A 72,089-nucleotide genomic window follows, 5' to 3' on the forward strand; every position below is an offset into this window, starting at 1 on the left:
GAAGGGCGGGGGGAATGGAAGGATTCAGAAGATCCTAAAGGATAATCCAGCAAAAATTAAGGCAACTAAAAAGAAGTCTAGTAATGCAGCAGAACAACACCATATTGGTGTTGTAAGAATACATATTGTAAGAATACATCCATCCCCAAATGCTAGAAAAATAACAAGAAATTTGTTTTCAATAAGCCTCTGAAAGTGGACAATACTGTGAAAGAAGGTAAAAAGCTTCTGGGAGATGATCTATAATGAGTTAAAGAAAATGCTGAAATATACTTTTGTTAAAAAACCAGAAGCTCTCTTGTTGGGAATACTGGATAATGAAATTAGTAAAAAAGATGTGAAATTAGTTTTGTATGCAGTAACAGCAGCCAGAATCTTGCTGGCACAGAAATGGAAACAGGAAGAGATGCCCACAAAAAAAGAATGGAGGATGAAACTGATGGAATACGCAGAAATGGACAGATTGACGGGGAGAATTAGGAACCAATGTGACCAGAGATTCTCTGAGGACTGGAAGAAGTTTACAGAGCATATCAAAAATTTCTGTGATGAGCAAATAACGTTTGTTGGCTTTCAAGAAGCTCTGTAAAATTACTGTTAGAAATATTGTTTAAAAATATGATGTGATTAAGAGTATTTGAGTGCAATATAATATTGGGAAATGTGAGACGAGGATAAAAAATAAATGGAAAATTATCAGACAAGCTGAGGGAAGTTCTGGAAAAAAGGGTTTAAGTTAAAAATGGATGTATAATTTTGTAAAAATGTTTTTTTTTATAGAAAATCTAATAAAAAATATTTATTAAAAAAGAAAAAAGTGGACAATACTGAAGATCATCATACCTATACAGGAAGGTTCCCCATTTATAATATTGGAAGATATCAAAAAATCTTTCATTAAATATATAATACACACATTCTTTAGAACCTAGGTCCTTTCATGTACCCGGTTGGGTAATAATATTATACTCCCCCCCAAAAATTCCATAAATTGCAATCCATTTCCCTTTTCCATTTTGACACTTCAAATTTAGGCATCAACAGATTCCTAGTGGGAGGAGAAAAGAGTGAACTACGGCATGAAATATCAATTTTTCAAAACCCATATTCTACCTGTGGAAACTTGTAAAGACCTAAGATGTCTGCCATGGATGAGGAGGTGTCAGAATTAAGTCCCCCAATGACTCCTACTACATTTTTCTGAATGCCACATATGTAGTTGGGGACAAAGTGATGTGAATTAAAGAGCAAATCCAGAGTGTTTCGGTAGGTCATCCTTGAATCAAAATAGCTATCATACATGTGGAATCCAAGAGTGAAATTGGGCAAGATCTTGGGATTCTCATTGATCTCATCAACAGCAAACACCAAAGCGAGGACGTGTTGGTAGAACTTTCTCATAACCCTGCAAAGAAAATGCCTTACCATTTTATAGGGAATTAAACAGTGCACAACACTTAGATCTGAGGGATACAACTTCCTCAATTAAATCATGTTAGAAATACGGAAATGATTTTGTTTCTATAGAGTTAATGTTTGGATCTCTCTTCCACCCGAATCAATTTTTTTATTTGTCTGAACATGAAGATTGAGAAGTGATCTTCACTTAATAACATTCTGTTTTTCCAACCACGTTGCTTTTTATTACTAGAAACATGTACAGTTATTGAAATCATTAAAAAGCCCCTTCATCAGTTGTTGTCCTTAGCAACACAAACTGGTATGAAATAAAGATAATGGAATTGGCAGCTGCCATTTTGGATATGAAGAATGCCGACTGATGATCTGGAAGTGATTTTAAAGTGGCTCTCATCCTATTCTTACTCAGGGCATTTAATGCTTATCCCTGATTGTTTTCAAAGTGCTTTAGACATAACTTCTATTTTACACCATCTTTCACTAAAGCAGCTCAAGCTGGCTTTCATAGCTCTCCTCTCTCCCCTTGCTTATGCATGAAAGCCCCTAGTGTGTAGCTGGCCAAGTAAATGGAGATTTGAACCCAGATCTCCCCAATGCAAGGCTGCCATGTGATATTACTGTGGGCAGGAGGATCAATGACTAGAGAGCAAGTGGTGGTGATCTGAAACAGAATCAACTCAAACATGGTTCAGGTTTCATTTCTGCACCTGGTACATGGAAGGGAAGGTGCAGTGCTGAAGACGGCTTACTTCTTCACTACAATTGTGTCCACAACTAGCTGTCTGGAAGAGCTTTTCAATGTTGAAGATAGGTTTGTTATGTGGCCAAGAGAACATTTCTCTTATAACTTTAGCAGCCTGCTATTATAACTTTAAAAACACTTTAGGGATGGAATAAATCAGATTCGGAGTTGCATGGTATGATTGGAGAGAGTCAAATTGGAGAGGTATACAGAGCACTCTCTGTTGCATCTTTGCTGGATCAGTTTAAATTATTGTGCCCTGAGGATGTAGTGACTGTGCTTGAAGATTTGAAGCTGCCAAATGGACCCCTTGACCCTTAACCATCTTGGCTTTTGAAATCTAGCTATATGGAATTGACTGGCAGTGGCAGACTTTGGTACTATGGCGCCCTGGGCAAGGCCAAAATTTTGCACCCACTTAGCCCTTGCATGGCCTTCCCAAAGGTGGGTAAAGCTGTGACCAGATTAAGGAAGGAGACACGAGGCTCGGGTAGGGTCCTCGAGCCCCCACCCTGTTCCCAAGGCTGGGGGAAGTGGGGAGGAGGACTCTAGGATATTGTCAGAGCCCATGTCTCCTTCCCAAAGCCCAGTGCCATGTTTACCAGGTTTTGAGACAGCACTCCCATGGCTTGTACCCAATGTGTGGCCACTTATTGCAGAACCCTAACGCCGCTCCTGTGACTGGGGAGGTCTAGCTTCATTGGAGGATGCTCTGATCAAGGGTAAAATAGTATTATAAAATCTTAGTATTTGGTTTAATCTTACTTTGGTTTTTAAAGCAAACCAAGTACTTTATTTGTTGTTGTTGCTTAGTTGTTTAGTCATGTCCGACTCTTCGTGACCCCATGGACCAGAACACGCCAGATGTACTTATAGTCTCTATAGTACTATAAAGTACTTCATACTCAGATATAAATGTAGAAAGAATAAATGAAATGATCTTAAGAGCCATTTACTTACATTGGGCTGTTAATAAAGACCTGAGATGGGTGTTCATCGAAGGAAATGCTGGGCAATATGTATTGGATATGAGACATTATCCCACCAATGATAACGTCCCCTTGTTCATACCACTCATGTGGAATATGCACAGGATTATTTCCGCTGCAAACAACAGTATGCACTTGGGGCACCATATTGGGAAACAGCAGGAGAAGCAGCAGCAACAACATCCTGATCACAAATATCCTTCTTCACCCCGACTTTCATACGCCTCTCTACAATATTGTTACTATCATCACCATGACTTGAACAGGATGGATTTGGTGACAGCTGACTCTGTCAATTGTGTATTTCAAGAGGCAGCTCTCCACCTTCTCATTAACTTCATCACTGTAACAAAAAATTCATTGAATGGTATCATTTGAAATCTAACCAATACAATGAAAAGCATAAGCTGGCCTCACCTCTCCTCCCTTACCTTAGCGCTCTATGGAACACCAGTGTACTTTTAATCATTTCAGATTTAATTTTTATTTCTTATTTTGCATTCTGCCTTTTGGAGTTTTTCCAGGTGAATTGATTACCATAATTTTAATAATTATAGAGGAGATAATTACTTTTGCAATGTTTTTGGGCTCTTTGTTGCATCACCAGTAGGAGAACTGCCAAAGTAAACATATCTGTCACATCACAGAATCAAAGGTTAGGAGGAGACCTCCAAAGTCATCTTGTCCTATCTGTTTGCTAATGCAGGACACCCAGAATTAAAAACAAACCAAATACCTTGTCCAGCTACACTCTTCCTGCGGCACCCCTGTGGGGCTCCAAAGCCCAGTTATGTCACCCCTTGCCTGCAGAACTGGCAGCCTCCCACCCTTTTACAAACACCCTCACGTGTTCCCTCCGCCACGTCGCTTCTGCCCTCTCCTTGGGAGTCCTCTGGGCAGCTACTGCTGCCTCCTCATGTCTCTGAACTGCCCCCCTACCCCAAAGAGAGGTACCTCCTAACACTGCCCCACAGGGGCCTTGGGAGCAGCCCTGGCCAGCCCCCAAGGCAACATTCCCCAGGGGAGCTTCTAGCCAAGGCTGTGCAAGCCTTTGGGAGGCTGGGTCACAAGAGGGCATCAGAGGAGGGAGGGAAGGAAAGAGGGACAGAGGCCAGTCTTGTCTGTGGCACCCCTGACCATCATTCAAGACACCCCAGGATGCCACACTGGTTGAAAACCACTGGTTCCAGACATCTCTCTCTTACTCTGGTAGGAAGCATTAATCCAGAAGATTGTCAGAGTGGCCCATCAGTGTAAGGCCGCGATAGGCACTGTTATGCCGTCTAGATGTTTCTGGACTACAGCTTCCACCATCCTTGATAATAATGGTCTGTTGTGAGCCGGTGGGAGCTGTCACTAAGCAACATCTGGAGGGTTACAGATTGACTACCCCTAGTGCAAATAAGAGTGGGGAGTAGAAAAAGGCTCCATTTCTAGGGTGATATTGATCTGTCAGGGCTATGTCAAGTATTAGAGACCACTGAGTCTAGAGCAGTTTCTACCTATGGCAAGGTGAATCACTTCCTGTCTCCCTTCACAGCATCATGTCAATTGATGTATGAGATTCCAGAAATGTAGAAGTCCAAGTTTATCCTGGGAATTCTAAAAGCCTGCAAGAGGCATAGATGCCATGGAGTGGGGTGTCTGGCAGGGAGGAGTGCCGGATAGTGTCAGGCGTCTGCCTTCTCCCAGGAAGGTACAGCTTATTATCAGATAGGACTCTGCCTTTTCAGAAGATTTCCAGTCTGATGCTGGCATCCATATACTGACTGATGGCCCTCTCCACAGCGGCCCTGGATCATTCTGCTTCATCTAATCCAACCTGCTGCAACTCATGACTGTCCCACATGAACTTGATAGATACCCAGATCTCCCAAATAAGCACAAAAATGGCTTGGGGCAGCTTCTCAAGTTCTTGTGTTATTTTTCTTCTCTTCTCTCTGCACCCCAGAATAGGCTCAGAAGAGGTTCAGGGCCTCTTGGGAAGATAAGAGGGCAGCTCTTTGGATGCAGGAGAAGAAGAATAAGGGGACGTGTAGGCATTCAAGTGCTTGGAAATCATTCATAGTTTCTTTCATACACGTCATCCCTGTTCATTTACACCTCATATGCAACTACACTGGATATCAAGAATATAAATGATAAGAGACTCTCTTCTGTTATTTTGATCATTTCAGGTAACTTCCTTTCTTGAAAAAGGATGGTGAAATTCTACAGATTCTAAATACAGAAATGCCAAACTATACTGTAATTTACATCTTTCTCTGTATCAGCTGCTCTCTGTTATTCAGCTCAGGCCTCACCACAATAATGTAGCATTTAGGGGAAAAGATGCAACCCAGCAGCCCAGCACTGGAAGCCAAGATGGAGAAGATCTCCACAGCCACCATGTATTTTCCTCTGGTGCTCAAGTATGTGGGGATAAAGGAGAACCAAACACTGCAGAAGACCAGCATGCTGAAGGTGATGAACTTGGCTTCATTGAAGCTGTCCGGCAACTTCCGGGCTAAGAAGGCCACAGTGAAGCTGATAATGGCCAGGAAGCCCATGTAGCCTAAAACACCATAGAACATGAGAACTGACCCCTCATTACATAAGAATATAATTTCTTCACTGCTTGAGTGCATGTCCACATCTGGGAATGGGGCTGAGGTTGCCAACCAGAAGGCACAGATTCCTACTTGAATCACAGAGCAGGAAAGGACAATGGAGTAAGCCAGTTTTTTGCCTACCCACTTCCTGATTGTGGAATCTGGCTTGGTAGCCATGAATGCCAAAACCACTGAAATAGTTTTGGCCAAGATGCTAGAGAGGGCCACAGAGAAGACAATGCCAAAAGCCGTTTGTCGGAGTGGGCAGGTTGCCTTATTAGGCATTCCAATGAACATCAAGGAGCAGAGGAAACACAAGAAGAGGGAGATGAGGAGAATGTAAGTGAGGCTTCTGTTATTGGCTTTGACGATGGCAGTGTCCCGGTGCTTAATGAAAATGCCAAGTACCATAGCTGTGATAAGAGAGAATAAAAGCGCAGAGAAAGTTGAAACCATGGCCAAAGTTTCACCAAAGCCTAGGACATTTGGTTTCTTGGGAATGCACTCATTCTGCTCTTCATTTGGATATTGATCCGGAGGACATCTGGCACAGGTTTCCAACCCTGAAAAAAGGTTGCATGACAATTGATAACTATCCAGAATATGCTTAAGAGTGGTTTTCTTGAAAAAATCAGGAGACTCCTTACCATAGTGTTTCCATGAGGAAAAGTTTCGAAACTTCTAGTGCAAATGCTTGTGCCCTAGATGCTTTGAAAATAAAGTTATGCATGGAATTTAACATTTCCTATATGGAGAAACTATGTTTTTAGTGATCCTCTTCCATATTCTTAGAACAACAGGTACTGCATAATGAAATCAGAGAAATATTACCACTGAAATCTTGGAAGCAAGAGGGGTGATTTTTATAGGATTTTAACCCTGTCCCCAAAATCCTTGTTCTTAGAGAAAAGACAATCACTCCTATTTGTTACCATAAAGCACCAATGCTGCAGCCCCCCTAAAATTTTTAGTGCTGTCTTCAGGACAAAACAATCTTGGGGTGGAGCTACACTAGTGATTTATAATGGTAAAATGCATTATTAAAATGTGACACCACAGCAGTGAGCCACTGGCAATGGGAAGCTGCATTAAACATCATGGAGCGTTATATTTAATAACGTTTCAAAGATCAATATAGATAAAGTGATGGAAAATCTTTACATTACACGTAAGGTCACATTATCATGTTATACCCACTAGAAAGCTAATATAATTTCTTCATACTGGCAGCTTTTACTGAGACAGCAGGGAGATTATTGTTAATAGTAGAATAAAACAGAGCAAATCCCATTGCCGATTTGCTCAGAAGTTTCTAAAATGACTTTTATATGCTAATATGGCATATAAAAAATATAATATGGCATATCGCTCACCCTTCTCATCTGAGAACATCCCACGAGGACATGGATCACAATCATAACAACAAAACTTCTTCCCCTCCTTCTTTTTCTTCTCATAACCAGGATGGCAGTTGGCATTACATAAGGAAAGGGGTGGCACCTATCCAAAGGGACACGAAGGGGTTAATATTAAGAAAATGTTTTAGGGGATTCAGGTAACATCAGGTGATCTATAAGTAAACAGGAGGGTCAGAAATGTTAAATGTAGGAACCATATGTGCCGAGGCAGCACATGTTGTTTAGTCGTGTCCGACTTTTCGTGACCCCATGGACCAGAGCACGCCAGCCACTTCTGTCTTCCACTGCCTCACACAGTTTGGTCAAACTCATGTTGGTAGCTTCGGGAACACTGTCCAGCCATCTCGTCCTCTGTCGTCCCCTTCTCCTTGTGCCCTCAATCTTTCCCAACATCAGGGTCTTTTCCAGGGAGTCTTCTCTTCTCATGAGGTGGCCAAAATATTGGAGCCTCAGCTTCAGGATCTGTCCTTCCAGTGAGCACTCAGGGCTGATTTCCTTAAGAATGGATAGGTTTGATCTTCTTGCAGTCCATGGGACTCTCAAGAGTCTCCTCCAGCACCATAATTCAAAAGCATCAATTCTTTGCCTATTAGCCTTCTTTATGGTCCAGCTCTCACTTCCATACATCACTACTGGGAAAACCATAGCTTTAACTATACGGACCTTTGTTGGCAAGGTGATATCTCTGCTTTTTAAGATGCTGTAGTTTTGCTTTTCTCCCAAGAAGAAGGCGTCTTTTAATTTTGTGACTGCTGTCACCATCTGCAGTGACCATGGAGCCCAAGAAAGTAAAATCTCTCACTGCCTCCTTTTCTTCCCCTTCTATTTCCCAGGTGGTGATGGGACCAGTGGCCATGATCTTCGTTTTTTTGATGTTGAGCTTCAGACCATATTTTGCGCTATGTACATGCCTGCTTCTATCATTCCAACTCAACACTAGAGTCTCAAGCAGCATCAGAAAAACTCTAGAGTCTCACTAGAGTCTCAAGCAGCATCAGAAAAACTCTAGAAGATTACAATGTTCATTCACAATGATACAGTCAGCTTAGCATTCTATCTAATGCTACTAACCGGAAAGCTACCAACAAACAAGCATGTTGGACAACACTCTCTGATTGGTCTGATTGGTCCTTCTTGGTGTGACATGTCTTCTGTGCATATTGCTCTTTGGTTCATTTGTTTATTTATTAATAAAATTATTAGTAGCAGCATTACTAGTAGTGGCAGCAGTAGTTGGGCAGCACTTCCCTTTTCACCTCATGTGGCAAAACTACATGCTCTCCCACCTGTGGGCAGTGATTCCCTTACCTGAGTGAAGACTCTGTGCCATTGGATTCTGTCCCCATTAATGGTGAGCTCTTTGCCAGGAGGGGCCTGAGGATCCAGTCTTCCAACTTTGACCCTGACATATGAATTATTTGGGAAAGTGACCAGGTTTGAAATATCAAATCCACCTGCTAATTCCCCATGTTCATTGAATGTAATTTCATCCCCAGCACTGTTGTTGAATGCGAGCCTCTGCAGGAATGAGTGCAGCTAGGTGGAAAGAGAATCAAAAGGTCTATGAAGTGTTGTAATAGTGTTACTAAGATAATTTATGGGGTTGTGAAGAGTCGGATACAACTAGACAACTGAAGAACAACAACAAAATCATTCAATTGTTTTCCTGGGAGAATTTAAGATCTTTTCCTGGCTCTGTTTGTTTGAGTTACCATGGAAGCCAGACATTTTTATGCATATTATCTGATGATAAGAAACTACAGAAAGCCACAAGCACTGGCACCATCTCTCTGGGGCCCTGAGTTCCCAGGCACCCACAAAATTTTCAATGAGGGGGCCATGCTGGAAGGGCTCCAGCAGGCCCTCCTGCTGCTGTGTTAGCTCCATCGCTGCCACCTGCTGCAGCAGTGGGCTCCTACGGAGCAATGGGTGGGGTTGATGGAGCCCCTTACAATCTCTGAAGGCCATTGGGAGATGCCCTAGAGAGCCCTCTGAATGGCTGGGGCTCCTGCCAGTGTGTGACATCACATGCAGCGCATGACATCACATATGCACACCAGACACCCACAATGTGGGGCAGAACATGGTGCACTTGGCCACAATGGTCATTTCAGGCTGCTTGAGATACACTACACGTGGCCAATTTATGCCATTAACCTCATACAACAAATTGTCTAATTCAGTGGTTCCCTATTAGGGGTCTGGGGCACCATCCCAGCACCATCCCCTGCCGGGGTACTCACTTATCTTGTTAATTACACAGGGCAAACCTTCCAACCTCTGCTTGCAACTAATACCTGCTTGATGGCAAGGGAAAAACTTGTGAAAGAGTCGCTGGATGGCAAATGAGGTGGGACTGGGAGGAAAACCTCTGACACAGTTTCTTAGGGCTCTTGCAATTGGTGGGGTGTGGGGTAGGGAGAGAGCGCAAATGGCTTTTTGCACGGGGTGGGTTCACATGCTTATCCTAAATATATATGTGTGTAGGGATCCCTTCCTCTTGCTCTCTACATTTTAACTGAAAAGAACTTCTAATCGTTTTTAACGATTATCAAGTTTAAAGGACTATTCCACTGCCTGTAAGGAGGGTTTTCAGTGAATCTTGACTTATGAGTTGGGGATTCATCTCATCTTGGAAGTCCAAAAGGGTTTAATGTGTTTTTAACATTTTGTTGGGAGCTGCCCAGAGTGGCTGAGGCAACTGAGCCAGACAGGTGGCGCACATATAAAAACATAATAAAATATAATACATTAAAAACTTCCCAATACAAGGCATTGGCAGGGTGTCAGATCACTCTTTTCCCTAGACTTAGAGAATGGTGAAAAGAAATAAAGTGAAAAAATAAATTGGTGACATTTGCAGCTATCGTCAAAAGTTGCAAAAACAAAGAAGCACAGGACTGAGTGAGGGACAAACTTTTGGAATAACATCAGGATATCAGCTACGTGCAAGGCATGACAGATAGCAGTAACAACCGGTAAAAATAGACATAATGTTTTATAAGGACAGGAAGAAACAACATGGACATATTAAATGTCACATACAGGAAGAATAAGGATGCATGAGAACTTCACTTGTAGACTAATAAATCACTAAATGTGTTAATACGAATAGAAGTTATCAGTATTGCAGCTGTTGTATAAGGGATTACTATTATGACTGGAATATAATTGAAATTAATAAGATTTTGGAACACAGAAGTAAAGTAAATCGTCAAAGCATCAATTCTAACAGACAGAGGGCCACCTAAATTATGTATTTGTGTATTTGAATCGATATTAGGAATTGTGTTGTAATTTGGCATTGATATAATGAGGCTATTATTGGATCATTGTAATTGAAAACTAATTAAAAAAAATACACAAAAAAACCCCTTATTGATACAGGGCTGCATTCAGATGTCTTCTAAAAGCTTTGTAGTTCTTTATTTCCTTGACATCTGAAGGGAGGGCGTTCCACAGGGAGGGTGTCACTACCAAGAAGGCCCTCTGTCTGGTTCCTGGTTTGACAGATATATTCATAAATAGATAGACAGAGATAAATACATAGATATAGGTTTAGAAGCTGCTGGAAACGTCGTAATTTGTTCATTTGTACAAAAATAAAATAAAATTTGTCTCCACTCCGACTAAATCTTTGTCATTTTTGCATGGTAAAATCACAGATTTTATTATCTATTTTCCAGTATACTTAAAATCCTTTGCTTATTCTGGGCTACCCCACATTTTCTCCAAAAAAATCGCTTTGCAGTTATCAAACATTTTAAAAGCAGGGGTCCATGGCTTAGCTTTTGAAAAACAGAGGGTCCTCAGTAATTAGCTAATTCGGAACCACTGGTCTAATTAAATGCCAGCTGAAATACTGGAACAGTGCCAGTTCTAAATGTTTAAATTTTTAGGGAAAAAATTAACTTGTCAAGTAGTTGCTGCTAGTGTGTCACTTATGAAAGTCTGTGTAATCTAATGTCTGCTTAATATCATTATAGGAAATGTTCGGTAGATTTATTGTTTTATTGTTCGGCGCCCAACCATGCTTCCCCTGGGAGCCTCTGTAGCTTCTGTTTACGCAGTGTGGCTTTCGAGCGGTCGTAAAGCAATTAGCAGAATTACACAGCATTACAAGTCCCACACGTTTCTTCTGTCCTAATATCCCTTTATTTGCTCAAAGGTAGCATATTTACAATCGATAACAGCCATCAGATTCAAGCTGCATCTTCTCCCTCTGTTTGCAGCTACGCAACAAAAATTGCTTTCGTTTTTCACTCAGCTCACAGCATTCCAAAGCTGCTTTCATCACGTCCTGCCGTACTTCCCTTGTACGCGCCTCCTCTCAGGCTTGAGGCACAGAAGGTTAACCCTACACTACACCTCTTGCCTCGCGCCTGAGGGAAGAATCGACCCTTGGTTGTCCCAAACCCAGACCTTCACAAAACTTCCCATGTCTTTGGAAGGTGAGTGGCTTTGTGAACCCATCAGCTAGGTTCTTGGCAGAGGGACAATACTTCAGCGCAACTAATCCCTCCTGAACACTCTGGCACACATTCCGAAAGCAAATGTCTAGGTGTTTAGTTCTAGCCTTGAACTGACCTGACTCTGCCAAACGCAGGCATGGTTGATTGTCCTTGAAAACACGTATCGGTAGGCAATCCACTTCGCAGAGTTCCTGCACTAAGCAAGCATAGAACTCTACTTCTCTGCACACCTCTGAAAGAGCACTGAACTCAGCCTCAGTGGATGAGAGCGCTATAAGACTTTGCTTCTTGGACCTCCATCCAACTACTGAGTTCCCAAACTTCACCACTAGGCCAGACACAGACTTGCGATCCTCAAGATTAGCCCAATCCAAGTCCACAAAGCAAGTCAGTTTGACTTCTCCTTGTGCTGGCAACCTAAGACAAAAGTCTTTGGTCTCCTGCAAATACCTCAGAACTCTCTTGATGCCATTCCAGGCTTGCACACTAGGGTTTGAAGCTTCCCTGCTGAGCAGATTGACAGCAAACGCTATATCAGGTCTGCTCCACTGGGACAAGTACAACAAAGTCCCTAGGGCTGACTGAAACACTTCAGTATTTCCGAACGCAGCGCATTCTACTTGCTGGCTGTCCTTCACAAAACTAGTCTCCATAGGACTTCTCACTCCTGCACAATCACTCATCCTCATTTTCTGAAGCAATTGCTAGATTTTACCTCTCTGGCTGAGCAAAGAGCTTCCATCCTGTGCACGCTCAACACTGACACCTAGATAGGTTTTGACAGCACCAAGCTGTTTAAGCTTGAACCGTTTACCTAGCTCTTCGGCAAACTTCTCCACCTGTTCATCTGTCTCTGAGAAAAACAACAAGTCATCAAACCAAATCTGCAAATACTCTTGTGTTGCCCCTGATCCTCTCAGATAAAAGCAACTATCAGCAACACTTCTCCTGAAACCTAGCTCCTCTAAGGCTTCATTCAGGCGCATGTTCCAGTTTCTAGCAGATTGACGTAATCCATAGATGGATTTGTGCAATCTCCACACAACATCCTGCCTTAAGTTCTCAAACCCTGGAGGAGGAATCATGTACAGCTCCTCCTGGAGATCTGCGTTAAGGTAGGCAACATCCACATCAAAGTGGTTTACCTTCCAGCCTCTCTGTGCTGCACAAGCTAAAAGCATTCTCAGAGTCTCCACTCGTGACATTGGCCAATACACCTCCGTGAAGTGTATTCCCTTCCTCTGAGTAAATCCTCGAGCAACTAACCTGGCTTTATACTGTGGCTCTCCAGCGTCCGTGGGTTTCAAGCGGTAAACCCACCTGCAACTCACAGCCTGCTTGCCCGGTGGCAACTCTGTGAGTGAGAACACACCTAGATCTTTCATGGACTTCATCTCTTTGTCCATTGCTCTGTGCCACTTATCTGCTTCTTCCTCAGGTAAACTCTGAATATCCTCGAAGGACTCAGGTTCACATCTGGCTGAACCTACCCAGACACTAGAAGCATCGTACCGATCAGGAGGCCTCCTTGTCCTCGCTGATCTCCTCAGTGTGAATCCTGGTGACCCTGCTGCTTCACTGGGTCCAGCTAAATCATCCTCAACTTCAGTGTCTCCCCCCTCTGACCTGCTGCGCCACTTGAGCCTTACAGCTGGTCCAGCAGGTGAAGAAGGCTCATTCTTTGGCTCAAACTTGACACTTGCCTGAGGAGGTGTTCAAGGTTCCCCCCTCTGAGGGATCCTGAGCTGTCCCTGCCTTGGACTCCGCCCCTGTGGTGGACCCTGTTGCTCTGGACTGTGGTCCCCAGCACCAAGTTCCTCTTCCTCCTCAACGTCTGAGTCATAGAACTGCTGTGGAAAATCTGCATGAATTAATTCAAAGGGTTGTGTGGTCTGCCTCTCTGACTTTGGATAGGAGCATGTCACAATTTCCACCTGTTTACATGCATTGTAATCTAAAAATTTGTCACAAACATTAAATTTGCACCCTTGCATCAGCTCTGGTGCTTTCTGGAGATATCTCCAATTCAAATGGGCGAAGCGTCGTTACCAAATATGTGAACAACCATGGTGGGGCACTACATTCACACATTGGCCCTTCGCATCTTCGGTGTCATCCTCTCCTGTGGGGAAAGGCACATTTACAGCAAACAAATTGCCTTTAGACTGCACTGTGTACACGTGTTTCCCATCCTTGGAAACCTCACATTTTGTACCTGCAAAAGAGACATGATAACCATCAACGAGTAGATCATGCACACTTAACAAACAGTTAGTTAAACCGGGCACTGCAAAAGCTTTGACTTCATGCTTAAGAAAGGGACAGAAGAAAAAGCCTGTCTCTGTTAGTCTTCTTCTACTGCCATCTGCGATCGTCACAAATTTCTCAGTTTTTACTGTCCTGCAATTTCTCAAAAGACCAGGAGATGGCACCAACGTGTTTGTGGCACCGCTGTCGATTATTACAGTGAGAAAGTCTTGTTGTTGACATTCCTGGGTCGCCAGAGCAACAATCTCCTCGCTACCCCCCTCCTTGGGGCTTCTGCAGATGTCCTCTCTGGTTGTCACGGCAACAGACTTCCCCCCGGCAGGAAGACTTGCCCACGACCTTCACAGCTTCCGTAGATGCATCTCTCTCAGTTGCCATGGAGACTGGACTTGTCTCGGCGTTCTCACACAACTCCACAGCTCTTATCTCTACTTGCTGCAGGTGGCTGGCCTTGAAGCCTCCAGCACAGCTAGGCTTCAGCTCTTGGCGTAAACAACTCTTGGCAGCTTTTGGAGAAATAGGCATCTCTGAGGTTTCACTGCTCACTGCCCCCCCCCCACTGCTCACGGGGCCTCCAGGACGTTTTCCTGCACCCCCTCTGATGGGTAAAGGGCTCCCAACACTTGGCCTCTCTCCAGGTTCCTCAAACAGACACGTTGCAGCATCCACACAGCTCCCAGGCTTAGCAAAAGCACCAGCAGCATTGCCAGCAACAGTCCCTTCGCCCCCCGTGGGAGCTCCCAGCTCCTCCCAGCTGTGTATCGACTCTCAAAAATGTGGCCGGCACCATCTTGCCTCTCCCTTTTGGATGCAGCCACTTCTCGGCCCTTGTTCCCACCCCAGCTCCACAAGCTTCTCGGAGTGCTAGCCAAGTGGCCTCTGGCCTTCTTGCACCCAGGACAACTGGCACCAGTTGAGCATCCACATTTTCTGCCAACAAAGCAAGCACACGCTTCTCAACTTCACTTTGCTCTGCAGCCCTCTTAGCCTCTGCTTTCCCAGCTGCAATCTGTGGGGGCTGTACTACGTCCCAAAGCTGCTCCCCCACCAGCAAAAGCTCCACTTGAAAGCTCCACTGCAGCCAATTTTGGCTGTTCAGTTTCTGACACGGCAGTTTAAACTCAAAGCCATATCCATGGGGCTGAGCCATTGCCTCCCTTCCCTTCTGTTGGCCTTTGCAAGAGCAGCCGATAATACTCACTCTGCAGCCAAACCGGGCACTCCGGACGACATGGCTCCCAGCTCCCACTCCGTCAGCCTCCTCCGATCTGCCCTTTGAAGTTTTGGCAGTCGATCAAGCTGACGTTCAGTCCATTCTACAGTCTTCCAAGCCCTTTCTCACATGCTTCACGTTGACCCATAACCTTGTTCGGTAGATTTATTGCTTTATTGTTCAGCACCCAGCCACGCTTCCCCTGGGAGCCTCTGTAGCTTTTGTTTATGCAGTGTGGCTTTCGAGCGGTCGTAAAGCAATTAGCAGAATTACACAGCGTCACTGTGTCGAAAAAGCAGTGAACAAGTCCCACACGTTTCTTCTGTCCTAATATCCCTTTATTTGCTCAAGAGTAGCATATTTACAATCGATAACAGCCATCAGATTCAAGCTGTATCTTCTCCCTCTGTTTGCAGCTACGCAACAAAAACTGCTTCCGTTTTTCACTCAGCTCCTGACGTACTTCCCTTGTACGCGCCTCCTCTCAGGCTTGAGGCACAGAAGGTTAACCCTTCACTACACCCAACAGGAAATAAAATAATTTAAGGTTAATCTTTGATGTATTCCGGTGGCTGCTCCCTCTCCGAGCTCCGGAGAGAGGACGGCTCTGCGAGTTCGGGTCTGACCCGCTACGGCAAGCGGGGGACCCCTAAAATCACAGGAACGGAGCCTGTGAACAAGGAGATTCGGTGGGCACCTGAAGCGCCCCCCTTTACCGCAGAAAGAGCCTTTTTAAAGGCTCCGGAACGACAACGGGGAGCGCGGTGCTGAGAATCGCTACCCAGCCCGCAGGGTGAAGCCGCGTCGCCATTAGTGGAGAGCGCCGATTCCTTCCTGAATAATTTGGACAAAAAAGACCCGTGAGTAAGATTGAACCTCTATTCGTGTCAAAACTACTTGAAATTAGGCTGAAAACGGGAAAGGCGAAAATCAAGGAAGTCTGCCTTCCCCCGACTGCATGACAATTAAAGCAACGAAAGTTACTAAGCTGCATCCGTATGGGATATTGTTTTTAACTGCTTGAATCCGACATCTGGACTTTGACTATCCCCTCTAGCTTGCAGGGCAGAGGGGAGGAAAAAGCGACTTTATAAGCTGCATGATCAATTTAAAGGAAAAGGAAATTCTCTGCAGCCTTCAACCTGGCACAAACTGCTTATAAAATAAAGGAACACTGAACTGACTCTAGATTCCTGTGAAAGTAACAAAGTGGAAGTCTTACTGCTTACTTGATACAAAGTTTTGGGACTCTGTGGCTACAATATATCAGGGAAGGCTGGGACTGTATCTATTGGGAAAGTGTTGCAATAGAAGCCTCCTGATATACTTGCTTTTTAAATACTCTTTGTCTTTGCTTGTGGACATTTTGATTTGCTCCCTCTAGAGGGTAAATTAAAAGTTGCTATACCTTGGGACAGTGGAATTTTCCTTTAGGAGAAGACTCCCGTGGGAAACGACCTTGGGATATGAGTGGCCCAGCAGACGAGATAAGCACGAGAGCCAAGACAAGGCAACATCAACAACAGCTACAGCAACAAAAGAAAAGAGGCCCGATCTCAGGCATAACCCCTACAGTGACAACAGGACAAGAAAAAGGTACAGCAGTCTCCATGGATGCAGTGTCGCAAGCCCTTCTTAAGATAAACCAATCTCTGGAGAATTTAACAAAGCAGACGGCAGAAAATACCAAGAAATTGACAGAGAATTCACAGAAATTGACAGATTTAACAACAAGACTTGACCTGAATACAGAATCTATAAACAGGCTTACGCAAGAAAATTCTGCCACACGTCAAATTGCGGAGGAAGCCAGAACTATTGCTGGAGAGACCCAAGAAAAATTAGAACCGATTGCCAGGAAGGTCTATGACCACGACGCAACTCTGGCATTGTGGGAACTACAAAGAAAAGAAAGGAATTTGAAATTACGATCAATTCCAGAGGACGAAGGAGATAATCTTACGGACTTCTTAACGCAAGAGTTTGCTGACGCCTGGGAAGATCTAGAGGAAGACGAATTTAAAATCACAACAGCATTTAGACTGGGCAAAAAACAGAACAGAAAGGCACCGAGAGACTGTTTGATTACCTTGAGATCGAAGGAGGAAAGAGACAAAATTTTAAGACTGCATTTTGAAAAAGCCTTACAAATCGGGAACTCACCGATACAGATCTTTAAAGATATTCCTAAACACATTCTGGACTTGAGAGCTTCTTACAAGGATTTGGTCTACCTGCTGAAGAAGAACACCATTCTCTTCAGGTGGGAATTTCCACAGGGATTGTCTTTTGATTACAGGGGGAAGAAGGTGAAAATAAAGACGATACAGGATAAAGACAGGTTCCTGCAAAGAAATCAAGAAGACTTACAGAAAGGAACTGTAGACCCAATTGCTGAGCAAAAGAGTGTAATAGACATCTTGAACCTCTCGTTTGGACAGAACCTTCCACCACCAACAGAGGAGGAACAACAATTGGGAGCTGTTGGAGGAATACCAGAAAAATAACAAGATGGCCCTGCAATTCCTTAGTTGGAATTGTAATGGGATGAACATGCCTTTGAAGAGACGACAAGTATTCCATATTTTGTACAGAGAACAACTGGACTTGATTTGCTTACAGGAAACTCATATAACTAGAGCTCACAGGAGACTGCTTATAAATAAAAGATTGGGACAAGAATTTATTTCGTCGGACAAAGTGAAAAAAAGAGGAGTTGTGATTTATGTAAAAGAGAAGTGGGCCCCAAAAATGATGTTCAAGGATGAACAAGGAAGATATTTAGCGGTGGAGATACAGGTACAAGGAGAAAATTTTTTGATAATTGGGATCTATGCACCAAATGAAGGTAAAGCAGAATTCTTCAAAAAACTTCATGAAACCTTGATGGACTATTTGGAATATAATATGATAATTATGGGAGATATGAATGGTGTAGTCTCTACAAACATGGACAAGACACAAAGACTGACACTTACTAAAGAAGGGAGACTCCCGAAGACCTTCTTTGAAATGACTGAAAATATGGACTTAATAGACATCTGGAGAACAAGGAACCCTCTTGAAAGAGAGGGAACCTTTTTCTCCCAAGCAAAGATGACCTGGACCAGAATCGACCAAATATGGGTTACTAGTGGAATGGCTCCGAAGATTAAGAAGGTAGAAATCTGCCCAAAAACCTGCTCCGACCATAACGCCGTGAAGATGGAAATGAAATTTACAACAACTGGTCAGTTTAGATGGAGAATGAATGACACCCTGTTTCGAGATAGAGAGATCCACAAGAAGGCCCAAAAAACTCTAAAGGACTATTTTGAAATTAATCTAAAGGGCGATGTGGAAAAAAGAGTGATCTGGGACGCAAGTAAAGCTGTGATGCGAGGATTTTTGATTCAACAAAACTCAATAAAGAAGAGAAAGCAGAATGAGAAAAAGGAAAAACTTTTGGAAAAGATAAAAGAAGGAGAGAAAAAATTAAGATCAAAACCAAAGTCCCAGGAGATTTTAAGGGAGATTAAGTTATATCAAACACAATATATGGAATTGATGAACCAAGAGATAGAGTGGAAAATAAAGCAAATGAAACAAAAGACATTTGAGTCGGCAGACAAATGTGGTAAACTTTTGGCATGGCAACTAAAGAAAAGACAGAAATTAAATACAGTTACAAGTTTAGAAGTGGATGGAAAGACTATATCTAAACCCAACGAGATAAGAAATTGTTTTGTGAGCTATTTTAAAAAACTTTATTCTCAAGGACTACAAAATGAAGAGGACATAGATAAATTCCTTAACAAATTTGGATTACAGAAAATCTCTCATCAAAGCAAGATGGATCTAAACCAGAGAATTACAGAACAAGAGATAGAGGGTGCCATTCAGGACATGCAATTGGGCAAATCTCCAGGGCCAGACGGACTGACTTCCAGATATTACAAATCTTTAAAGGAATGGCTGATACAACCGTTAAAGGACGTCTGTAACGAGATCTTAGAGGGAAAAAGGGCACCCGAATCGTGGAAAGAAGCATATATTTCACTCATACCAAAGACAGAGACTGAAAAGACTCAACTGAAGAACTACCGCCCAATTTCGTTACTCAATGTGGATTACAAAATTTTTGCAGACATTTTAGCAAAAAGATTCAAAAGAGTACTGATGGAGAAGATTCACAGAGACCAAGCAGGCTTTCTCCCAAAGAGACACCTCTCAGACAATGTTAGGAATATAATAGACATTTTGGAAAAGTTAGAGGTGAATATAAATACTAAGGTAGTTTTGATATTTGTGGATGCGGAGAAAGCCTTTGACAATATTTCTTGGAGTTTTATGAAAAAGAATCTTCATGGGATGGGGGTAGGACAAGGATTTGAGAATGGTATGGGTGCAATATATTCCGAACAAAAAGCTAAGTTGATTGTAAACAATGTAATAACTGAGGAACTTAAGATAGAAAAAGGAACACGACAGGGGTGCCCAATTTCTCCATTGCTTTTTATTTCGGTCCTGGAGGTGTTGCTGAACATGATTAGAGAGGACCAGCAAGTTAAAGGTGTAAAGGTCGGAGCCAAACATTATAAGTTAAGAGCATTTGCAGATGACTTGGTATTGACCTTGCAAGAGCCAAACACTAGTACAAAAAGAGTGTTGGAAATAATCCAACAATTTGGACAGGTAGCTGGATTTAAATTGAATAAACAAAAAACTAAAGTCTTAGGGAAAATCTAACAGACATGGAGAAGAATAAGTTTCAAGAAGAGACAGGTTTGATGGTGGTTAAGAAGGTGAAATATCTAGGGGTTAATTTAACATCTAAAAACTTGAATTTGTATAAGGACAACTATGAAAAATGTTGGTCAGAAATTAAAAAAGATCTAGAAATATGGTCAAATTTGAGATTGTCAATGTTAGGCCGAATTGCAGTGATTAAGATGAATGTATTGCCTAGAATGTTATTTTTATTTCAAACTTTGCAGATTATTGACAAGATGGACTGTTTCAAGAGGTGGCAGAAAGACATTGCGAAATTTGTCTGGCAGGGCAAAAAGCCCAGAATAAAATATAAAATATTAACAGATGCAAAAGAAAGAGGGGGATTTGCCCTGCCGGACTTAAAATTGTACTATGAAGCAGCAGCATTCTGCTGGCTGAAAGAATGGATGCTCCTCGAGAATACAGATATCTTGGACTTAGAAGGTTTCAATAATGCATTTGGTTGGCATGCATATCTATGGTATGACAAAATTAAAGTGCATAGTGCCTTTAAAAATCATATTGTTAGGAAAGCGCTGTTTAATGTTTGGATGAGATATAAAGATCTGTTGGAAAACAAAACCCCTAGATGGTTGTCACCTTTAGAGGCTAAGGCACACAAGAAAGTCAATATGGAGGTCGGATGGCCAAAGTATTGTGAGATTTTAGAACAGGATGGAGAGAAATTGAAATTAAAGAGCCATGAAAAACTAAAACCCAAAGTACAAGATTGGCTCCACTATTATCAAATAATGGAGGTTTTTAAACAAGACAGGAAAATTGGCTTCCAGGTGGAAAAATCAAAACTTGAGACAGAACTGTTAGAACCCAATACTAAAAATTTGTCAAGAATGTATAACCTGCTGTTGAAATGGAATACACAAGATGAAACAGTTAAATCAGCTATGATTAAGTGGGCACAGGACATTGGTCATAATATTATGTCTGCTGACTGGGAAAGGTTGTGGAACACCGGTATTAAATTTACGGCATGTAATGCCTTAAAGGAAAACGTGATGAAAATGATCTATAGGTGGTACATGACCCCAGTTAAGCTAGCAAAAATTTACCATTTGCCTGATAACAAATGTTGGAAATGTAAGGAAACTGAAGGTACTTTTTATCATCTTTGGTGGACATGCCCGAAGATTAAGGCTTTCTGGGAAATGATATATAATGAAATGAAAAAGGTATTTAAATATACCTTCCTTAAGAAACCAGAGGCCCTTCTCTTGGGCATTGTCGGCCAATTGGTGCCAAAGAAGGATAGAACTTTTTTCATGTATGCAACAACAGCAGCAAGAATACTGATCGCAAAGTATTGGAAGACACAAGATCTACCCACCTTGGAAGAATGGCAGATGAAAGTGATTGACTATATGACATTGGCGGAAATGACGAGCAGAATCCGTGACCAGGGAAAGGAGACTGCGGAAGAAGACTGGAAGAAATTTAAGATTTACCTTAAGGACTATTATAAACTTGATGAATCTTAGAATGTCGAGATTTTACAGAGAGAAAGGGTTGCAGTAATATAAGATTAGATTAAGAAAGGACTATGATGAATTAGGACGGGAAAAAACATTTACAAGTTGCTATAAAAATTTGGACATGAGGATGCAGAAAGGGGAGGTATGGGGAAGTCCGAGGAAAGAAGTTTATGAAAGGACATTATGAAATTATACTTGTTTGTTTGTCTTTTGTTTTTTAATGTTTGTTTGTTATAAAAACTTTTGTAAAACCAATAAAAATCTTATAAAAAAATAATAATCTTTGATGTATTTATTACTTTAATTATTTACTTATAGATGAATGCCAACTCTCATTATTCCAGTTACAGATAGGTAGCCGTGTTGGTCTGCCATAGTCAAAATAAAAAAAATCCTTCCAGTAGCACCTTAAAGACCAACTAAGTTAGTTCTTGGTATGAGCTTTCGTGTGCATGCACACGAAAGCTCATACCAAGAACTAACTTAGTTGGTCTTTAAGGTGCTACTGGAAGGATTTTTTTTTTATTTTAACTCTCATTATATTATCAACACAGTGCAGAACACTGAATACTTTGCTAGGTGAACACTTTATAAGAGGAAACATTACCTGCCAAGGCTCTACATTCTGAGAAGAGAGTCTGTCTCCACCTTTTGTCCTTTTGTGGATGGCTTCAGATGAGTACCTAATATGTAAGGCATGTGCCAGAGCATAGACAGCGTTATAGATACTGTAGCTGTGGCCGGTCATGCTCATTTCAAAAAATGGTGCAGGAAGGCTCTCCAGCAACTCTTCTCCAGTACATGTGTCTGCTGGCCCAGTGGAATTTGAAAGTGAACAAACAAATGCTTGTTCCCAGAAATTGCTGATAAAACCATCTGCATCTGCCCACGAAGGCTTTATACTCCTTAGAAAGTCTGAGAAGTCTTGAATCTCATTGGAGTGAATGGCAAAGGAGATAGCACCATGGAACATTTGTATATTAACTTTCACAATTTTTTTAAAATAATATAATATGAAATCAATTTGGGCTGTTGTAATCCATACTTTTCCTCCAGGTTGTTTCCTCTTAGATGGAGGCAATATCAGCTGAATTATATTCCTTACCTCTATGGTACTTGATAGCCATATAATAGATGCACTTTCTCCATATATGACAATTGCATTTGCTCTGCTTGCCATGAAAGCTGGGGACAAAACCCTTGTTTCACCCAACATATCAGCTATGTTACCCGTGAAATGCAGATGGTATTCAATTTTTTCAGTGAATTCTGAACAGATTCCATTCTGGAAAAGCATTGGTTCAATGATCTGCAAGAAACGTTCTCCAACTTCATTATTTGGAGTGATGAGCCCGACCCATTTCCATCCAAAATGCAGAAGTAACTGGATAATTCCTTTGTACTGAAGATCTTCATTGGGGACCATGCGGTAGAAGGAAGCAAGTTTGATTTGATCATTTGTGGCTGGTTCAAATGAACCATATGAAATCTGAAAAAGGAAAAAGCCAAACCTTTCCAAGTGGAAACAAGAATTCACAATGCACCCATTTTCTGAGTAGAAATCCTGTATATCCCATATTTACTAATCTTACAGAGGGTCAAACCCCATTACATAAAAAGAATATTTCTCAATTATTTTTTTAGATATTAATTCCTATTATGGGAGTCATCACAGCTGCATACTTGTACACAAGGATTCTCTCCAAGAACAAGAGAGCTTTTATCCTTGCACTGCCTTCAACAATACTCCAAAGTGGAACTGGAGAAATACAAGCAATTTATCATATTCTTTTGGCTTATAATCTTTATAACGCTTGTAGGGAGAGGTTGGTGTCATATCTACTAAGAACACTCGTTGGTGGATATCTTGGAAATCCTGTACATTTCCTGAATATTATACATTTTATTCTTCTGTGACCACAATAAACCATATCCTATGAAAGTAAAATACCAGCAAAAATTAAGGCAACTAATATGAAGTCAAGTAATGCAGTAGAACAACACCATATTGATAAGAATACATCCATCCCCAAATGCCAGAAAAATAACAAAAAAATTGTTTTTGATTAGCCTTTGAAAGTGGACAGTACTAAACATCACCATACCTATGAAAGAGGGGATCTTATGATTCCTAAGGAGAAGGACATTATTGTCCCAAGTTATTTATGGCTTTGTAAGTCAGCTTCATCACTACGAAGTGGGACTGGTATACCTCTCATGCAACTAGGGCAGTGCTTTCAGGAATAATGTAATGTGAACCCATCAAGGTGCCCCATTCATCCAACTGGAACTTTTTGAACAAACTTTCCTTAAATATATTATACACACATTCCTTAGAACCTGGGTCCTTTCATGTACATTGTTGGGTATTAATATTCTACCCCCCCCAATACCCATCTATTGCAACCCGTTTCCCTTTTCCATTTTACCACTCCATATTATCCATAAACAGATTCCTAGTGAAAGAAGAAAAGTGTGAACAATGGCATGAAATAACCATTTTTCAAAATCCATATTCTACCTGTGGAATCTTGTGAAGACCTAAGACATCTGCCATGGATGAGGAGGTGTCAGAGCTAAGTCCCCCAATGACTCCTACTACATTTTTCTGAATGCCACATATGTAGTTGGGGACAAAGTGATGAGATTTAAAGAGCAGATCCAGAGTGTTCCGGTAGGTCATCTTTGAATCAAAATAGCTATCATAGATGTGGAATCCAAGAGTGACATTGGGCAAGATCTTGGGATTCTCGTTGATCTCGTCAACAGCAAACACCAAGGCGAGGATGTGTGGGTAGAACTTTGTCATCACTCTGCAAATAAAGTATGTTACTATTTTATGGGGTATTCAACAGTGCACAACACTTAGATCTGAGGGATACAACTGCCTCAATTAAATCATGTTGGAAACAGGGAAATTGTTTTGTGCCTTTAGAGTTACTGTTTGGATCTCTCTTCCATCTGACTCAGTTTGTTTGAACACATAGCTTGAGAAAAGATTTTCAGTTTTTATAACCATGTTGCTTTTCATCACTAGAGCCATGCACAGTTATTTAAATCCTTACTACAGCTAGGTAGTAAACTACAATCCCTTTGTCAGTTCTTTTTCCTAGCAATGCAAACTGTTCTGAAATGAAAATAAAGGAATTGAAAATGAAATGAAATGAAAATAAAGGAATTGGCAGCTGCGATTTTGAATATAAAAAATGGCAAGTGATGATCTGGCAGTGAAGATTGTAAAATGGCTCTCATCCTATTATTACTAAATGCATTTCAAGTTTGTCCCTGATTGTTTTCAATGTGCTTTAAACATGAATTCAATTTTATACCATCCTTCAACACAGCGGCTCAAGCTGGATACCACAGCTCCCCTCTCTCCCCTTACATACTCATGAGAGCCCCACATTGCAGTTGGCCAAGAAAATGGAGATTTGAACCCAGATGTCCCCAATGCAAGTCTGCCATGTTAAATTACTGTGGGCAGGAGGACCATGGCTAGAAAGCAAGTGGTGGTGATGTGAAACTGAATCAGCTCAAACATGGCTAAGGTTTCATTTTGCACCTGGAACTTGGAAGGGAAGGGGCAGTGGTGAAGACAGCTTACTTCTTCACTACAATTGTGTCTACAACTAGCTGTCCGGAAGAACTTTTCAATGTTGAATATACGTTTGTTATCTGGCCAAGAGAAGATTTCTCTTATAACGTTAGCAGCCTGCTATTATAACTTTAAAAACACTTTAGGGATGGAATCAATCAGATTTGGAGTTGCATACCATGATTAAGGGGGATACGGGTGGCGATCGTGGTTTAAACCACTGTGCCACTTGGACTTGATGATCGGAAGGTTGGCGGTTCGAGGCCCCGCGACAGGGTGAGCTCCCGTTGTTTGGTCCCAGCTCCTGCTAACCTAGAAGTTCGAAAGCACGCACTGCAAGTACATAAATAGGTACCACTCCGTTGGGAAGGTTAATGGCATTTCTGTGCTCTGCTCTGGCTTTGCCAGAAGCAGCTTAGTCATGTTGGCCACATTACCCAGAAAAACCATCTGCGAAAGCCGACAAACGCTGGCTCCCTTGGCCTGTAAAGCGAGGTGAGCGCCGCAACCCCAAAGTTGTTCACGACTGCACTTAACTGTCAGGGGTCCCTTTACCTTTACCGTGATTAAAGCCAGTCAAATGGTATGCAGTGCGCCCTCTGTTCCATTTTTGCTAGATCACTTTAAATTATTGTGGCCAGAGGATGTAGTCAATGCACTTGAAGAAATGAAGCTGCCAAATTGACCCTTGCCCAGCTTATGGAAGGAAGTGCAAGGGTCCTAGAGCTTCCCACCTGGTTCCCAAAGCTGGAAAAGTGCTAACTAGGTTTTGGGAAGGAGGCAGGAGGACTCTGCACCTTATCAGAGCCCATGCCTCTTTCCCAAAGCCCAGCGCCTTGCTTACCAGGTTTTGAGACAGCACTCCCATGGCTTGTACCCAATGCGTGGCCACTTCTCACAAAACCCTAACGCCGCTCCTGTGACTTGGGAGGTCTAGTGAGTGATCAAGACTTCATTGGAGGATGGAGAGATACCATGTATCTTGGAGCAGGTTATGGCGTAGTCCCTCTTTCAAAGTACTGCTCTAAACTAAGAGAAGAATAGTCTTATAAAATCTTACTATTGGGTTTAATCTTACTTTGGGTTTCAAAGTGAACCAAGTGCTTTATAGTCAGATATAAATGTAGAAAGAATAAATGAAATGATCTTAAGAGCTGTTTACTTACAGTGGGTTGGGAATAAAGACCTGAGATGGGTGTTCATGGAAGGAAATGCTGGGGAATATGTAATGGATATGAGACACTATCCCACCAAGGATAAGGTCACCTTGTTCATACCACTCATGTGGAATATGCACAGGATTATTTCTGCTGCAAAAAACAGTGTGCACTTGGGCCACCATATTGGGAAACAGCAAGAGAAGAAGCAGCAACCACATCCTCATCACAAATATCCTTCTACACCTGGAGATTTGTAGCCACTGACTCTGCCAATTCTGTACTTAAAGAGGCAGGTATCCACCTTCCCCTTAACTTCGGCACTGTCACAAAAAATTCATTGAATGCTATAATTTGAATTCTAACCAATACAATGCAAAACCAAAAGCTGGCCTCACCTTTCCTCCCTTACCTTAGTTGTCAATGGAACACTGGAGTGCTTTTAATCATTTCAGGTTTCAGGTTTCAGATTTCATTTTTTATTTCCCATTCTGCCTTCTAGAGCTTTTCCAGGTGAATTAATTACCATAATTTTAATAATTACAGAGGAGATAATCACCTTTGCAATATATTTGGATTCTATGCTTCATAATCAGTAGGTTAATTTCTGAAGTAAACATATCTGTCACATAACAGAATCAAAGGTTAGGAATCTCTAGGGGCATCTTGTCCTATCTGCTTGCTAATGTAGGACATCCAGAACTATAAACAAAGAAAAAGAAAAATACCCCACCTGTAGGCAGGCATCCATCTTTTCCCAAAAAATCCATCTATCAAAATGTGTTTTGAAGTGAGCCAACTGCATCCTTTCCCCATTTGTCTAATTTCCTACTGCTATTGGCCCTGACACTCTCTGACATATGTAACATTGATTCCAGTTGCTGGATCTTGGAAACAACGATGGAAAAACAAGCTGGTCTCTGATTGTAATAAATTATTCATTGATTGACAATGATGGAAAAGGTCCAAAGCATATCAGGATACAGAGACCCTGGATAATACAGCCTCTATACTTTTGAAAGAACATTTATATACTGTTTGAAGCTGAGTGACATGCTTGAGAATGCCCCAGTGTCAGGGCCTGGCTGGACGAGGAAGAGTAGTGGCAGCCGATGGCCCAGGAGGGACCTGAGTGGGAAGGAGACTTTGAAGGTTCAGACTGGTGGGACAGAGAGAAATCACCAGCGGAGACTGAAGGTGAAAGGCTTTTTAAAAAAATATTTATTAAAAGTTTCAGGATTACAGAAAAGAAGAAAAAATAGGAAACAACACTACAATACATAAAAAGAAGAAAAACAAAACAAAACATAAAAACCAATACAACAATACAACAAAAAGAAGAAAAAAACACAAATCCCATATTGCATATCTTTAACTTCCATTTGCTTGTTTCATTGACCTCCTCACACCTCTTTTTTTGTATTCTAGTTTAATTAGTTATTTCAGCAAATTCTTTCCATCTTTCTCAATTTTTATTGAATAATTTATCTTAACAATTTAACCTATTAATTAACTCAGCGAATCCTTTCCATCTTTCCCCATATTCTGTTATTCAAATTGCCTTGATTTATTTAACCTTATCTTACCGTAAAATACCTTAGAGCTTGAAATTTAATACTCATTTATACATGACTCCTTATATCATTTCTACTAAAGCCATATAGTTTCATTCCAACATTTTCCCTAATATTCATTAATTTTAGGCTAATTCCCTAAATAAATTTTTTTCTTTATAAATTTTCTTCCAATCTTCATCCAAAGTCTCTTCTTCCTGGTCTCGGGTCATGTCAGTCCTTATTGTCCATTCCATCTAGTCCATCAACCTGGTAATCTTATGTCCGAGGCTCTTAAGTCTCTTCCATGTCCCTTCTGCAGATCTTCTTCTTGTTGTTTATACCTGCACTTTTCCTTGTCTTTTGTTGGTCTCTTTCTTAATTTCTTTCCTTTCTCATTGAGGAGTAGGTCTCTGGGAGATTCCAGCCCAAATTTATCTCCATCTCCCTTCATCAAACCAGCCTATTCCCCACAGTCCCACTCCCCACAGTCATCAATGTAATCCAAAAAATATTTAAGAGCATATTTCAAAGTCCCTCCGAAGTTAAGAACCTCCTCAGCTCCAGACTCCCCCTGGCCCACTCCAACTTCAATCTTCAAAAACAGCGGCTTATGCTCCTGCAGGGCCTCGGATCTCTCCATTTGTATTATTTGAGGTGCAACCGCAACGTCCTCCACTATCTTTTTTTTTTTTAAAAAAATAATGTTTATTAAAGTTTCACAAACAATAAAAAGTTTCAAAATTTAGACATAAGAAAAACTACAAAAATATAAAAATACAAAAACAAAACACATAAAAGATACACAATAGAAAACAGTTAACAAAAGAAGGGAAGGGAAAAAAGAACAAAAAAAACCAAAAGACAAAACAGAAAATAGATTAGTATTTTCATATCTTACACTTCATTCACTAGTTTCTTGACCTCCTCACACCTCCCATTTTGTATTCCAGTTCAGATATTAAATTCAGCAAATCCTTACCCTCTAGCATTTATCCTCACTCAAGATATTAACCTATTACAAATATCAATTTTCCAATTATCAATCCCTATTTACATTTTCTTAGAAATCTTTTTACCAATACCACTTATTTTCCATCAGACATCGTTTTAATATTCCTTAATTTTACAGTGCTTCTGCAAGTAGTCTTTAAATTTCTTCCAGTCTTCCTCCACCAACTCTTCTCCCTGGTCACGAATTCTGCCAGTCATTTCTGCCAATTCCATGTAGTCCATCACTTTCATCTGCCATTCTTCCAGTGTGGGTAGCTCCTGTGTCTTCCAATACTAACCTCCTCCATTATCTTCTGCACTTGCACTTGCCCAATCAATACAGGTTCCTGATTTGGTCCCTGAATGTTTTCTGTATCAGTATTCCCTGTTTATCCGCAGTTACTGACCACAACAGTCATCAAATCCGTTTTCTCATTCATCAAATCCATCTCCTCATGCATCTGTTCCAACAAAGCACTTGTCTTGCATAAAGCAAGCACCAAAACTTCCCCCCAGCACATTTTTATTCAAGGTCAAAGGACTGGTCCCACGATCTTAATCTTACAGCTGTAAAGTCCCCAAGTAGACTGCAGCAACAATTTAACAAGCTCCCTCTAGAGGAGACAATTTCTATTTGTATCCATCTTTTTAAGGCAAGTCCAACAAAGGAAAATTACTTTCATTTTTCAGATATTTTGTTTCTTAGAATGCAAAAGGCAACATTGGAATCAGTTTATTTCTCTTTTTTAGCTATCTGTCAAAGTGTTCCATTCACAGTCAATGAACATCTCCAACAATTTCTGTCTCTGACACCCTGTTCCCAGGTTTGAGACGGTGGAAACTTGTCTTTCTTTACTCCCTCTCCTGCAGGCTTAAACAGTCAAAGTCCCCCCCCCTTTTCTCCTGCTTCCAAGGGGGTTTTAGTGGTTATAAATGAAGGAAATTTAGACTTTTATAAATGACCTTCCAGTCTTTAGCTTACAAGGTTTTTGCTTCAGTCTATATACAAAAAGCGGAAGGCGGACTTCCTGTTTTGAACCTTCCCGCTTCGGTGCCAAATTAGGATATTTCTTGATCCAATTTTCCGTTTCTACTCATGGGTACTTGTTTTAAATCCAATTGTCCACAGGAAAAAGTCAGCGCTCTCCAGCAATGGCTGTGTGGCTTCACTCCGTGAAAGTAGCAATCAGTTCGCAGCACCGCGCCGCTCACCCCACTTCACTCTGGAGCCCCAAAATGGGGTTCCCCGTGAGTAGGGGAGGCACTCCTGGTGCCCTGCTGAACCCCACGTTCCCAGGCTTTCTCCGCCTGGGATTTCTAGCGGGTCCCCACCTTCGCCGCGGCAGGAAGACCCAGTTTCCACAGAGCCAGTTCATCCGGTCGGAGGAACTCCACCATTCGTTGATGGCGCTAACCCGGAAGTTCGAGTGAAGGTGAAAGGCTTGAGGGAACCAGAGATGCTTATAGAGAAGGAGTAGGGGTTGTGTCTTCTGGTCTGCAATACAGTACTGATTTGTCTGCCGAGCTGGCAGCTTCCCACACTTTTTCAAATACCCTCCCTTGTGGCATGTTCCCTCAGCCTCCTCTCCTCTGCCCTCTCCTTGCTGCTGCCGCCGCCATGCCTGGTCTCTAAGCTGCCCCCTACCCCTCCTAACACTGCCCCATGGGGGCTTTGGAAGCACCCTCTGGTCAGCCCTACAGGCACCATTCACCTGAGGAGCTTGTAGCCAAGGCTGTGCAAATCTTTGGGAGGCCGAGTCACAAGAGGGCATCAGAGGAGGGAGGAAAGGGAAGAGGAAGAGAGGCCAGTGTTGACTGTGGCACCCCTGACCATCATTCAAGGCACTCCAGGATGCCACAGCACACTGGCTGAAAACCACTAGTTCAAGACATTTCTCTCTTACTCTGGTCAGAAGCATAAATGCAGAAGACTGTCAGGGTGGCCCATCAGTGCAAGACAGTTATATACACTGTTATGCCATCCAGATGTTTCTGGACTACAGTTGCCATCATCCTTGATAATAATGGCTTGTTGTAAGCTGGTGGGAGCTGTTGTTCAGCAACATCTGGAGGGCCATAGATTAACTACCCCTGGTGCAAATAATAGCGTGGTGTAGAATAAAGTTCCATCTCTAGGGTGGTATTTATCTGCCACTGCTATTATTATTATTATTATTATTATTATTATTATTATTATTATTATTATTATTATTATTTATACACCACCTAATAAACAGAGGTCTCAGGGTGTTTCACAAAGAAGACCACAACATATAAAATCACCTTAGAGCCTGGAGGAGTGTCTATGGCAAGTTGAGTCACTTCCATCTGATGTTCAGTTCAGAGCACTTTTAAATGTTCTGCTTCAACATATTATGAACAATGTAAATGAATACATACATAAATGTAGGGGCTTCAAAATGAATCAAAATGAGTGATTATTTTGAAATAAATCTGAAAACTACAGTGGAAAAAAGAGTAATCTGGGACGCAAGCAAAGCGGTCATGAGGGGGTTTCTGATACAACAGAATGTGATAAAGAAAAGAGCTCAGAATGAGAAAAAAGATAAGATCTTGGAGAAAATAAAAGAAGGAGAGAAAAAATTAAGATCGAAACCAAAGTCACAGGAGATTCTGAGAGAAATTAAACTGTATCAAGCACAATATACAAAATTGATAAACCAGGAAGTTGAATGGAAAATCAAACAAATGAAACAAAGGACTTTTGAATCGGCAAATAAATGCGGAAAACTGCTAGCATGGCAGTTGAAAAAGAGACAGAAATTGAATACGGTTACCAACTTAGAGATTGAAGGGAGAAATATTCAGAACCCTGTGGAGATCAGAAAATGTTTCCAGAGATACTTTAAACAACTTTATACCCAAGGGCCGCAAAAAGAGACTGAGATAGACCAATTTTTAAGAAACAATGGATTACCAAAACTATCTCAAGAAAATAAGATAATACTGAACTATAAAATAACAGAACAAGAGATTGAAGGTGCCATTCAGAACATGCAATTGGGCAAATCTCCAGGGCCGGATGGGCTAACCTCCAAGTATTATAAGATCTTGAAAGAAGTATCTGATCCAACCATTGAAGGAGGTCTGCAATGAGATCATGGAGGGGAAGAAGACACTGGAATCGTGGAAAGAAGCTTTCATCACACTTATACCTAAATCTGAAACTGAAAAGACACAACTTAAGAACTACCGTCCCATTTCCCTTTTAAATGTGGATTACAAAATTTTTGCAGATATTTTAGCAAATAGATTAAAAAGAGTGTTAAATGAAGTGATTCACAAAGACCAGGCAGGCTTTCTCCCAGGCAGACATTTGTCTGATAATACAAGGAATATTATCGACATTTTGGAACTTTTGCAAATGAATACTAATACAAAAGCAGTGCTGATTTTTATCGATGCGGAGAAGGCCTTTGACAATATCTCATGGAATTTTATGAAGAACAATCTTAAAGGGATGGGAGTGGGACGGGGGTTTGAAAATGGCATAGACGCAATTTATTCAGAACAAAAGGCAAAATTGATAGTCAATAATGTGGTGACAGAAGAGTTTAAAATTGAGAAAGGAACACGACAAGGTTGCCCTATTTCCCCACTGTTATTTATTTCGGTCCTAGAGGTGCTCCTGAACATGAACAGAGGGGACCGGTTGGTTGAAGGAATCCAGGTCGGAGCCAAACAGTATAAACTTAAGGCTTTTGCAGATGACTTGGTTTTGACATTACAGGAGCCAGAATCTAGTACGAAAAGGGTGTTAGAACTGATTCAAGAATTTGGTCGGGTGGCAGGATTTAAATTAAACAAGCAGAAAACTAAGGTTTTGGAAAAAAAACACTTGACAATTTTGGAAAAAGAAAGGTTTCAGAAGGAGACAGAGTTAAATGTGGTTAACAAGGTGAAATATCTAGGGGTTAATATGACGGCTAAAAACCTGAATTTATTTAAAGACAACTATGAAAAATGTTGGTCAGAAATCAAAAAGGATTTAGAAATTTGGTCAAAACTGAAGCTTTCCTTGTTGGGTTGAATTGCTGCTATAAAGATGAATGTACTGCCAAAAATGTTGTTTTTGTTTCAGACCTTGTAGATTGTGGACAAGATGGAATGTTTCAAGAGGTGGCAGAGAGATATCTCTAGGTTTGTCTGGCAGGGCAAAACGCCCAGAATAAAATTTAAAATATTAACTGATGCTAAAGAAAGAGGGGGGTTTGCCCTGCCAGACATGAAACTGTTTTATGAATCAGCAGCTTTCTGCTGGTTGAAAGACTGGCTACTTCTAGAGAACACTGATATTTTGGATTTGGAAGGGTTCAACAATGTGTTTGGGTGGCATGCATATTTGTGGTACGACAAGGTTAAAGCTCATAAAGCTTTTAAGAACCATATAGTCAGGAAGGCAGTGTTTAATGTCTGGACAAGATACAAAGATTTATTAGAAAGTAAGACCCCAAGGTGGCTGTCACCAATGGAAGCTAAGGCTCAGAAAAGACTCAATATGGAGGCCAACTGGCCAAAATATTGGGAGATAGTAGAAAAAGATGGAGACATATGGAGACTGCAGAGTTTTGAGAAATTGAAGGACAAAGTGCGAGATTGGTTACATTATGGTCAGATTAGGGAGGCCTTTAATAAGGATAAAAAAACAGGCTTCCAGGTGGAAAAATCGAAACTAGAAACAGAAATGTTAGAACCAAAAACTAAGGTACTTTCAAGAATGTATAACTTGCTGTTAAAATGGAACACTCAGGATGAAACGGTTAAATCAGCTATGATAAAATGGGCGCAAGACATTGGCTACAATATTATGTTTGCTGACTGGGAACGGTTATGGACCACCGGTGTGAAATTCACGGCATGTAATGCCTTGAAAGAAAATATTATGAAAATGATATACAGGTGGTACATGACCCCAGTCAAGCTTGCAAAAATATACCATTTGCCAGTCAATAAGTGTTGGAAATGTAAAGAAACTGAAGGAACATTCTTTCACCTTTGGTGGACGTGCCCAAAGGTTAAGGCCTTCTGGGAAATGATCTATAATGAACTAAAAAAGGTATTTAAATATACCTTCCTTAAGAAACCAGAGGCCTTCCTTTTGGGCATTGTCGGCCAAATGGTGCCAAAGAAGGACAGAACTTTCTTTATGTATGCGACAACAGCAGCAAGAATACTCATCGCAAAGTACTGGAAGACAGAAGATTTGCCCACTCTGGAAGAATGGCAGACGCAACTGATAGACTACATGGAATTGGCAGAAATGACTGGCAGAATCCGAGACCTGGGAGAAGAGATAGTGGAAGAGGACTGGAAGAAATTTAAGGATTATTTGCAAAAGTATTGTAAACTGTATGAATGTTAGAATGATGCAGGATATAAAGATAACGTGGCATTAGTGACATATTTGAAAGGAGTATGCAAAATTGGTTTATAAGAACAAAGGTAAAATTTGAACAATATTATGTCAAGCTCAAATAACTGATAATAAAGGGGGGAAATTGGAGACATAATAGGTGAAATGTGTAATATAAAATAAGATTTAAAAGAAGGTGAAGTATTGCTGAATAAGATTTTGTAAATGGGAACACAGAAAAGGGAGATGTGAGGGAGTCAAGAAAAAGGGTTATGGAAATAATATTTAAGAAATTGAACCATTTTTTAAATGTCTTTTTTATGCCTTTTTTGTTTTTTTGTATGCTTCGTATATTTTTCTTGTCTTTTTGGGGGTTTTTTTTGATTGATTGTGATGGTGTTTTTCTTTTCTTTGGTTGTGAATGTGAAGTTTGTTGTATTGTTTAAAACCTTTAATAAATATTTTATTTATATATATATATATATATATATATATATATATATATATATATATATATATGCAGGTTTTGGTGTCTTCGGGTGTCTTCCCGTGTAAGAGTCGGGGTGTCTGTGCGACGTTTCGACGAGGTCTCACTCGTCATCTTCAGGCTGGTGCTTTCGGCTTCTTGTTACTGGAACAGAGCAGAGTCTGGTGTTTGAGTTCCTATAAATACTGTTGAGGGGTGTGGTGTATAGCCTCCAACGTTCTGGGCAGAGAGGAAGTTCCTAGATTAGTGTGCCTTTTCTTCTTTTGTTCCTTAATTACTTGAGGGATATCTTGGGTGATTTCATGAGTGATATTCTGAATACCACTGGGTGGGTCATTAAGTGTAGATTAGTTGCTAAAGCTTTCGTGTCTTGACCTCTTGAGCTTGTGAAGAGTTTTTCTGAGAAGATGGCTGTGCTGCATTTAGTTGTGCTCTGGCTTGGCTTCGTGTATAGGGGCAACATGAACAAGCGTGACGACACGTCCCGCCTGCCAGACATCTGGAAATTAGCCCTCCCCACAAAAACCGACACCAGAACCAGAGGCACACAGAACGCCGTCACCAATCAACCACACCAGACCCAAACCCTGACCCTCTCCACAGACATATTACAGACTCCATCCAGTAGCCAAACTATAGTGGCACCTCCGGATGCTGCACCCCCCTGCAATCCCTACACAGATCTGGCTGGCACAAGGCACAAAACCACAGCTCGCCCCTATACACGAGCTCACCCAATATTGGCACGTTTTGGCATGGAGCATGGTCAAATCTGGTGCACAGCCCTGCTGGATAGACTGATGGACTCAGTATAAGGCAGCTTCTCAAGTTCTTGTGTTCTTTTTCTTTTCTTCTCTCTGACCCCATCATCACCTCAGGAGAGGTTCAGGCCTCTTGGGAAGATAAGAGGGCATCTCTTTGGATGCAGGAGAAGAGTAAGGGGATGTGTAGGCATTCAAGTGGTTGGCTATCATCCACAGTTTCTTTCATACATGTAATCCCTGTTCATTGAAACCTCATAAGCAACTATGCTGGACATCACTAACATAAATTGATAAGACAATCTCTTCTGTAATTTTCATCATTTTAGGTAACATCCTTTCTTGATAAACCACAGGGAAATTACCATGACAACAAGTCTAGAGTGTAAATATAGAAATGACAAACTATTCTGTTATTTACATCTTTCTCCGAATCAGCTGCTCTCTGTTATTCAGCTCAGGCCTCACCACAATAATGTAGCATTTAGGGGAAAAGATGCAACCTAGCAGCCCAGCACTGGAAGCCAAGATGGAGAAGATCTCCACAGCCACCATGTATTTTCCTCTAGTGCTCAAGTACGTGGGAATAAAGGAGAACCAAACACTGCAGAAGACCAGCATGCTGAAGGTGATGAACTTGGCTTCATTGAAGCTGTCAGGCAACTTCCTGGCTAAGAAGGCCACAGTGAAGCTTATAATGGCCAGGAAGCCCATATAGCCTAAAACACCATAGAACATGAGAACTGACCCCTCATTACATAAGAATATAATTTCTTCATTGCTTGAATGCATGTCCACTTCTGGGAATGGTGCAGAGGTTGCCAGCCAGAAGACACAGATTCCTACTTGAATCACAGAGCAGGAAAGGACAATGGAGTAAGCCAGTTTTTTGCCTACCCACTTCCTGATTGTGGAATCTGGCTTGGTAGCCATGAATGCCAAAACCACTGAAATAGTCTTGGCCAAGATGCTAGAGAGGGCCACAGAGAAGACAATGCCAAAAGCCGTTTGTCGGAGTGGGCAGGTTGCCTTATTAGGCATTCCAATGAACATCAAGGAGCACAGGAAACACAAGAGGAGGGAGATGAGGAGAATGTAAGTGAGGCTTCTGTTATTGGCTTTGACGATGGCAGTGTTCCGGTGCTTAATGAAAATGCCAAGTACCAAAGCTGTGATCAAAGAGAATAAAAGTGCAGAGAAAGTTGAAATCATGGCCAAAGTTTCACCAAAGCCTAGGACATTTGGTTTCTTGGGAGTGCACTCATTCTGCTCTTCATTTGGATATTGATCCAAAGGACATCTGGCACAGGTTTCCAATCCTGAAAAAAGGTTGCATGACAATTGGATACAATCCGGAATATGCTTAAAAGTGTTTTTTTTAAAAACTCAGGACACCCCTTATCATAGTGTTTCCCCAAGGAAAATGTTTCAAAACTTTTAGTTCAAATGCTTGTGCCCTAGATGCTTTGAAAATAAAGCCATGCATTAAATAAAGTTATGCATGAAATCATTTCATATATGAGAAACTATTATTTGGGTGGTCCCCTCCATTTTCTTAGAACCACAGATACTTCATAATGAAATAAGAGAAATATTATAGCTGAAATCTTGGAAGCAAGAGGGGTGATTTTTATAGGATTTTAACACTGTCCCCAAAGAGCCTTGGTCTCAGAGAAAAAACCGCCACGTCTATTCCATCCTCACTTCCCCAAAACTTAAGTGTTGTCTTCCAGGACAAAATGTATGTACAGTGGTACCTCGGGTTAAGAAAATATTTCTTTCTGGAAGTCCGTTCTTAACCCGAAACTGTTCTTAACCTGAGGCACCACTTTAGCTAATGGGGCCTCAAGCTGCCTCCATGCTGCCGCCGCATGATTTCTGTTCTCATCCGGAAGCAAAGTTCTTAACCTGAGGTACTATTTTTGGGTTTGCGGAGTCTGTAACCTGATGCGGTACGACTGTATGAAATTTATGTCTTGATGCATCAAAACGGACTTGAGGTGAAGCTACACTAGTGGTTTATAAAGTTAAAATGTATTATTAAAATGTGACACCTCAGCAGTGAGCCACCAGCAATGGGAAACTGCATTAAACATTATGGAACATTATATTTCATAACGTTTAAAAGATCAATGTAGATACAGTGATGGAAAATCTTTACGTTACAGATAACGTCACATTCTTATGGTTTACTCCCTAGAAGGTTAAGATAATTTGTTCATAGTGGCAGCTTTTACTGAAACTGAAGGGAAATCAATATACTATTTTTAATAAACAATATAAATTGAGGCCATACAGAGCAAACCCCATTGCCCAGTTAAGAATTTACTAAAATTCTTAGATCACGGACTGCAGTTTCTTGAAGATGGACTTCTGGCAAGTGATGGGCTGCATCTCACAACGGTTGGGAGAAATGTTTTTGCAAAAAATCTCAGAAACCTCATCAGGAGGGCTTTAAACTGACTAATGTGGGGGAGGGAGACAGTGCTCCTGAAGGTAGGAGTCTATCAATTAATGAAGATGATCATCCAAATGTCATAGACCAAATGGAGCAAACAGCACGCGGACCTAGTGGTGGGAGGAAAAAATCCTTAAATAAGAGACACGGGGGAATGATTAATGGACTTCAATGTCTGTACACTAATGCGCAAAGCATGGGAAATAAACAAGATGAGCTTGAGCTCTTGGTACAGCAAACTAAATATGACATAATAGGCATCACTGAAACCTGGTGGGATAAGTCCCACGATTGGAATGTAATAATGGGGGGATACAATCTATTTCAGAGAAACAGACCAGACAAGAAAGGAGGAGGAGTGGCGTTATATGTCAGGGATGTGTATACCTGTGAAGAGATCCAAGATTTAGATCCTCAAAGCCAAAGTGAGAGCATTTGGGTCAAAATTAAGGGAGAGAAGAATAACAGAGACCTCATTGTGGGAGTTTACTATAGATCCCCAAGCCAAACGGAGGACATAGATGATGCCTTCCTGGAACAGATGGCCAAGCATGCAAAAGGAAGGGAGATAGTAGTAATGGGGGACTTCAATTACCCAGATATTTGTTGGACGTCAAACTCAGCCAAGAGCATAAGGTCAAACAGATTCCTCACTGGCCTTGCAGACAACTTCATTGTCCAGAAAGTGGGAGAAGCAACAAGAGGAACAGCCATTTTAGATCTGGTCCTAACCAATGTTGATGACCTGGTTAGTGGGGTAGAAGTGGAAGGATCATTAGGCGCGAGTGATCATGCTCTTCTGAAGTTTACTATACAGCGGAAAGGAGTAGCCAAGCATACTAGGACTCAATTTCTTGACTTTAAGAAAGCCGACTTCATAAAACTTAGGGAAGTGCTGGGTGAGATCCCATGGACAACAATACTAAAAGGAAAGGGAGTTCATGATGGCTGGGAGTTTGTTAAGAGGGAGATACTAAAAGCACAACGTCAGGCAATACCAATGAGACGGAAACATGGAAGGTGCCTAAAGAAGCCAGGGTGGCTATCTAAAGAACTTTTAACTGAATTAAGATTAAAAAAGGATGTGTACAAAAAATGGAAAAGGGGGGAAACCACCAAAGAGGAATTCAAACAAATAGCCAGCACGTGTAGACACAAAGTCAGAAAAGCTAAAGCACAGAATGAACTCAGGCTTGCTAGAGAGGTTAAAAGCAACAAAAAAGGCTTTTATGGGTATGTTCGTAGCAAAAGGAAGAACAAAGAAACAATGGGGTCACTCAGAGGAGAAGATGGTGAAATGCAAACAGGGGACACAGAAAGGGCTGAACTACTCAATGCCTTCTTTGCCTCAGTCTTCTCCGATAAAGAAAACAATGCCCGACCTGAAGAATTTGGAGCAAATGATTCAGCAAAGGAAACACAGCCCAGAATAACTAAGGAGATAGTACAAGAATATTTGGCTAGTTTAGATGTATTCAAGTCTCCAGGGCCAGATGAACTGCATCCAAGAGTATTAAAAGAACTGGCAGATCTCAGAACCACTGGCAGTCATCTTTGAGAATTCCTGGAGAACAGGCGAAGTCCCGGCAGACTGGAGGAGGGCAAATGTTGTCCCTATTTTCAAAAAGGGGAAAAGAGAGGACCCAAATAATTACCGCCCAGTCAGTCTGACATCAATACCAGGGAAGATTCTGGAGCAGATCATTAAGCAAACAGTCTGTGAGCACCTAGAAAGGAATGCTGTGATCACCAATAGTCAGCATGGATTTCTGAAAAATAAGTCATGTCAGACTAACCTGATCTCGTTTTTTGACAGAATTACAAGCCTGGTAGATGAAGGGAACGCAGTGGATGTAGCCTACCTTGATTTCAGCAAGGCATTTGACAAGGTGCCCCATGATATTCTTGTAAAGAAGCTGGTAAAATGCGGTCTTGACTATGCTACCACTCAGTGGATTTGTAACTGGCTGGCTGACCGAACCCAAAGGGTGCTCATCAATGGTTCCTCTTCATCCTGGAAAAGAGTGACTAGTGGGGTGCCACAGGGTTCTGTCTTGGGCCCGGTCTTATTCAACATCTTTATCAACGACTTGGATGATGGACTCAAGGGCATCCTGATCAAATTTGCAGATGACACCAAACTGGGAGGGGTGGCTAACACCCCAGAGGACAGGATCACACTTCAAAACGACCTTGACAGATTAGAGAACTGGGCAAAAATAAACAAGATGAATTTTAACAGGGAGAAATGTAAAGTATTGCACTTGGGCAAAACAAATGAGAGGCACAAATACAAGATGGGTGACACCTGGCTTGAGAGCAGTACATGTGAAAAGGATCTAGGAGTCTTGGTTGACCACAAACTTGACATGAGCCAACAGTGTGACGCGGCAGCTAAAAAAGCCAATGCAATTCTGGGCTGCATCAATAGGAGTATAGCATCTAGATCAAGGGAAGTAATAGTGCCACTGTATTCTGCTCTGGTCAGACCACACCTGGAGTACTGTGTCCAGTTCTGGGCACCACAATTCAAGAAGGACACTGACAAACTGGAACGTGTCCAGAGGAGGGCAACCAAAATGGTCAAAGGCCTGGAAACGATGCCTTATGAGGAACGGCTAAGGGAGCTGGGCATGTTTAGCCTGGAGAAGAGGAGGTTAAGGGGTGATATGATAGCCATGTTCAAATATATAAAAGGATGTCACATAGAGGAGGGAGAAAGGTTGTTTTCTGCTGCTCCAGAGAAGCGGACACGGAGCAATGGATCCAAACTACAAGAAAGAAGATTCCACCTAAACATTAGGAAGAACTTCCTGACAGTAAGAGCTGTTCGACAGTGGAATTTGCTGCCAAGGAGTGTGGTGGAGTCTCCTACTTTGGAGGTCTTTAAGCAGAGGCTTGACAACCATATGTCAGGAGTGCTCTGATGGTGTTTCCTGCTTGGCAGGGGGTTGGAATCGATGGCCCTTGTGGTCTCTTCCAACTCTATGATTCTATGATTCTATGATTCTAAAATAACTTTTATATGCTAATATGGCATCTCTCACCCTTCTCATTTGAGAACATCCCATGAGGACACGGATCACAAGCATAACAACAGAATTTCTTCCCCTCCTTCTTTTTCTTCTCATAACCAGGAAGGCAGTTGGCATTACATAAGGAAATGGGTGGCACCTATCCAAAGAGACATGAAGAGGTTAATATTAAGAAATTGTTTTAGGGATAACATCAGGTGATCTATCCGTAAATAGGAGGGCCAGAAATGTTAACTGTAGGATCCATATGTGCCCAGGTGCCACATGCCTTGGGAGGAAAAAGGTACAGCTCTTCTTTTTAAAAAATAATAATATATTGACTGTTTTCACATAACAAATTATTCCAACAATTGTATTTCCCCCATTTTTTTCCTCCCCATCTTCCTCACATACCCCTCCCTCCCCCTGCAACATCTCTCACTTCCTCTTTCTGATTTAACACATATTATTCTCTGCATGTTATAAAGATGTAAAAATCTCTAAATTATCCATCTATTATATTAACAAATTTGTGTATGTTTATTCAAAACCTGTGAAGAAGTCCAATTCAGGCTCCAGCTTTCTTAAGCAGGGTTTCCAGCCTCAGTCAGTTACTGGAAACAACTTTTGTCATTCCTGACCAGACCTTGCTGCTTCTTGTTTCTTGTGACCTTTGACCCTTGTCTTTCTTGACCCCCAGATTGTCTGACTACATGAACTGAGATACTCATGACCTTAGGACTGGACTGGACCTTTTATGCGGACTCTGCCTCCAGGCAAGCACCCCCCTGAGACTTAACTGGTTGTCTGGCTTCTCCCTCCACTGAGCTCTGCCATGGCTGGCAGCACAGGACAATGACAAGCAGCTGGATTCCTGTACTGAGGCATTGAGAGGAGCCTGAATCCTTTGTCCAGCAACCCATGGAGTACATGGATAGGCAGCTGGGCTCCAGGGCACTCCGAGCAAGGCATAATAATAATAATAATAATAATAATAATAATAATAATAATAATTTATTATTTATACCCCGCCCATCTGGCTGGGCCTCCCCAGCCACTCTGGGCAGCTTCCACAGAAACCAAAAATACAATAAAATATCAAACGTTAAAAACTTCCCTGAACAGGGCTGCCTTAAGATGTCTCCTGAATGTCAGGTAGTTGTTTATCGCTTTGACATCTGCTGGAAGGGCGTTCCACAGGGCGGGCGCCACTACCGAGAAGGCCCTCTGCCTGGTTCCCTGTAGCTTTGCTTCTCGCAATGAGGGAACCGCCAGAAGGCCCTCGGCGCTGGACCTCAGTGTCCGGGTAGAACGATGGGGGTGGAGACGCTCCTTCAGGTATACTGGACTGAGGCCGTTTAGGGCTTTAAAGGTCAGCACCAACACTTTGAATTGTGCTCGGAAACGTACTGGGAGCCAATGCAGGTCTTTCAAGACCGGTGTTATATGGTCTCGGCGGCCGCCCCCACTCACCAGTCTAGCTGCCGCATTCTGGATTAGTTGTAGTTTCCGAGTCACCTTCAAAGGTAGCCCCACGTAGAGTGCATTGCAGTAGTCCAAGCGGGAGATAACCAGAGCATGCACCACTCTGGCGAGACAGTCCGCAGGCAGATAGGGTCTCAGCCTACATACCAAATGGAGCTGGTAAACAGCTGCCCTGGACACAGATTTGACCTGTGCCTCCATGGACAGCTGTGAGTCCAAAATGACTCCCAGGCTGCGCACCTGGTCCTTCAGGGGCACAGTTACCTCATTCAGGACCAGGGAATCCTCCACACCTGCCCGTCTCCTGTCCCCCAAAAACAGTACTTCTGTCTTGTCAGGATTCAACCTCAATCTGTTAGCCGCCATCCATCCTCCAACTGCCTCCAGACACTCACAAAGGACCTTCACCACCTTCACTGGTTCTGATTTGAAAGAGAGGTAGAGCTGGGTATCATCCGCATACTGATGAACACCCAGCCCAAACCTCCTGATGATCTCTCCCAGCGGCCGCATGTAAATGTTGAAAAGCATGGGGGAGAGGACAGAACCCTGAGGCATCCTACAAGTGAGAGCCCAGGGGTCTGAAGACTCATCCCCCACCACCACTTTCTGAACACAGCCCAGGAGGAAGGAGCGGAACCACTGTATAACAGTGCCCCCAGCTCCCAGCCCCTCAAGACGGTCCAGAAGGATGCTATGGTTGATGGTATCAAACGCCGCTGAGAGATCCAGCAGAACTAGGAAACAGCTCTCACCTTTGTCCCTAGCCCGCCGGAGATCATCAACCAGTGCGACCAAGGCAGTTTCAGTCCCATGATGAGGCCTGAATCCCGACTGAAAGGGATCCAAATGGTCCGCTTCTTCCAGGCGTGCCTGGAGTTGTTCAGCAACCGCTCGCTCAATCACCTTGCCCAGGAATGGAAGATTTGAGACTGGGCGATAGTTGGCCATCGTGGCCGCATCTAAAGATGGTTTTTTAAGAAGCGGTTTAATAACCACCTCTTTCAGCAGGTCTGGGAAGGCTCCCTCACGGAGGGAAGCATTCACCACCCCACGAAGCCCATCGCCCAGTCCTTCCCGGCTAGCTTTTATAAGCCAGGATGGGCAAGGATCCAGGAGACAGGTGGTTGGTTTCACTCGTCCAAGCAGCCTGTCCACATCCTCGGAGGTAACAGATTGGAATTGATCCCACTCAACTTGACTAGACAGAACTCTAGCACTCTCCCACCCCGGCCCTGCTCCCACGGTGGAGTCTACTTCTTCCCGAATCTGAGCGATTTTATCTGCAAAAAGCTTTGCAAAATCATTGCAGGAGAACATGTGGCCCGTACTGGGCCCCGATGTTGCAGGTGGTTCCGCTAAATTGTGAACCACCTGAAAAAGTCTTCTGCTGCTGTTTTCTGCAGATGCAATAGAGGCGGTGAAGAAATTCTTCTTCGCCGCCGCTATCGCCACTTGGTAGGCTCGACGTTGAGCTCTAACCTGTGTCCGGTCAGATGCTTAATGCGGCGAAGGTGGAAAAATGTCGCCTTGGCTGTTGCTGTAACTTGCGCTTCCATGGAAAGGGAGGCGTCCAGGATTACACCCAAACTCTTAACGGAAGGCAATGGCACTAAATGGGCACCCGCAAAAGAAGGGAGTTGGTCCCTCATCCCCATGCCATCCTGACCCAGCCATAGGACCTCTGTCTTCGAAGGATTTAGTTTCAATTGGCTCCCAAGAAACCATCCAGCCACAGCTTCCAAGCATCTGGTCAGTGTATTCGGTGCCGAGTCGGTGTGGCCATCCATCAGCAGATAGAGCTGAGTGTCATCAGCATATTGGTGACAGCCCAGCCCAAAGCTCCGGATAATCTGGGCAAGGGGGCGCATAAAGATGTTAAAAAGCATTGGGGAGAGAATTGCGCGCTGTGGCACTCCACACACCAAGGAATGGCGCGACGACATATCCCTCCCTAGTGCCACCCTCTGTCCCCAACCAGAGATAAAAGAGCACAGCCAGTTACAGGCTATGCCCTGTATCCCCACATCTGTGAGGCGGTGGTCCAGAAGATCATGATCAACCATGTCAAAGGCTGCTGACAAATCTAAAAGGATCAGCAGTCCTGACCCGCCTCGATCCAGTTGTCTACGAAGATCATTTGTTAGGGCAACCAGAGCCGTCTCGGTCCCAAAACCAGGACGGAAACCGGACTGAAATGGATCTAAAGCCGGTTTCCTCCAGAAACCTACCAAGCTGTTCAGCAACTGCTCTCTCAATTACCTTACCCAGATATGGAAGATTTGAAACTGGGCGGTAATTGGATAGGTCTAAGGGATCTAATGAAGTTTTCTTTAAGAATGGACACACTACTGCTTCCTTCAGTTCCCCTGGGAATGTCCCCGTATCAAGGGACAAATTGATAATTTCAACCAGGGGAGTCCGCGCAACATCTGTACACTCCCTAATCAGCCAAGATGGGCACGGATCAAGGAGGCAAGTGGTGGGCCTACCAACTTGGAGGAATCTATCCACATCATTGGCAGGGAGGTCACAGCGGAGCAACAGGACTTTCTCCGCAAAAAAGCTTGCGAATGCCTCACAGCTGTGGTCCCTATGATGGCAACCCAACACTAGAGTCTCAAGCGGTAATAGAAAAACTCATGAAGATTACAATGTTCATTCACAAAGATACAGTTAGCGAAGCATTCTATCTAATGCCACTAAATAGAGAGCTGCCTTGGGGATTTCACAAACAAGCATGTAGGAGGACACTCTCCAATAACCATTGCTGTTTCTTAGTTTGACATGTTTTCTTTGCACATTACTCTTTTTGTACCAGTAGTTCATTTTATATTTACTAATACAATTATTATTGGCAGCATTATTAGTAGTGGCAGCAATAGTTGGGCAACACTAGTCAAAGCTAGACAAGCCACTCCTGTGTGCAGTGATTTCCTTACCTGAGTGAAGGCTCTGTGCCATTGAATTCTGTTCCCGTTAATGGTGAGCTCTTTTCCAGGAGGGGCCTGAGGATCCAGCCTTCCGACTTTGACTCTGACATAGGAATTATTTGGGAAAGTGACCAGGTTTGTAATATCATATCCAGCTGCTAATTCTCCATGTTCATTGAATGTAATTTCATCCCCAGCACTGTTGTTGAATGAGAGCCTCTGCAGGAATGAGTATAGCTGGGTGGAAAGAGAATCAAAAGTTCTATGTAGTCTTGTAATAGCCTTACTAAGACAATTCAATAGTTTTCATGGAAAAAAATAAGTTCTTTTCCTCCAGGAGTCCACCACTTCAGTTCCCAATGGAGGGGACCCACATTTCAGCAGGGAAATCATGAATCAGTGTAAACTCAAGAGTCAGGAGATACGTTTCAGAGCAGCCTTTGTTAAGATTCAATATATAAAACGAATTTGAGGTGATGGACACGAAAAGGGCCAGGAGCTCGTTTTGAGAAGTCTTGTGTGAGTATATGTTCCTGGGGAGTAGGGATTATTTAGGACACACAGTAGAGCAGTGTGCAATTGATCTCTAATATGGAAGTCCTCACCTCTAAAGGGAATATGTTCTAGGTGGACATGTGAAGGGGCTCCCACAGCAATCAATGGCAGACTGGCTACAACCTTTGCCACACCTCAAGATGTATTGGACTCTTCCACCAGCCATCACATATCCAACACAAGTGGAGGGCATCAGCTCTTGGCTACAGCATGGCACACCACTGTGCTCTACACAGGACATAAGAAATGAGAGGGGCTTTATTGATAATATACATAATGTCCCTAGAATTCATGTACTTCTACAAGAAAGGCCACCTGCCACTGAAAAATAATCTTTACTTTGCTGGAGGTCAGGCAGGGTAAGTTCAAGGAAATATTTTCTAGAATCATAGGATCATATAATTATAGAGTTGGAAGGGATCACAATAAAATTAGTTAATGTTCATTTTGTTGTATTAAGATTTATTATTTTATTTATTATAAAAAAAATCACAACCCATATCGTACATCAATGAAGTGCACAACACTGAGCAGGTTGTAAAGACTTTGTAAGAGGAAACACTACCTGCCAAGGCTCTACATTCTGAGGAAAGAGTCTGTTTCCGTCCATTGTCCTTCTGCAGATGGCTTCAGATGAGTACCTAATATGTAAGGCATGTGCCAGAGCATAGACAGCATTATAGATACTGTAGCTGTGGCCAGTCATGCTCATTTCAAAAAATGGTGCAGGAAGGTTCTCCAGCATCTCCTCTCCAGTACATGTACCCATAATGAGTGCTAATGCAGATGAGTTTGAAACTGAACAAAGAAATGATTGTTCCCAGAAATCCTTGATGAAACCATCTGCATCTTGTCCAGATGGCTTTACATCCTGCAGAAAGTCTGAGAAGTCTTGAATCTCCTTGGAGTGAATTGTAATGGAGATAGCACCTTGGAGCATTTGTATATTAGGGTCAATCAGTTTTCCTACAATATTTGATATGAAATCTATTTGGGCTGCTGTAATCCATACTTTCCCTTCAAGTTCGTTCCTCACAGATTGAGGAAGAATTAGCTGAATCATATTCCATGCAATAAAAACAGACGTGAGCCATATAATAGATGTACTTTCTCCATATATAACAATCGCATTTGCTTTGCTTTTCATGAAAGTTTGTAAGAGAAGCTTTGATTGATCCACTATATCAAATACTTTATCGCTGAATTGCAGATAGTATTCTGTTCTTTCTGTGAATGCTGAGCAGATTTCATTCTTCAAGAGCATTGGTTCAATGGTCTTCAAGAATTGTTCTCCAGCTTCATTAGCTGGAGTGATGAGCCCAACCCATTTCCATCTGAAATGCAGAAGTAACTGGATAATTCCCTTGTACTGAAGATCTTCATTGGGGACCATGCGATAAAAGGAAGCGAATTTGATGTGATCATTTATGGCGTGTTCAAATGAACCATATGAAATCTGAAAAAGAAAAAAGCCAAACTTTTCCATGTGGAAACAAGAATTCACAACACACTCATTTATGTAATATAAATCCTATGCATTCTATCTTTTCTAATCTTAGAGAAAGGGCCACCCTCCCATTTACCTAGAAAAACACACAAAACAATCTTGCTCATTTATTTATGTAGATATTGATTCCTATTATTGTAGAGTCATCACAGTCGCATACTTGTACACATGTATTTTGTCAAAACCAGGAGAGCATTTATCCCTGCTTGTTTCCACATACTGCTTGGATACATCAACAAAACTTGATTGTGGAAATGCAGGGAGACAAAGCATGGATCATGTTCTTTTGGTCTATAACCTTTAAAGCAGTTGTGGAGAGACTTTGATGGTTTATGTACTAAGAACTCTCATGGGAGTTCTCCTATAGGTTTCTTGAATATAAAACGTTTTATTCTTCTGTGATCAACAATAAACCATTACTGCATATATAATGAAAATAAAATACCAGCAAAGATTAAGGAAACTACAATGAAGTTCAGTATTGTAGGAGAACAACACAAAATTGGTATCAATATTTCTCTTTCCCTAAATGCCAGAAAAATAACAAGAAAAATGCTTTTCATTAGCCTCTGAAAGAGGACAATGCTGAATAACATCACACTTCCATAAGGTGGGAATTTCATGATTCCTAGGGAGAGGACCATTCTTGTCTTGAGTTATTTATGCCTGTGCAAGCGATTATCAACAGCATGAATTGGGATTGGTACTTATCAGACAGCTAGGACAATGCTTGCAGAATTGAAATAATGTGAGCCCAATGCTCCAGTAAATATATTAAACACACATCTTTGGGAACATATCTCTCATAAAAGTTGGTTTATGCACATACTAACGTCCTCAAGTATATCAATATATCGCAACCATTTTCCTTTTTCACTTGATACTTTTGAATCAACAGCTTCCTAGTGGAAGGAGTGTAGATTGAACTATGGTATGAAAAATCTATTTTATGTACCTGTGGAATCTTGTAAAGACCTAAGACGTCTGCCATGGATGAGGAGGTGTGAGAGGTAAGTCCCCCAATGACTCCTACTATTTTTTTCTGAATTCTACATATGTAGTTGGGGGCAAAGTGATGTGATTTAAAGAGCAGATCCAGAGTGTTTTTGTAGGTCATCCTTGAATCAGAATAGCTATCATAAATGTGGAATCCAAGCGTGGCATTGGGCAAGATCTTGGGATTCCCATTGATCTCATCAACAGCAAAGACCAAGGCGAGGATGTGCTGGTAGAACTTTCTCATCACCCTACAAATAAAGTGTGTTACTATTTTATGGGGAATAAAGCAGTGCACAACATCGAGATGTGAGATATTGAACTGCCTCTGTTAAATATTCATGTAAATATTGAAATTGCTTCGTCCTTTTAGAGTTAATTTTTGGATGTTTCCTCCATCCAAGTCAGATTTTTATTTGTCTGAAAACATAGATTGAGAAGAGATATTCATTTACTAAGCTTCAGGTTTTTTAACCATGTTGCTCTTTTTCACTAGAAACAAGAACTTTGCCACATGGCTATGCTACAGTTATTGAAATCAGTTCGATATCCCTCTGTCAGTACGCAGCTGTCCTTAGCAATAGAAATGCTATCATATTAAATAAAGGAATTGGCAGCTGCCATTTTGAATATGAAGAATGCCCAGTGATGAGCTAGCAGTGATGATGGTAAAAGGGCTCTCCTCCCATTATTACTAAGCGTATTTAAAATGTATCCCTGATTGTTTGCAATGTACTTTAGACATGGCTTCCATTTTGTAACATCCTTCACTAAAGGAGCTCAAGCTGGGCTTCATTGCTCTCCTCTCCCCCCTAGCATACTCACAAAAGTGCCTAAGTCGTAGGTGGCCCAGCAAATGGAGATTTGCACCCAAATATCGCCAATAAAAGGTTGCCATGATATATTACTGTGGGGAGGAGGATCAGTGGCTAGAGAGCAAGTGGTGGTGATCTGAAACTGCATCAGCTCAAACACAGTTGAAGTTTCATATCTTCATCTTTACCAGCACTGCGTCCACAACCAGCTATCAGGAAGAGCTTTTCAGTGTTGAATATTCATTTGTTGTCTGGCCAAGAGAGACTGATTTAGAGATGGAATGAGTCTCAGACAGAATTGCGTGATACAATTGGAGCCAGTCAAATGGTATGCAGTGCACTCTCTGTTCCATTTTTGCTGGATCAGTTTTGATTATTGTGGCCAGAGGAGGTAGTGAATGCACTTGAAGTTGTCAAACTGACCCCTTGACCCTTGTCTGTCTTGGCTTTTAAAATAGAGCTTTATAGGATTGACTGGCAGCAGCAGACTTGGGTACTATGATGCCCTTAGTGAGGCTGAAAATTTGCACCCACGTAGACCTTGCATTGCCTTCCCTTAGGAAGGAGTCACAAGGCTCTGGCAGGGTCCTAGAGTCCTTCCACCTAGTTCCCAAAGCTGAAAAATTGCTAACTAGGCTTTATGAAGGAGGCAGGAGGACTCCAGGACCTTGTCAGATGCTCATGGCCCTCTCCTCAAGCCCAGCGCCTGGCTTACATGGCTTTGAGGCAGTGCTCCCCTGGCTCTGTCTCCGATGTGTATACACTGCTTGCACAACCCTAATTCAGCCTCTTTGACTGGGGAAGTTCAGTGAGTTTTCTATGCTTCACTGGAGGATGGAGAAATACCATCCAACTTGAAGCAGGTTATGGTGCGCCTCCTCTTTACTCTGAACCAAGAATAAAACATTCTTATAAATTCTTACGACTTTTGTTTTAAAATAAATATTTTTTCATAGCTTTTTTCCCAAAGCAAAAGTACTTTCTAGACAGATCTAAATGTATAAAGCATAAAGGAAATAATCTTAAGGTCCGATGGGCATTTTCCAGGGCCCGCTTCAACGATCTCCCTTCAGCTCTCCTAGAGGGAAGATACAATAAAATACCGATCGAACAAAGATTGTGTCCCTGTAACAGCAATGAAATCGAATCCATTGGGCATGTCATCTTATACTGCCCATTATATCGAGACTCAAGAAAAGAGCTGATCGAACCGATTCTGAGGAAAATACCTCGTAGTACAGACGACACCTATATCAGACACCTCTTAGCTGACAAAGAGCTCGAAATTAACAGGGCCGTGGCAAAGTACTGTTACATTGCAACAAGAATAAGACGAGCAATGATGCCTACAAAGGAGCTCAAACTGTAAACATCGAAGGAACGATAATAAACAGTAGCGATTTCTGAACTGAATTTTAAAAACTCAAAACTCGAAACCTGGTCATAAATATAAGCACCAATTCTGAGAATTGGCCATATTTTTACTGCTACTTCTAGCACAATACTACTCTTAATGTCATATTTTATAAATTGTTTCCTGGTCATTGACCGTATTAAAGATATTTGATTTGATTTGAATCTTAAGGTCCATTTACTTACACTGGTTTTTCAACAAGGGCAAGAGATGGGTGTTGATGGAAGGAAATGATGGGGAATGCGTAATGGATATAAGACACTATCCCACCAATGATAAGGTCACCTGGTTCATACCACTCATGCTGAATATGCAGAGGATTATTTCTGCTGCAAACAACAGCGTGCACTTGGGGCACCATATTGGGAAGCAGTAGGAGAAGCAGCAGCAACAACATCCTCATCACAAATATCCTTCTACACATGGACTCTCTACAGTATTGTTACTATCATCAGCCTGACTTGAACAGGATGTATTTGGTGACAGCCGACTTTGGCAATTCTGTTCTTAAAGGGGCAGGTAGCCACTTTCTTTTTAACTTTATCACTGTTACTTAAAAAATTAATTGAGTGTGAATTCATCTAGAGTGATTTGAAACCTGACCTATACCATGAAAGAGGGAAACTGACTGAAATAGCAGAGCCTGGCCTCCTCTCTCCTCCCTTACCATAGCTGTCAGTGGAACGCTGGGGTGCTTTTAATCATTTCTGATTTAGTTTTTGAATCTTTATTTTTCATTATGCCTTATGGTGCTTTGCCAGGTGAATTGATTATAGCAATTTTAATAATTACAGGTCGGATAACCTTTTTTTGTTTTTGACTCTATAGTGCATCAGAAATGATTTCCGAAGTAAACATATCTGTCACATCACACAATAATAGATTAGGAAGAGATTTCTACGGCCATCAAGTATTATCCGCTTGCTAATGCAGGACATCCTTAACTACAAACAAAAACAAAAACACCCCACCTGTAGACAGGCATCCATCTTTTTCCTAAAAATTCCTATATCAAAATGTGTTTAGAGGGGAGCCAACGGCATTCTTTCCCCATTTGTCTAATTTCCTCCTGCTATTGGCCCTTACTCTCGCTGTCATATGTAACATCGATTACACTTACTGAAACTTGGGAATAATGATGGAAAGGGTCCAAACCATATCAGGATATAGAGACCCTGGAGAACACAGCCAAACTGCTTTTGAAAGAGCACATATATACAGGTTTGAAGCAGAGTGGCATGCTAAGGAAAAACTGTGCCATCCGTCTTTTACTCTTGTAAGAAGTAGTAATTCTGAAGACTAGGTGGTCTATCACTGTCAGGCAGTCCTAGGCAGTATTTTCCCCTCCAGATGTTTCTCGATTGCAGCTTTCATCATCCATGATAATAATAGCCAATTGGAAGCTGATGTGAGCTGTAGTCCAGCAATATCTGGAGGGCCACAGATTGGGTACCCTTGGTGTAAGGTGTTGGCTTTTTGCAGTATGGTAGCGCTGCAGAGAGCTTGCTGGGGAGACCATGCATTAAAAAGGGACTCAAAAATAACTTAAATAAGGTTTTAATAAGAAAAACAAAAACTCCATTTACACTAAATACATCAACAAACCAGACACAACCACCAACCCATCCCCCAGGGTAATGGGAGAGCTAGGTGCTGCTCCTTATATACTCTACCCAACTGCTGACATAGTTTAATCAGTACAACTCAGCAGCACCTGCTATGTTTCACAGCTGTAAAGCTGGGTCTCGTTAGTTTGCTCTGGTCCTTGCTCTGGCCCCTTAAAGACACACACATTGGGTGGAACAATGATGAACCTTTACATGTAAAGAAACCATTCAAGAAACTGTAGTCCAGCAATATCTGGAGGGCCACAGATTGGGTACCCTTGGTGTAAGGAAGGTTTGGGTTGTTGAAAAAATGCCTCATGTTTGGTGTCATGCTGAACTGTCAGGGCTTTGTTTGGATTTGGATTTGATATCCTGCTTTATCACTACCCGAAAGAGTCTTAAAGCAGCTAACATTCTCCTTTCCCTTCCTCCCCCACAACAAACACTCTGTGAGGTGAGTGGGGCTGAGTGACTTCAAAGAGGTGTGACTAGCCCAAGGTCACCCAGCAGCTGCATGTGGAGGAGCAGAGATGCGAACCTGGTTCACCAAATTAAGAGCCTACCGCTCTTAACCACTACACCACACTGGTTCTCTTTCTCAAGAATTTGAGCCCTCTGAGACTGATGCAGTCTCCATTTGAAGGTGAGTCACTTTCTGACTCCCTTTCCAGCCCCATGTCAAGGCAAGTATACTATTACAGGTCTGGAAACAACAGCAAATACCAACAGTAGAAGAATGGCGACAGAAGGTAATGGAATATGCAGAAATAGCCAAATTAACAGGAAAAAATAGACAACAGGGGAGGAAACATTTCAAAAAGAATGGGAAAATTAATGTCGTATATAGGAAAGATAAGATGAAATAGTGAAACCAGTAGAACTGGAAATAAACCTTATAACTGGAAAGATTAGGAAAAGTGATGGATAATGAAAATAACAAGAAGCAAAATGAATAAGGAGATTAATTTAACTAAGAGTAGTTGTAAATAAATAAATACAGACAGACAATAAGAATTGTCTAAAGAGGAGGATTTATTAGGTTTCAGACTACTGTACACACAATTTCCCTGGGCTAGTGCCTGCCTCCACTTCTTGCCTGATATTCTTTCCCCACAGCCACAACCCAAACTGCCCAAATTCTTCCATAATTTGGGTGGAGACTTGGTTGAGTCTATCGCATGGCCCTGATAGATTGAGCAATGCTATTGCATAACATAAGGCAGTTTACAATGTTCCCTTTCCCCTTTCCTCTATCTGCAGTTTCCAACACACACCAACATCTGCTCAGGAGTTTCAGAACCTATTGGGAAAGTGGATGCTGGAAAAGTAGAGTAAGGGATTCAAATTGTTGGATATGCTGGATTTGATCCATAGTTTCATTCATACACATAGTTCCAATTCATTTCCAGCTGATATGTAACTGTGCTGGATGCCAAGAACATAAACGATAAGGCAAGCTCTTCTGTAATTTTGACCCCCATATCTGACACTGGCCAGAAAGTTTCTAGAGCCTAACTCCCAACATAAACTACAATCTCTCCTGCCATTTATACATTGCTCCATATCAGCTGTTCTCTGTTATTCAGTTCAGGCCTTATCACAATAATGTAGCATTTAGGGAAAAAGAGGCATGCCAGCAAGCCAGTACTGGAAACCAAGATGGAGGAAATCTCCACAGCCACCATGTATCTTCCTCTGGTGCTCAGAGGTGCTACGGATATCATCCATAGTTTTTTCATACACATAACCCCTGTTCATTTATACCTGATATGCAACTATGCTGCATATCAAGAAAGCCACTTCTGAGCTAGGGAGGAGGTGGGGTTGCGGGCTTCACGGCTGGCTCGGGGGCTTGGCCTCGCCTACTTAGGTCTGGCGCGGCCGAGGCTCTTCCTATTTTCCGCGCCACAGCTGACACATAATCCCAGTTCATTTATACCTGATATGCAACTATGCTGCATATCAAGAACATAAATGATAAGACAATCTCTTCTGTTGTTTTGATCATTTCAGGTAACTTCCTTTCTTGAAAAACCACAGTGAAATGACCCGGCTAATAAGTCTACAGAATCTAAATACAGAAATGACAAAGTATTCTGTTATTTACATCTTTCTCCGTATCAGCTGCTCTCTGTTATTCAGCTCAGGCCTCACCACAATAATGTAGCATTTAGGGGAAAAGATGCAACCCAGCAGCCCAGCACTGGAAGCCAAGATGGAGAAGATCTCCACAGTCACCATGTATTTTCCTCTGGTGCTCAGGTATGTGGGAATAAAGGAGAACCAAACACTGCAGAAGACCAGCATGCTGAAGGTGATGAACTTGGCTTCATTGAAGCTGTCCGGCAACTTCCTGGCTAAGAAGGCCACAGTGAAGCTTATAATGGCCAGGAAGCCCATATAGCCTAAAACACAATAGAACATGAGAACTGACCCCTCATTACATAAGAATATAATTTCTTCAGTCACTGAGTGCATGTCCACATCTGGGAATGGGGGAGAGGTTGCCAACCAGGAGGCACAGATTCCTACTTGAATCACAGAGCAGGAAAGGACAATGGAGTAAGCCAGTTTTTTGCCTACCCACTTCCTGATTGTGGAATCTGGCTTGGTAGCCATGAATGCCAAAACCACTGAAATAGTCTTGGCCAAGATGCTAGAGAGGGCCACAGAGAAGACAATGCCAAAAGCCGTTTGTCGGAGTGGGCAGGTTGCCTTATTAGGCATTCCAATGAACATCAAGGAGCACAGGAAACACAAGAGGAGGGAGATGAGGAGAATGTAAGTGAGGCTTCTGTTGTTGGCTTTGACGATGGCAGTGTCCCGGTGCTTAATGAAAATGCCAAGTACCATAGCTGTGAGCAAAGAGAATAAAAGTGCAGAGAAAGTTGAAACCATGGCCAAAGTTTCACCAAAGCCTAGGACATTTGGTTTCTTGGGAATGCAGTCATTCTGCTCTTCATTTGGATATTGATCTGGAGGACATCTGGCACAGGTTTCCAACCCTGAAAAAAGGTTGCATGACAATTGGAAACAATCTGGAATATGCTTAAGAGTGTTTTTTTCAAAAACTCAGGAGACCCTTACCATTGTGTTTCGCCAAGCAAAAGTTTCAAAACTTCTGGTTCAAATGCTTGTGCCTAGATGGTTTGAAAATAAAGTTATGCATGAAATCATTTCATATATGGAGAAACTATTATTTTGGTGGTCCTCCTCCATTTTCTTATAACCACAGATACTTCATGATGAAATCAGAGAAATATTATAGCTGAAATCTTGGAAGCAAGAGGGGTGAATTTTATACGATTTTAACACTGTCCCCAAAGAGCCTTGGTCTCAGAGAAAAAACCGCCACTTCTATTCCATCCTCCCTTCCCCAAAACTTTAGTGTTGTCTTCCAGGACAAAATGTATGTACAGTGGTACCTCGGGTTAAGAAAATATTTCTTTCTGGAGGTCCGTTCTTAACCCGAAACTGTTCTTAACCTGAGGCACCACTTTAGCTAATGGGGCCTCCCACTGCCTCCACGCGGCCACCACGCGATATCTGTTCTCATCCTGAAGCAAAGTTCTTAACCTGAGGTACTATTTTTGGGTTATCAGGGTCTGTAACCTGAAGCGTCTGTAACACAAGGTACCACTGTATGAAATTTGTGTCTTGTTGCATTAAAACGGACTTGAGGTAAAGCTACACTAGTGGTTTATAAAGTTTAAATGCATTATTAAAATGTGACACCTCAGCAGTGAGCCACCAGCAATGGGAAACTGAATTAAACATTATGGAACATTATATTTCATAACGTTTAAAAGATCAATGTAGATACACTGATGGAAAATCTTTACGTTACAGATAACGTCACATTCTGATGGTTTACTCCCTAGAAGGTTAAGATAATTTGTTCAGAGTGGCAGCTTTTACTGAGACTGAATGGAAATCAATATACTATTTTTAAAAAACAATATAAATTGAGGCCATACAGAGCAAACCCCATTGCCCAGTTGTTCAGAATTTACTAAAATAACTTGTATATGCTAATATGGCATCTCTCACCCTTCTCATTTGAGAACATCCCATGAGGACACGGATCACAAGCATAACAACAGAATTTCTTCCCCTCCTTCTTTTTCTTCTCATAACCAGGACGGCAGTTGGCATTACATAAGGAAATGGGTGGCACCTATCCAAAGAGACATGAAGAGGTTAATATTAAGAAATTGTTTTAGGGATAACCTCAGGTGATCTATCCGTAAATAGGAGGGCCAGAAATGTTAACTGTAGGATCCATATGTGCCCAGGTGCCACATGTCTTGGGAGGAAAAAGGTACAGCTCTCCTTTTTAAAAAATAATAATATATTGACCGTTTTCACATAACAAATTATTCCAACAATTGTATTTTCCCCAATTTTTTCCTCCCCATCTTCCCCACATACCCCTCCCCCCGGCAACATCTCTCACATCCTCTTTCTGATTTAACACATAAATATGTTCTTCACTTTCCTTGGCAGGTCTTTTCTTACAATCCCTAACAAAAATGCTTCTGGCTTTTTTTAAAAAAAAAACAAATGTTAGTTTAAACATTTTCTTCAAGTCATTATATATCATTTCCCAAAAAATTTAAATTTCTCTACAATCCCACCACATATGATTGAAAGTGCCTTCTTTTTCCTTACATTTCCAACATATGTATGAGCCAGTTTTATACATTCTTGCTATCTGTACTGGTGCTATGTACCATCTATGCATCATTTTCATTTAGTTTTCTTTCAATAAAGAATAATCTGTAAATTTAAATTAGTTTTCCACAATCTTTCCCAATCTTCAAACAATATATTATGACCTGTAACTTGTGCCCATTTGATCATGACTGATTTCACCTCCTCATCTTTTGTCTCTCATTCTAGCAGAATACTATATAAAGCAGCTTTACCTTCCCTGCCATAACTTCCTTTTGAAATCTACATATCGTATAACTAAATCCTTCCTTATTGTCTTCCTTGTATATCTCGTGTTGTTGCCAATACTGTAACCAGCTCTGAAAATGGTCTTTTATTTCCTTGCAATCTCTTAATTTCCATTTTCCTTCTTGGTCCTTTAATAAATCAGCATACATGAGCCACTTTCCTTTTTTACTGAGTGGCTTGAGCAATAAAGCTTCATGTGGTGAAAGCCACCAAGGAATCTTCTGTTCTAATAAGTCTTTATATCTCTCCCATACACTCATTAGTGATTTCATAATTATATGGTTATAAAATCTTTTATGTATTTTCTCTTTCCCATACCTTAAATATGCATGCCATCCAAATCTGTTGTCATGTCCTTCCAGATCTAATGCTTCTTGCTTTTCCAACTTTATCCAGTCCCTGATCCATACCAGGCATGCAGCCTCATAGTATAATTTAAGGTCTGGGAGGGCAAAACAACCTCGTTCTATTGTATCTGTAACTGCTCCTCCTCAGCCATCAGGGTCTGCTCTGCTCCTCCTCCTGCTTCCTTGTTCTCCCTGCCTGTCTACCCCCCTCACTTGTCATACCACCTGCCCACCTTCTATCTCTTGCAACTCCATCCACCAGCCTCTCCTTTCTTCCCTCCAAGCCGTGCTTGGCACTCTGCTCACACTTATAATAATGCCAACAGCCAACTAGAGATGAAGAACTGCACAGCTGCTCTGATGGCCAGTGCCACCAGGGTCATGGTCCAAGAGTTGGCGTCACCTACTGAGCAGCAGGCTAAAGGAGCAGAAAGTGAAGTGACTTCACCTGCTGCTGATCTGCCTTCTTGCTCCTGATGAGAACCAGCAGGCTCCAGCTTTCTTAAGCAGGGTTTCCAGCCTCAGTCAGTTACTGGAAACAACTTTTGTCATTCCTGACCAGACCTTACATCTTCTTGTTTCTTGTGACCTTTGACCCTTGGCTTTCTTGACCCCCAGATTGTCGGACTACATGAACTGAGATACTCGTGACCTTAGGACTGGACTGGACCTTTCATGCGGACTCTGCCTCCAGGCAAGCACCCCCCTGAGACTTAACTGGTTGTCTGGCTTCTCCATCCACTGAGCTCTGCCATGGCTGGCAGCACAGGACAATGACAAGGAGCTGGATTCCTGTACTGAGGCATTGAGAGGAGCCTGAATCCTTTGTCCAGTAACCCATGGAGTACATGGATGGACAGCTGGGCTCCAGGGCACTCCGAGCAAGGCATGATTTTGGGGGAACCTCTGAGGCCTGTGGCAGGAGTCAACCTGACAAACACCTCCGTACATTCCTGCTTCTATAATAAATAATAATAATAATAATAATAATAATAATAATAATTTTTATTTATACCCCGCTCTCCCCAGCCAAGGCCAGGCTCAGAGTAGCTTACAAGCAATAATAAAAACAAGTTGAATGATTACAACTTAAAAAACAAAATTAAAATACAACATTAAAATATTGAAACATTAAAATATTAAAATGTACCCTCATCGCAGGAGAAGGAAAGGAAAAAAGAAAGAGAGGGAGGGAATCAAATTGGCTCCAAACCAAAGTCCAGGCGGAACAACTCTGTCTTACAGGCCCTGTGGAAAGAAATCAGATCCTGCAGGGTCCTGGGCTCATGAGGCAGAGTGTCCCACCAGGCCGGAGCCAGAGTTGAAAAGGCCCTGGCTCTGGTTGAAGCCAATCTTACTTCCTTAGGGCCCGGGACCACTAGGGTGTTGCTATTTATGGACCTTGAGGCTCTCCGTGGGGCATACTGGGAGAGGTGGTCCCGTAGGTACGAGGGTCCTAGGCCGTGAAGGGCTTTAAAGGTCAAAAGCAGCACCTTAAATCTGACCCTGTACTCTACCGGGAGCCAGTGCAGTTTGAAAAGCACTGGGTGAATATGCTCCCATGGCAGAGACCCCGTGAGGAGCCTCGCTGCAGCATTCTGCACCCGCTGGAGTTTCTGGGACAGCTTCAAGGGCAGCCCCGCGTAGAGCAAATTACAGTAGTCAAGCCTGGAAATGCCCATCACATGGATCACTGTGGCCAGGTCTGGGCGGGAAAGGTAAGGGACCAACTGCTTGATGCGGAGAAGATGGAAAAATGTCGCCTTGGCTGTTGCTGTAACTTGCGTCTCTATGGAAAGGGAGGCGTCCAGGATTACACCCAAACTCTTAACGGAAGGCAATGGCACTAATTGGGCCCCCGCAAAAGAAGGGAGTTGGTCCCTCATCCCCATGCCATCCCGACCCAGCCATAGGACCTCTGTCTTCGAAGGATTTAGTTTCAATCGGCTCCCACGAAACCACCCAGCCACAGCTTCCAAGCATCTGGTCAGTGTATTCGGTGCCGAGTCGGTGTGGCCATCCATCAGCAGATAGTGTCATCAGCATATTGGTGACAGCCCAGCCCAAAGCTCCAGATAATCTCGGCAAGGGGGTGCATAAAGATGTTAAAAAGCATTGGGGAGAGAATTGCGCCCTGCGGCACTCCACACACCAAGGACTGGGGCGATGACATTTCCCTCTCTAGTGCCACCCTCTGTTTCCGACCAGAGATAAAAGAGCACAGCCAGTTACGGGCCACGCCCTATATCCCCGCGTCTGCGAGGCGTTGGTGCAGAAGATCATGATTGACCATGTCAAAGGCTGCTGACAAATCTAAAAGGATCAGCAGTCCTGAACCGCCTCGATCCAGTTGTCTACGGAGATCATCTGTTAGGGCAACCAGAGCCGTCTCGGACTGAAATGGATCTAAAGCCGGTTTCCTCCAGAAACCTATCAAGCTGTTCAGCAACCACTCTCTCAATTACCTTACCCAGATATGGAAGATTTGAAACTGGGCAGTAATTGGATAGGTCTAAGGGATCTAATGAAGTTTTCTTTAAGAATGGACACACTACTGCTCCCTTCAGTTCCCCTGGGAATGTCCCCGTGTCAAGGGACAAACTGATAATTTCAACCAGGGGGGTCCGCGGAACATCTGGACACTCCCTAATCAGCCAAGATGGGCACGGATCAAGGAGGCAGGTGGTGGGCCTACCAACTTGGAGGAATCTATCCACATCAGCAGGGAGTATCCGATCAAAATGGTCCAACATTGGACCTGAAGTCAGTCGAGGGGCCTCCAGTTCAGTCACTGTATCAAAATCGGCAGGGAGGTCACTGCGGAGCAACAGGACTTTCTCCGCAAAAAAGCTTGCGAATGCCTCACAGCTGTGGTCCCTATGATGGCAACCCAACACTAGAGTCTCAATAACCATTGCTGTTTCTTAGTTTGACATGTTTTCTTTGCACATTGCTCTTTTTGTACCAATTATTATTGGCAGCATTATTAGTAGTGGCAGCAATAGCTGGGCAACACTAGTCAAAGCTAGACAAGCCACTCCTGTGTGCAGTGATTTTCTTACCTGAGTGAAGGCTCTGTGCCATTGAATTCCGTTCCCGTTAATGGTGAGTTCTTTTCCAGGAGGGGCCTGAGGATCCAGCCTTCCGACTTTGACTCTGACATAGGAATAATTTGGGAAAGTGACCAGGTTTGTAATATCAAATCCAGCTGCTAATTCTCCATGTTCATTGAATGTAATTTCATCCCCAGCACTGTTGTTGAATGAGAGCCTCTGCAGGAATGAGTGTAGCTGGGTGGAAAGAGAATCAAAAGTTCTATGTAGTCTTGTAATAGCCTTACTAAGACAATTCAATAGTTTTCATGGAAAAAATTAAGTTCTTTTCCTCCAGGAGTTCACCACTTCAGTTCCCAATGGAGGGAGCCCAAATTTCAGCAGGGAAATCATGAATAAGTGTAAACTCAATAGTCAGGAGATACATTTCAGAGCAGCCTTTGTTAAGATTCAATATATAAAAGGAATTTGAGATGATGGGCACCAAAAGGGCCAGGAGCTCTTTTTGAGCAGTCTTCTGTGAGTATATGTTTCTGGGTAGTAGGGATTATTTAGGACACACAGTAGAGCAGTGTGCAATTGATCCCTCATATGGAAGTCCTCACCTCTAAAGCGAATATGTTCTAGGTGGACATGTGAAGGGGCTCCCACAGCAACCAATGGCAAACTAGCTACAACCTTTGCCACACCTCAAGATGTACTGGACTCTTCCACTAGCCATCACATATCCAACACAAGTGGAGGGCATCAGCTCTTGGCTACAGCATGTTACACCAATGTGCTCTACGCAGACATAAGAATTGAGAGGGGCTTTATTGAAGATATACAAAAAGTCACTAGAATTCATGTTCTGCTATAAGAAAGGCCACTTGCCACTGAAAAATAATCTTTACTTTGCTGGAAGTCAGGCAGGGGAAGTTCAAGCAAATATTTTCAAGAATCATAGTGTCATATAATTATAGAGTTGGAAGGGATCACAATACAACTAGTTAATGCTCATTTTCTTGTATTAACATTTATTATTTTATTTATTATAAAGAAATCACAACCCATATTTTACATCAGTGGAGTGCACAACAATGAGCAGGTTATAAAGTAAAGACTTTGTAACAGAAAAAACTACCTGCCAAGGCTCTACATTCTGAGGAAAGAGTCTGTTTCCGTCCATTGTCCTGTTGCAGATGGCTTCAGATGAGTACCTAATATGTAAGGCATGGGCCAAAGCATAGACAGCATTATAGATACTGTAGCTGTGGCCAGTCATGCTCATTTCAAAAACTGGTGCAGGGAGGGTCTCCAGCATCTCCTCTCCGGTACATGTACCCATAATTAGTGCTAATGCAGAGGAGTTTGAAACTGAACAAAGAAATGCTTGTTCCCAGAAATCCTTGATGAAAGCATCTGCATCTTGTCCAGATGGCTTTACACTGTGCAGAAAGTCTGAGAAGTCTTGAATCTCCTTGGAGTGAATTGTAATGGAGATAGCACCTTGGAGCATTTGTATATTAGGGTCAATCAGTTTTCCTACAATATTTGATATGAAATCTATTTGGGCTGCTGTAATCCATACCTTCCCTTCAAGTTCGTTCCTCACAGATTGAGGAAGCATTAGCTGAATCATATTCCATGCAATAAAAACAGACGTAAGCCATATAATAGATGTACTTTCTCCATATATAACAATCGCATTTGCTTTGCTTTTCATTAAAGTTTGTAAGAAAAGCTTTGATTGATCCATTATATTAAATATTTGACCGCTGAATTGCACATAGTATTCCGTTCTTTCTGTGAATGCTGAGCAGATTTCATTCTTCAAGAGCATTGGTTCAATGGTCTTCAAGAATTGTTCTCCAGCTTCATTAGCTGGAGTGATGAGCCCAACCCATTTCCATCTAAAATGCAGAAGTAACTGGATAATTCCCTTGTACTGAAGATCTTCATTGGGGACCATGCGATAAAAGGAAGCGAAATTGATGTGATCATTTATGGCTGGTTCAAATGAACCATATGAAATCTGAAAAAGAAAAAAGCCAGACCTTTCCATGTGGAAACCAGAATTCACAACACACTCATTTATCTAATAGAAATCCTATGCATTCCATATTTTCTAATCTTAGAGAAAGGGCCACCCTCCTATTTACCTAGAAAAACACACAAAACACACAATCTTGCTCATTTATTTATGTAGATATTGATTCCTATTATTGTGGAGTCATCACTGTCGCATACATGTACACATGGATTGTGTCAAAGAGAGGAGAGCATTTATCCCTGCTTGTTTCTACATACTGCTTGGATAAATCAACAAAACTTGATTGTGGAAATGGAGGGAGACAAACCATGGATCATGTTCTTTTGGTCTATAACCTTTACAGCAATTTTAGAGATACTTTCACGGTTTATGTACTAAGAACTCTCATGCGAGTTCTCCTATAGGTTTCTTGAATATAATATGTTTTATTCTTCTGTGATCAACCATAAACCATTACTGTATATATAATGAAAATAAAATACCAGCAAAAATTAAGGCAACTAAAATGAAGTTCAGTAATGTAGCAGAACAACACAAAATTGGTACCACTATTTCTCTTTCCCCAAATGCTAGACAAATAACAAGAAAAGTGCTTTTCATTAGCCTCTGAAAGAGGACAGTGCTGAATAACATCATACTTCCACAAGCTGGGAATTTCATGATTCCTAGGGAGAGGGCCATTCTTGTCTTGAGTTATTTATGCCTGTGCATGCGATTATCAACAGCATGAATTGTGATTGGTACTTTTCAGACAGCTAGGACAATGCTTGCAGAATTGAAATAATGTGAGCCCAATCCTCTACTAAATATATTAAACACACATCTTTGGGAAAATGGCTCTCTCATAAAAGTTGGTTTATGCACATACTAACATGCTCCAATATATTGCAACCATTTTCCTTTTTCACTTGATACTTATGAATCAACAGCTTCCTAGTGGAAGGAGTGTAGATTGAACTACAGTATGAAATATCTATTTTATGTACCTGTGGAATCTTGTAAAGACCTAAGACATCTGCCATGGATGAGGAGGTGTGAGAGGTAAGTCCCCCAATGACTCCTACTATTTTTTTCTGAATTCCACATATGTAGTTGGGGACAAAGTGTTGTGATTTAGAGAGCAGATCCAGAGTGTTTTGGTAGGTCATCCTTGAATTAGAATAGCTATCATAGATGTGGAATCCAAGCGTGGCATTGGGCAAGATCTTGGGATTCCCATTGATCTCATCAACAGCAAATACCAAGGCAAGGATGTGTTGGTAGAACTTTCTTGTCACCCTACAAATAAAGTGTGTTACTATTTTATGGGGAATAAAGCAGTGCACAACATCGAGATGTGAGAGATTCAACTGCCCCTGTTAAATATTCTTGTAAATATCAAATTGTTTTGTCCTTTTAGAGTTAATGTTTGGATATTTCCTCCATCCAAGTCAGATTTTTTTATTTGTCTGAACACATAGGTTGAGAAGCGATCTTCACTTATGAAGCTTCAGGTTTTTTAATCATGTTGCTCCTTTTCACTAGAAACAAGAACTGTGCCACATGGCTATGCTACAGTTATTGAAATCAGTTCGATATCCCTTTGTCAGTACATAGCTGTCCCTAGCAATAGAAATGGTATGATATTAAATAAAGGAATTGGCAGCTGCCATTTTGAATAGGAAGAATGCCCAGTGATGAGCTAGCAGTGATGATGGTAAAAGGGCTCTCCTCCCATTATTACTAAGCGTATTTAAAACGTATCCCTGATTGTTTGCAATGCACTTTAGACATGAGTTCCATTTTGTACCATCCTTCACTAAAGGAGCTCAAGCTGGGCTTCATTGCCCTACTCTCTCCCCTTGCATACTCACAAAAGTGCCTAAGCTGCAGGTGACCCAAAAAATGGAGATTTGAACCCAGAAGGTTGCCATGATGTATTACTTTGGGCAGGAGGATCAATGGCTAGCGAGCAAGTGGTGGTGATCTGAAACTGCATCAGCTCAAACACAGTTGAAGTTTCATATCTTCATCTTTACCAGCACTGCGTCCACAACCAGCTATTTGGAAGAACTTTTCAGTGTTGAATATTCTTTTGTCATCTGGCCAAGAGAGCATTTCTATTATAACATTAGGAGCCTGCTGCTATGTCTTTGGAAGCACTTTAGAGATGGAATCAGTCTCAGACAGAATTGCATAATACTATGGAGCCTGTCAAATGGTATCCAGTGAACTCTCTCTTCTATTTTTGCTGGATCAGTTTTGATTATTGTGGCCAGAGGATGTAGTGAATGCATTTGAAGAAATGAAGTTGTCAAACTGACCCCTTGACCCTTGTCTGTCTTGGCTTTTTAAATGGAGCTTTATAGGATTGACTGGCAGTGGCAGACTTGGGTACTATGACGGCCTTAGCGAGGATGAAAATTTACACCCACGTAGACCTAGAGTCCTAGAGTCCTTCCACCTAGTTCTCAAAGCTGAATAATTGCTAACTAGGCTTTGTGAAGGAGGCAGGAGGACTCCAGGACTTTGTCAGATGCTCATGGCCCTCTCCTCAAGCCCAGTGCCTGGCTTACCCAGCTTTGAGGCAGTGCTCCCATGGCTCTGTCTCTGATGTGTATACACTGCTCGCACAACCCTAATTCTGCCTCTTTGACTGGGGAAATTCAGTGAGTTTTCTATGCTTCACTGGATAATAGAGAGATGCTGTCCAACTTGAATCAGGTTATGGTGTGTCTCCTCTTTACTCTGAACCAAGAATAAAATATTTGTATAATTTTTACGGCTGTTTTATTTTTAAATAAATTAAAAATATTTTTTCATAGCACTTTTTCCAAAGCAAAAGTACTTTCTAGACAGATCTAAATGTATAAAGCATAAAGGAAATAATCTTAAGGTCCATTTACTTACACTGGACTGCCAACAAAGTCGTGAGATGGGTGTCGATGGAAGGAAATGCTGAGGAATACGTAATGGATATAAGACACTATGCCACCAATGATAAGGTCACCTGGTTCATACCACTCATGGGGAATATGCACAGGATTATTTTTGCTGCAAACAACAGTGTGCACTTGGGGCACCATATTGGGAAGCAGTAGGAGAAGCAGCCGCAACAACATCCTGATAACAAATATCCCTCTACACATGGACTCTCTACAATATTGTTACTATCATCAGCCTGACTTGAACAGGATGTATTTGGTGACAATTGACTTTGGCAATTCTGTTCTTAAAGAAGCAGGTTTCCACTTTCTTATTAACTTTATCACTGTTACTAAAAGAATGAATTGAATGTGAATTAATCTAGAGTGATTTGAAACTTGACCTATACAATGAAAGAGGGAAACTGACTGAAATAGCAGAGTCTGGCCTCCTCTCTCCTCCCTTACCATAGCTGTCAATGGAACGCTAAGGAGCTTTTAATCATTTCTGATTTAGTTTTTGAATCTTTATTTTTCATTATGCCTTCTGGTGCTTTGCCAGGTGAATTGATTATAGTAATTTTAATAATTACAGGTCAGATAACCTTTTTTTTTGTTTTTGACTCTATAGTGCATCAGAAATGATTTCCAAAGTAAACATATCTGTCACATCACACAATAATAGATTAGGAAGAGATTTCTAAGGTCATCAAGTATTATCCGCTTGCTAATGCAGGAAATCCATAACTACAAACAAAAACAAAAAGACCCCACCTGTAGGCAGGCATCCATCTTTTTCCTAAAATTTCCTCTATCAAAATGTGTTTAGAGGGGAGCCAACGGCATCCTTTCCCCAGTTGTCTAATTTTCTCCTGCTATTGGCCCTTACTCTCGCTGTCATATGTAACATCGATTACACTTACTGAAACTTGGGAACAATGATGGAAAGGGTCCAAACCATATCAGGATATAGAGACCCTGGAGAACACAGCCGAACTGCTTTTGAAAGAGCACATATATGCAGGTTTGAAGCAGAGTGGCATGCTAAGGAAAAACTGTGCCATCCGTCTTTTACTCTTGTAAGAAGTAGTAATTCTGAAGACTAGGTGGTCTATCACTGTCAGGCTGTGCTAGGCAGTATTTTCCCCTCCAGATGTTTCTGGATTACAGCTTTCATCATCCATGATAATAATAGCCAATTGGAAGCTGATGTGAGCTGTAGCCCAGCAATATCTGGAGGGCCACAGATTGGGTACCCTTGGTGTAAGGAAGGTTTGGGTTGTTGAAAAAATGCCTCATGTTTGGTGTCATGCTGAACTGTCAGGGCTTTGTTTGGATTTGGATTTGATATCCTGCTTTATCACTACCCGAAAGAGTCTTAAAGCAGCTAACATTCTCCTTTCCCTTCCTCCCCCACAACAAACACTCTGTGAGGTGAGTGGGGCTGAGAGACTTCAAAGAGGTGTGACTAGCCCAAGGTCACCCAGCAGCTGCATGTGGAGGAGCGGAGATGCAAACCTGGTTCACCAAATTAAGAGCCTACCGCTCTTAACCACTACACCACACTGGTTCTCTTTCTCAAGAATTTGAGCCCTCTGAGACTGATGCAGTGTCCATGTCAAGGTGAGTCACTTTCTGACTCCCTTTCCAGCCCCATGTCAAGGCAAGTATAAGATTACAGGTCTGGAAACAACAGCAAATACCAACAGTAGAAGAATGGCGACAGAAGGTAATGGAATATGCAGAAATAGCCAAATTAACAGGAAAAAATAGACAACAGGGGAGGAAACATTTCAAAAAGAATGGGAAAATTTATGTTGCATATAGGAAAGATAAGATGAAATAGTGAAACCAGTAGAACTGGAAATAAACCTTATAACTGGAAAGATTAGGAAAAGTGATGGATAATGAAAATAACAAGAAGCAAAATGAATAAGGAGATTAATATAACTAAGAGTAGTTGTAAATAAATAAATACAGACAGACAATAAGAATTGTCTAAAGAGGAGGATTTATTAGGTTTCAGACTACTGTACACACAATTTCCATGGGCTAGTGCCTGCCTCCACTTCTTGTCTGATATTCTTTCCCCACAGCCACAACCCAAACTGCCCAAATTCTTCCATAATTTGGGTGGAGACTTGGTTGAGTCTATCGCATGGCCCTGATAGATTGAGCAATGCTATTGCATAACATAAGGCAGTTTACAATGTTCCCTTTCCCCTTTCCTCTATCTGCAGTTTCCAACACACACCAACATCTGCTCAGGAGTTTCAGAACCTATTGGGAAAGTGGATGCTGGAAAAGTAGAGTAAGGGATTCAAATTGTTGGATATGCTGGATTTGATCCATAGTTTCATTCATACACATAGTTCCAATTCATTTCCAGCTGATATGTAACTGTGCTGGATGCCAAGAACAGAAACGATAAGGCAAGCTCTTCTGTAATTTTGACCCCCACATCTGACACTGGCCAGAAAGTGTCTAGAGCCTAACTCCCCACATAAACTACAATCTCTTCTGCCATTTATACATTGCTCCATATCAGCTGTTCTCTGTTATTCAGTTCAGGCCTTATCACAATAATGTAGCATTTAGGGAAAAAGAGGCATGCCAGCAAGCCAGTACTGGAAACCAAGATGGAGGAAATCTCCACAGCCACCATGTATCTTCCTCTGGTGCTCAGAGGTGCTACGAATATCATCCATAGTTTTTTTTCATACACATAACCCCTGTTCATTTATACCTGATATGCAACTATGCTGCATATCAAGAAAGCCACTTCTGAGCTAGGGAGGAGCTGGGGTTGCGGGCTTCACGGCTGGCTCGGGGGCTTGGCCTCGTCTACATAGGTCTGGCGCGGCCGAGGCTCTTCCTATTTCCCGCCCCACAGCTGACACATAATCCCAGTTCATTTATACCTCATATGCAACTATGCTGCATATCAAGAACATAAATGATAAGACAATCACTTCTGTTGTTTTGATCATTTCAGGTAACTTCCTTTCTTGAAAAACCACAGTGAAATGACCCGGCTAATAAGTCTACAGAATCTAAATACAGAAATGACAAAATATTCTGTTCTTTACATCTTTCTCCGTATCAGCTGCTCTCTGTTATTCAGCTCAGGCCTCACCACAATAATGTAGCATTTAGGGGAAAAGATGCAACCCAGCAGCCCAGCACTGGAAGCCAAGATGGAGAAGATCTCCACAGCCACCATGTATTTTCCTCTAGTGCTCAGGTATGTGGGAATAAAGGAGAACCAAACACTGCAGAAGACCAGCATGCTGAAGGTGATGAACTTGGCTTCATTGAAGCTGTCCGGCAACTTCCTGGCTAAGAAGGCCACAGTGAAGCTGATAATGGCCAGGAAGCCCATGTAGCCTAAAACACCATAGAATATGAGAGCTGACCCCTCATTACATAAGAATATAATTTCTTCAGTTATTGAGTGCATGTCCATATCTGGGAATGGGGGAGAGGTTGCCAACCAGGAGGCACAGATTCCTACTTGAATCACAGAGCAGGAAAGGACAATGGAGTAAGCCAGTTTTTTGCCTACCCACTTCCTGATTGTGGAATCTGGCTTGGTAGCCATGAATGCCAAAACCACTGAAATAGTCTTGGCCAAGATGCTAGAGAGGGCCACAGAGAAGACAATGCCAAAAGCCGTTTGGCGGAGTGGGCAGGTTGCCTTATTAGGCATTCCAATGAACATCAAGGAGCACAGGATACACAAGAGGAGGGAGATGAGGAGAATGTAAGTGAGGCTTCTGTTGTTGGCTTTGACGATGGCAGTGTCCCGGTGCTTAATGAAAATGCCAAGTACCAAAGCTGTGATCAAAGAGAATAAAAGTGCAGAGAAAGTTGAAACCATGGCCAAAGTTTCACCAAAGCCTAGGACATTTGGTTTCTTGGGAATGCAGTCATTCTGCTCTTCATTTGGATATTGATCTGGAGGACATCTGGCACAGGTTTCCAACCCTGAAAAAAGGTTGCATGACAATTGGAAACAATCTGGAATATGCTTAAGAGTGTTTTTTTCAAAAACTCAGGAGACCCTTACTATTGTGTTTCGCCAAGCAAAAGTTTCAAAACTTCTAGTTCAAATGCTTGTGCCCTAGATGCTTTGAAAATAAAGTTATGCATGAAATCATACATTTCATATATGGAGAAACTATTATTTTGGTGGTCCTCCTCCATTTTCTTATAACCACAGATACTTCATGATGAAATCAGAGAAATATTATAGCTGAAATCTTGGAAGCAAGAGGGGTGATTTTTATAGGATTTTAACACAGTCCCCAAAGAGCCTTGGTCTCAGAGAAAAAACCGCCACTTCTATTCCATCCTCCCTTCCCCAAAACTTTAGTGTTGTCTTCCAGGGCAAAATGTATGTACAGTGGTACCTCGGGTTAAGAAAATATTTCTTTCTGGAGGTCCGTTCTTAACCTGAAACTGTTCTTAACCTGAGGCACCACTTTAGCTAATGGGGCCTCCCACTGCCTCCACGCGGCCACCACGCGATTTCTGTTCTCATCCTGAAGCAAAGTTCTTAACCTGAGGTACTATATTTGGGTTAGCAGGGTCTGCAACCTGAAGCGTCTGTAACACAAGGTACCACTGTATGAAATTTGTGTCTTGTTGCATTAAAACGGACTTGAGGTAAAGCTACACTAGTGGTTTATAAAGTTAAAATGCATTATTAAAATGTGACACCTCAGCAGTGAGCCACCAGCAATGGGAAACTGAATTAAACATTATGGAACATTATATTTCATAATGTTTAAAAGATCAATGTAGATACACTGATGGAAAATCTTTACGTTACAGATAACGTCACATTCTGATGGTTTACTCCCTAGAAGGTTAAGATAATTTGTTCATAGTGGCAGCTTTTACTGAGACTGAAGGGAAATCAATATACTATTTTTAATAAACAATATAAATTGAGGCCATACAGAGCAAACCCCATTGCCCAGTTGTTAAGAATTTATTAAAATAACTTGTATATGCTAATATGGCATCTCTCACCCTTCTCATTTGAGAACATCCCATGAGGACACGGATCACAAGCATAACAACAGAATTTCTTCCCCTCCTTCTTTTTCTTCTCATAACCAGGACGGCAGTTGGCATTACATAAGGAAATGGGTGGCACCTATCCAAAGAGACACGAAGAGGTTAATATTAAGAAATTGTTTTAGGGATAACATCAGGTGATCTATCCGTAAATAGGAGGGCCAGAAATGTTAACTGTAGGATCCATATGTGCCCAGGTGCCACATGCCTTGGGAGGAAAAAGGTACAGCTCTTCTTTTTAAAAAATAATAATATATTGACTGTTTTCACATAACAAATTATTCCAACAATTGTATTTTCCCCAATTTTTTCCTCCCCATCTTCCCCACATACCCCTCCCCCCGGCAACATCTCTCACATCCTCTTTCTGATTTAACACATAAATATGTTCTTCACTTTCCTTGGCAGGTCTTTTCTTACAATCCCTAACAAAAATGCTTCTGGCTTTTTTTTGAAAAAACAAATGTTAGTTTAAACATTTTCTTCAAGTCATTATATATCATTTCCCAAAAATTTTAAATTTCTCTACAATCCCACCACATATGATTGAAAGTGCCTTCTTTTTCCTTACATTTCCAACATATGTATGAGCCAGTTTTATGCATTCTTGCTATCTGTACTGGTGCTATGTGCCATCTATGCATCATTTTCATTTAGTTTTCTTTCAATAAAGAATAATCTGTAAATTTAAATTAGTTTTCCACAATCTTTCCCAATCTTCAAACAGTATATTATGACCTGTAACTTGTGCCCATTTGATCATGACTGATTTCACCTCCTCATCTTTTGTCTCACATTGTAGCAGAATACTATATAAAGCAGCTTTACCTTCCCTGCCACAACTTCCTTTTGAAATCTACATATCGTATAACTAAATCCTTCCTTATTGTCTTCCTTGTATATCTCGTGTTGTTGCCAATACTGTAACCAGCTCTGAAAATGGTCTTTTATTTCCTTGCAATCTCTTAATTTCCATTTTCCTTCTTGGTCCTTTAATAAATCAGCATACATGAGCCACTTTCCTTTTTTACTGAGTGGCTTGAGCAATAAAGCTTCATGTGGTGAAAGCCACCAAGGAATCTTCTGTTCTAATAAGTCTTTATATCTCTCCCATACACTCATTAGTGATTTCATAATTATATGGTTATAAAATCTTTTATGTATTTTCTCTTTCCCATACCTTAAATATGCATGCCATCCAAATCTGTTGTCATGTCCTTCCAGATCTAATGCTTCTTGCTTTTCCAACTTTAGCCAGTCCCTGATCCATACCAGGCATGCAGCCTCATAGTATAATTTAAGGTCTGGGAGGGCAAAACAACCTCGTTCTTTTGTATCTGTAACTGCTCCTCCTCAGCCATCAGGGTCTGCTCTGCTCCTCCTCCTGCTTCCTTGGTCTACCTGCCTGTCTACCCCCCTCACTTGTCATACCACCTGCCCACCTTCTATCTCTTGCAACTCCATCCACCAGCCTCTCCTTTCTTCCCTCCAAGCCGTGCTTGGCACTCTGCTCACACTTATGATAATACCAACAGATAACTAGGGATGAAGAACTGCACAGGGGTTCTGATGGCCAATGCCACCAGGGTCATGGTCCAAGAGTTGGCGTCACCTACTGAGCAGCAGGCTAAAGGAGCAGAAAGTGAAGT

General features: G+C 41.9%; 1 protein-coding gene across 1 annotated transcript; it reads right to left on the minus strand.

The window, feature by feature from the left end:
- Positions 1-1,095: 1,095 nt before the first annotated feature.
- Positions 1,096-48,469, minus strand: LOC309516468 (uncharacterized protein; the record flags this gene model as incomplete). Its single annotated transcript, XM_082195235.1, has 13 exons — positions 1,096-1,405; positions 3,122-3,265; positions 5,584-6,304; positions 7,115-7,241; positions 8,468-8,695; positions 15,101-15,172; positions 22,460-22,843; positions 23,876-24,167; positions 35,696-36,593; positions 40,780-40,906; positions 45,174-45,401; positions 46,588-47,175; positions 48,182-48,469. The coding sequence occupies 13 exons, from the start codon at positions 48,467-48,469 to the stop codon at positions 1,096-1,098; spliced, it is 4,407 nt and encodes a 1,468-aa protein (XP_082051361.1).
- Positions 48,470-72,089: the final 23,620 nt, after the last annotated feature.

Source organism: Podarcis vaucheri, assembly GCF_965113315.1.
Source record: "Podarcis vaucheri genome assembly, chromosome: 13".
Taxonomy (NCBI): Eukaryota; Metazoa; Chordata; class Lepidosauria; order Squamata; family Lacertidae; genus Podarcis; species Podarcis vaucheri.